This window comes from Hipposideros armiger, unplaced genomic scaffold (genome assembly GCF_001890085.2).
Source record: "Hipposideros armiger isolate ML-2016 unplaced genomic scaffold, ASM189008v1 scaffold_382, whole genome shotgun sequence".
Lineage (NCBI taxonomy): Eukaryota > Metazoa > Chordata > Mammalia > Chiroptera > Hipposideridae > Hipposideros > Hipposideros armiger.
In genome coordinates, this window is record NW_017731732.1 from 1,068,834 (window position 1) to 1,137,032 (window position 68,199).

At 48.0% G+C, this 68,199-nt stretch overlaps 2 protein-coding genes across 13 annotated transcripts in view; one reads left to right on the forward strand and one right to left on the reverse strand.

The window, feature by feature from the left end:
- Positions 1-10,441: 10,441 nt before the first annotated feature.
- Positions 10,442-43,639, forward strand: FBLN7 (fibulin 7). 12 transcript variants are annotated; one of them, XM_019662909.1, is made up of 11 exons: positions 11,664-11,748; positions 18,533-18,665; positions 20,595-20,750; positions 26,610-26,769; positions 30,056-30,226; positions 34,472-34,597; positions 36,284-36,418; positions 37,346-37,483; positions 38,870-39,008; positions 41,284-41,406; positions 41,817-43,639. In XM_019662909.1, the coding sequence occupies exons 3-11, from the start codon at positions 20,622-20,624 to the stop codon at positions 41,842-41,844; spliced, it is 1,149 nt and encodes a 382-aa protein (XP_019518454.1). In that variant the 5' UTR covers positions 11,664-11,748; positions 18,533-18,665; positions 20,595-20,621; the 3' UTR covers positions 41,845-43,639. The 12 variants fall into 12 exon arrangements, with proteins under 12 accessions (XP_019518448.1, XP_019518453.1, XP_019518454.1 ...); XM_019662902.1 differs by lacking the exon at positions 41,817-43,639 and adding an exon at positions 15,794-16,041 and having other exon boundaries at positions 11,666-11,748; positions 40,283-41,380; XM_019662901.1 differs by lacking the exon at positions 41,817-43,639 and having other exon boundaries at positions 18,533-18,675; positions 40,283-41,380.
- A 14,290-nt stretch (positions 43,640-57,929) lies between these two features.
- The window catches only part of ZC3H8 (zinc finger CCCH-type containing 8), a 17,321-nt gene continuing 7,051 nt past the window's right edge, over positions 57,930-68,199 (reverse strand). Inside the window, exons 3-9 of the mRNA XM_019662913.1 lie at positions 67,044-67,272; positions 66,029-66,162; positions 64,369-64,491; positions 63,861-63,972; positions 62,350-62,459; positions 61,427-61,465; positions 57,930-58,436 (exon numbers count right to left, since the gene is read on the reverse strand). Coding sequence (XP_019518458.1) covers positions 61,436-61,465; positions 62,350-62,459; positions 63,861-63,972; positions 64,369-64,491; positions 66,029-66,162; positions 67,044-67,272 — 738 coding nt within the window. The 3' untranslated portion in view covers positions 57,930-58,436; positions 61,427-61,435. The remainder of the gene's footprint in view (positions 58,437-61,426; positions 61,466-62,349; positions 62,460-63,860; positions 63,973-64,368; positions 64,492-66,028; positions 66,163-67,043; positions 67,273-68,199) is intronic.

A 68,199-nucleotide genomic window follows, 5' to 3' on the forward strand; every position in this document is an offset into this window, starting at 1 on the left:
TACGCCGTAGCCAGTGACTCACGGCAGCCCAGCTCCAGGTTGAGCTGTTGTTCAGCATCTTAGCTGTGGAGGGCAGTATCACTGGCCCTCATATGTGGGATCCGAACCGGGGCCCTCTGGCATCCCAAGCCAGTTCTTAACCACCGCGCCACTCGGCCGGCCCTGTGGCTTCTTCTTTATAGCCTTAGTTATAAAACTTCAGCCAGACCAGATGGTTCTCCAGGTTGATAGTTCTGTGATTTAATTGTAATTTTAATGTGTTCACACATTAAAGAAAGCAGGCTCAGTGTTTACTCCATCATCTTGGATATCCTTGTTCCAACTTTTTTTTTTTTTTTAAGATTTTATTGGGGGATTGGAGAAGGGGAACAGCCAAGTTGTTGTCCTTCAATCTTAGTTGCAGAGGGCGCAGCTAGCTCTGAAGGATGCAGCTAGCTCAGTCAGTCGCCATCCGGCCGGCCATCGGCAGCTCGCAGTCGCTCAGCTCAAGGTGCCGTGTCCAATTTTAGTTGTGGGTGGGCATAGCCCACCATCCCATGCGGGAGTCAAACCGAAAACCTTGTTGTTAAGAGCGCACGCTCTAACCACTGATCCATCCGGCCGCCTGTTGGCAACTCAGGGCAGATCAGCTCAAGGTGCTGTGTTCAATCTTAGTTGCAAGTGGGCATAGCCCACCATCCCACGCAGGAGTCGAACCAGCAGCCTTGTTGTTAGCACATGCTCTCACCATCTGAACCATCCTGCCACCTGTTGGCAGCTCAACTTGGGTGCAGCTCACTGGTCCATGTGGAAATCGAACCAGCAACTCTGTTGCTCAGAGCTCACACTCTTAACGACTGAGCCACTCGGCCGGCCCTTGTTCCACCTTTTAATAAATGGCTTTTTGAAGTTTTAGACAACTGGCTCTTGATAATATCTATCAGTGCTAGGTTGTGCAAACCCACAGGAAACATGGATCCAACTGATGGCAGGACATAAAGCTTTTAAAAGTGGAGGTACAACTAATTAACAAAATGGAAAAGTGTTCAACCTCAGTAGTAATCAAAGAAATGCACAATAAAAGATAGGGGAAATTTTTAAAAATCAAATTGACATAATGTATTTTGCCGTGTATATAATGCACTTCTGTGTATAATGCGCACCCATGTTTTTGGCCCAAACTTTCAAGGGAAAAAAATCTTTCGTTTTAATTTTTTAATTCAAATTTTTATGTTTACATTTAGGTACTTATTTTTTGTATTATAAAGGAATTTTAGCATTTAGTTTTTAATGTATTATGGTACAAGAAATTTTATGTAACAAATAATTACAAAACACAAGAACCAGATACAAGGTACAAGAAATTTTGCATACCAGTAACAAATTTATGACATTTACGCATCCTAGAAGGCCAAGAACTCATCGTCACTGCAAGTTTGTCATAAGTTCAAACTTGCTGATGATCCCATTCCAGGTTATTTTGTATATGGATATCATTATTGATTTCTAGAGTTACACTTTTAATTCATAAAAAAATAGAATTAAAAACTTTATACAGATATGAATTAGTACTACCCATATATAATGTGCACCTTTATTTTTCTCTCACAGATTTGGGCAAAAAAGTTTGCATTATACATGGCAAAATACAGTGTTTTACTATTAATAGGTTAGTAAAAATCCTTTTGCTTTCAAAGTCTGATGAAATAAGCACACTGTTAATGATGGTGATGTAATTGATTCAATCTTTGTGAAAAGTTCAACAATGCGTGTATAACCCGTGAATAATGCCAATGTTGATGTTTTTTAAAATGATTCAAAATATAGAATAAGTCTTCTGCACAAAAATGTTTATTATAGCATTTAGAGTATAGACAAAATGAAAAACAAATGTCAACAATAGAGTAAAAGTGATTTACAGTTTAACCAGCTACTTTATATACTCTGAATACTCTGCAGCCATTAAATTTCTAGGAAGAATATAGAATATGCAGAAAATACATATTGCAACAATATGATACAAAGTCACATGTGAACTCTTACCCATGGGAACACAAAGTAGAGGAAGAACCAAGTGGAGATGCCTCACAATAGCACCCACGGTGAGTGTTATTTAGGTTCAGCTTGGCTGTGGTCACAACCTGATGACATGTTCAGTAGTTGTTTCTTGACCATGTAGCAGTTCTAGGGAGGGTGCAGAGGTGGGCAGGGCCAGCCTCCTCCACCTGGTCCCTCTGGGGACCCAAGGTTTATTTCCATCTTGTGGGACACCGTCTCCAGGGCCTGTCACATGCAGCCAGCAGCAGGGGACAATTCATCCAACCTGGGCGCCTCCTGGAAGTGGTGCCCATCAGTTCTCAGCATATCCCACTGACAAAAATGCAGTCACGTGACCACACGAAACTGCCAGTGAGACTAGAAATGTCACAAGTTTTTGCCTGCTGCTATTCTAGTTCTAGGAATGGAGAGGGTGGGTTTGGGCAACAACTGATGGCTTCTGCCACGAATTATTTGGGGATGATGGACTGTCTTATCCACTGTAGTCTCATCGTAACCAATGAGGCAGGCACACCCAACAAGTTTACAGATAAGAAAGCTGAGACAGTGGTTAAGCAACTTGCCCCAGGCCACCCTCCTGGCAAATGACAAGCTGGGGCAGTGCCGCTGGAAGGCATCCTTGAAGGCTTGTGAGTCCTGGGCAGGCGGAAGTTTCATTTAACAACTATGTGCTTGCTTGTTAGAGGATTAGGTAAGATGGCGTATCCAAAGTGCCTGGGGCATAGGTCTTCACAGGACGGCCAAGGTTATGATAAAAGATGCAGCAGTGATGGTCAGCTGACAGATGCCTCCAATGGAATTCCAGCACAGTCTAAGATTTGTTTCCCTGTGCTAAAATGCAGTCACCCATGGCAAGTTCTTTGCCCCTCCAGTGACACTGAATTCATGCCTAAAATCCTACTAATGGCTGGTGTGGTATTGAATTCAGATGGAGATGATTTTGACCATGTTTCCTTTAAATCATTCTGGGAAAGTAATGGAAGTTCATATAATAAAAGTTCTGAAGCTCTCCAGCAGGTGGTGCCAGAGTAAGGTCTCAAGAGTTCCAGCGGCAACTTTTTTGTTTGTTTAATTTTTGCTTTTAAAAAACAAATTGACTTTTACCTATCAAATGTCATTAAACAAATTTAGACATGAAATAAAAACTTTTTTAAAAAAATGTACACACAGAGTACTACTGTCCTGGCAAAATGCATCCTTGTGGTGTATTTCCAGTCTCGGTCAGGATTAAGACCTGCAAGCTGTAAGGGGCCTCTGAGACCATCTTCCGGATGAGAATGGGAGCCGTGAAGCTTCAGGGGCCCAAGGTCCCTCAGGAAGAGCTGAAGCCCATCTCCTAGGTTGCTTTTCTCACCTCTGCATCCTGAGGGTCAGAGGGAGAGAGGTGCCACAGGAGGGCTGGATTCACATCCAAACTTGAAATACACTTTGCGTGCTTTGGTTATCCCTTGCTACATAATTTTATATGACTGCTGTCTTTGGTTCTAGCCTCCAAATTCTTGTCTCTCCGTAAACAGCTGTTCATTCTGATTCTCTGCTGCTTAATTTAGTAAGTGGAGACTTCCTTGGGGCACAGAGTCCAAATGACAGTGTCTATTTTATGTTTAGTGCTATGAACATACTGAAAATAAAACATTCTATTCCATAAATGTTATCTTCCCTTTTTAAAGAAAGAAAGTTGGGGCATTAATAGATCTGCTCCCAAAAACATTGTTTTAGACATTTATATTAAGAAGAGAATGAACAATCTAGTCTTTTCACTAACTGTGAAATTGCTTTTTTTAAATAATGAATTTGTTATTATAAAATGCACTTGTGGATTTCAAGTTCTGATAATGAAGTATACCTGCTATTAGGCCAACCTTCCCCACAAAAAAAACTTCAGACGAAATTAAAATAATAACCACCTGAAGACAGAGGAGAGAGACAAAAAGCAGGAAGACATTGGAAGTTATTCAAATCTCGCATGAAACTTGCACTGCCTGAATCTCCCGTTTTTGTGATTTTTTTCACTGAGAGTAGGACATGGTTTGTGCCAAGTGGGGAGATTAAACCCAGACATGAAATCTGCTATTTTACTTATTGAACTGGAAGACAGAGATTAGAAGCACAGCAGCTGGAAAGTAAAAGAGTTACGGAACGAGAGAACCAAAGAAGCTAAGCTCCACATTCTGGGTATAAACCACCCAGTCCACGGGCTCACCCTGAGTGAATTCTACGTGTGTGGTGCAGACTCCATGCACCCACTGATCCTGAAACATGGAGCTGGGGTTTCTACTAACACAGGAGACAAAGTTTAGCTTGAGTCCAACCCTGTAAACCCTGCTTTAAAATAATTTGGGGGTAACAGAGAAAATGGGGGACTAAGGACCTCTGGAAATTTGTTCTTTCATTAAAAAAAACAAAACCTTATAATAAATTTCAAAATTAACCTTTTTGGAACTCTGGAAATAAACCAGTCTTGCAACAACCTAAGGAACATTTACTCAAAAAAAAGTCTGCATTTGGGTAAGAAGAGCAGGTGGTGTTTTAATTCCCCTACTCCGCTGCTTGGTTCCCCAGCTCAGCAGTAGCTTTCAAAACTAAGGACCCACATTTCCAATATTGCAGGGATCAAAATGCAGTTGGAGATTCTTCAAAGTCTCGTTTCCGAGGAATTGTCATGATTTTGACTTGTCTAGTGCTTTTTTGGAAGCCCCAACTAGAAAGGCTTGTCTTTATTTGACCCGCTTGACCCGCATCAGAGCTTACCCAGGACTAAAATCCTCTTCCTTGGCGATGTTTATTTTTTAAAAAGAACATTTGCAGTTAACTGTTTCAATGTTGCAGCTACCTGAAGCAATAAATAACAACTGAGGCAAACAATAGACTAACCAAAAAACCTTAAAAGGAAAAACTATAGAGAGGGATGACCTAGAGACATTGAAAAGCTCCCGCATACTTCTGAGAATCTAAAAGGCCACATGTATGGACAGGACTCTGTGAACTCAGCAAAGACTACAGTGAGCAGGAAGTGAAGGCTAAGGCAGAGTTGCAGACCAGCTGGATGAGTGTTGAAGGGCTCACACACACACACACACACACACACACACACACACACACACACACAAACACACACACCTACCTTGAGAAAGACCAGGAGATTTATTGGTTCCAAGAGTTTAAGGAAATCAATAATTAGCTGACTAGTAGATAACTGAATAGAGACTTAAGCAGCCATGTATTACAAATAATACAGACTTTACAGAATTAGTTCAGAGAACTCCCTAATCAGTCAACAATGACAACAAGCAGCAACAACAAAAAGCCCTGGGAAGGGGAAAAAGTCTGACTTCCAGAGTTTCCACATTACATTTCTTAAAATATCCCATTTTCACCAAAAAAGTGTGGTCCATTCATGGGACAAAAAATAATTCATATAAAATGTTTCTGAGAAAGACCAGTTGTTGGACTTAAGAAACTTCAATCAGCTAAATATGTTCAATGAGCTAAAGAAAACTATGTCTAAAGAACTAAAGTATGAGAATAAGGTCTTACCAAGTACAGAATGTCAGTAAAGAGATACCAATTATAAAAACAAACCAAATCAAAAGTAAATGGAAATGCTTTTTTGTTGAAAATTACAATAAGAAGTGAAATTTTTACTAGAGAAACTCAATAGCAGTTTTTCACAAGCATAATAAATCAGTGAACTCGAGTATAGGTCAATTGAGATTATTTAGTTTGGGAAATAAAAATAGAATAAAGAAAAATGAACAGAGCCTCAGAGATCTTTGGAATATCATTAAACATAATGGGAAAAGAGAGACGGTAAGAGGCAGAAAGAATAGTAAAAGATGTAACGGTTGAAAATTTTCCAAATTTGATGATAAGCCTTAATCCATATATCCACAAAGGTTAACAAACTCCTAGTAGGATAAACTCATAGAGATCCATACTGATACGCATCATAATCAAACTGTCAGAAGTCAGAGACAGAATTTTTAAAACAACACGGGCGAAGTGACTCATCACATACAAGGGATACTCAATAATATTAAAAGCTGATTACTCATCAGAAATCTTGTGGGCAAAAAGGCAATGGGATGACATATCCAATGTTCTGAAAGGGGAAAAAAATACTGTCGACCAAGAAGTCTATATCCAGGCAAATTATCCATCAAAAATGAATGAAAAATAAAAAACAAAAAACCCCAGAGAATTTGTTGCTAGCAATTTAAATATACTACAGAGAGTCCTTCGGGCAAAGGATTCTTAGATGTGACATTAAAAGCATGAGCAAAAAAGGGAAAAAAAATTGGACTTCTTCAAAATTAAAAACTTTTGTGCTTCAAAGGACATCATTAAGAAAGTGAAAAGTCAACCCACAGAAGGGAGAAAATCTTTGAAAAATCATATATCTGATAAGGGACTTGTATCAGAATATATAAAGAACTCCTTTGCTAAACCATAATTGGAGAAATTAAGTTTAATAAATATCAAGTCAGTTTTCTGTAAAAAAAAATAGTAAAAATTTAAAAATAAAGAACTCCTGAAATTCAATAATAAGCACACAAAACCCAACCAAAAAAAAAATGGCAAAAGACCTAAGTAGACATTTCCCCAAGGAAGATAAGCAACTGGTCAATAAGCACATGGACAGATGCTCTATATCACTAGTCATCAGGGAAATGCAAATCACAACCACAATATAGCTTCATCCCCACTAAAATGGCTATAATAATAATATTCCTCTTCATTCATTCTGAAAAAGGGAAATCACTAGTGTTGCTGAGGATGTGGATACATTGGAACCCTTATAAATTGCTGGCAGGAATGTAAGATGGCACAGCCACTCTGGAAAACAGTCTGTCAGTTCATCAAGTGATTAAAGAATTACCACTTGACTCAGTAATTCTACTCCTAGGTATTCACCTGAGAGAAATGAAAATGTGTGCTTACACATATGGTCACAGCAGCAGTATTCAGAATAGCTACAAGTTGGAAACAGCCCAAGTGTCCATCAACTGGCAAATGACTAAATGAAACATGGTAAATCCACACAATGGAATATTAATCAGCCATAAAACAGAATGAAGCACTGACACACACTACAACATGGATGAGCCTTGAAAATATTATGATAAGTGAAAGAAGGCAGTCACAAAAAGCCACGTATTATACGGTTCTATATTTACAAAATGTCCAGAATAAATAAATCCATTAAGACAGAAAGTAAATTAGTTGTTGCCAGATGATGGAGGGATGAAGGGATGGGGAATGACTGCTAATGAGTATGGGGCTTCTATTTGTGGTGATGAAGTGTACTGGAATTAGTTGTGATGGTTGCACAATTTTATCAATATTCTAAAAAGCACCATGGTATGGTATCCTTTAACGTGGTGAATTTTATGGTATGTGAATCACATCTCATATTTAAAATGATACTCAGAGTAACATAATGGAATAAGGAGAATCCATGAGATGTTTTCACAATCCATGGATACAACCCAAAATAACTAGACATACCATAAACCAGAAATACCCATCCTTAGAAGGCAGTCAGTGGGTTAATGACCCTGAGAAGAGAGCAGATGGTGAATTATCAGTCAAGGATTCTAAAAGGACCTATGGTCAAGGACCTAAAGGAAAACATGCCTATAATAAATGAGTAAACAGGAAATCTCAAGAGACGCTCCACCCAATAGACTTCACTTACATCTCATGAGCCAGAGGTAGGTCACACAGGGTCTGAACTGAGGGAGTCTGAGCTGCAGGGAAGTTTGAAGGGGTGGGGGCATTTTTAACTGGCTGTGTTACCACCCTGAAAAAATGTCTGATTGCATCGGGTAGTCAATATCCTCTCAGTGCCTCCCCCAGAGAGTATGTGTTCAAGTGTGTATTTCACCTCATTTCCTGTTACAGCCACAATTTTGAGGCAAAAAATATTTTGACTTATTGTTGATGGTCGCTCTATCAGTGAAAAGCCAAGAAATGGTTTGCTCAAATGAGGATAATTTGAAAAGGACTTATTTACAAAGGTATGGACAGGATGTAGAAGGACCAAACAGGGTACACCCTATCCCAGTGCCACTAATGCAGGCACTGTTACTACAGAGACCTGGAAGGATGAGAGGGACGGCGGCTGCTGGGATCCCAGAGTGTAGAGAACTGGTCACCTTGAAACAGGAGGTGATCTATCAAGGGACACAGCCAGCTTGACTCAACCTCATGACGTCACCCTCATCCAACTGCTCTTCCAGCGGGCCTCCCCACTGGCCACACCCAACCGGAGGACAGGGCACACTCGCCTTTTGATGTGGTTGGTACAGATAGGCCTCCGTGGCAGAGAGCATCTGAAGGGCAAATAGAGTCACCTGGCAAAGCTGTCCCATTTCGAACAACGCTGGACCCAGGAATTACTTCTGACAGTTCCTCGGAGGTTATTGTCTAAGCTGTACAGTTGCAATTCAGCTTACAGCCACAGTGTGCCCTGGGAGTTTGTTCCTGAAGCTAATTCTGACACATCCGCCTTGGGGATTATTCAGCAGGGGTCAGGGAGCACAGCAGCCTGGTGCAGCTGACAGCACGCTCCCCCACCACATAACCAAGCATCAACCTGTCTCTTCCAACTACCGCCCTGATGTCTGAGCTCAGGTGACTTGCTGAAGCCTCAGTTTCCCAAACCACAAAACGGGGTAAAAGAGGATCCATTTGCTGGGTTGTTGTGAGGGAACAAACGAGAACACTTAGCAGACAGTCTAGCCTACAGTGGGTGCTCGAGAAATGTTGGCACCCTTCTTATGTTGTCCCCATACAAAGGACCCTCGGAGTCAGTGTAGGCAAAACCCCCTTAACTAAGCAACTACTATGTGCCAAGCACTGAGATATTTTGAAACTTCATAATAATTCTTCAGATAAACACTCTTCCCATTATATGGATGAAGAAACTGAGGTCTGCAAAGATTTGGAGACTTGCAAGGCCACACTAACTGCATGTGGGAGTAGACTTGACCCACGTGTGTCAGAGTTTAAGGGCTATGTATCCTTGACTGCACCCACTACTCTGCCACTTCCAGAGGCATTTGGAATGGCATTCATGGATTCGCAACGTTCTCCTCCTTTTGGCAGATGGCAATGGGGTTTGATCTTTAATCATGGCACAAGTAAATGTTTTCCTACAGGTTCTCATTTTATAAAACTGGAAACGGTTTTCTAGGGGAAAATGTCTCTCCTAGCTGTCATGACATCATACATGGGCAAATAGTCTCTTCAAAGTTCAACACAGGACAGCACTGTTTTGTTGATGGGGCCTCTAGACATGTGTGACAGCACAGCACAGCCCCTGGCACAGGGCTGTGCCCGAGTTACACTCCGCAAGAGTTTGTGAAAAATGAACTGCATTCCTGCTCAGCCACCCTCCCCCATGCTACCCTGTCATCCTGCCGCAGGCTGACACACGGGGCTCTGTTCCTGCCAGCCTTGGAGGTGCTCAATGGGGGCTGATGACATTTAGAAGCACAGATAGATGTGGGCTGAAGGAGGTAAAGGCAGAGAAGCGGCCCCAAACGAGCCATCAGGCAGGATTCGGCCACAGGTAAGTCGAGAGAAGCCCATGAAACCCAAAGGATGAGCACGTGGCTCACCGTGGACCACACGGGACCAGAGGTCCCTGCAGAATGGCTGTTCCCGCCTGGGTGCCACTTCCGGTCAGCTCTTAACATTTCCACAGCAAATCCTCCTGTCTTGCTTTGCATCCCCACATTACACAAGGACACGCGGGCATATCGGAGAGCACACGGAGTCCAGGAGACGGCAACTGATTCTGCCAAGACCTTTAAAAACATTTTCTTCAGATGTGCAGACCCCCCAGTCCCCCAACACTCAAGAATATTCTCTTGAAAACCAAATATAGAGGAAACAAGGGTGGGCAAAAAAGGAGTCACATACTGAACCTGACAAGCTCAGGGGAGGCCAGCATGGTGGGCCCTACAAACTCAGAGACCTAAGTAACACATAGGAAGTTTCATATAACAAATAGTAAATAGGACAAAAAAATACAAACAAAGCACCCCAGAGCCCCCAAACCTCAGTTCCTGAAAATAAAATTCCTGAAGTCCTGTGATTGTGTATGTAAGTGAAAGATGGGATGAAGTTGGAGGAAACCTTCCGCTCTGGGGGGACCTGAGACCTGAGTTTGCACTGTGGCCAAGGCACCCAACCATGCCCTCTCCAGTCTCTTCATGGGTGAAACGGCCTTTTCCAGCTTTATGAACCCCTGGAGAGGGCCGAGAAGAGGAAAGAAGGCCAGTGTCTGGTCCCAGCGGCTTGGCCTCCCAGAGGAGCCTGCCAGATAAACACAACCTGGGACAAACACGGCCACACTGGCCACAAGGAAACCTTTCACTAGTGGGGTGAGAGGGTACAGAGAGCAAGGGGGACACTGGCTTGGGCACAGGCAGCAAACGCATGGAGATTGAGGCAGAAAACCACCCAACTCTATGGGCTGCCTGGCCCCCTCCACTTGGAGGGGAGCAACAGTATCTCACCAGGAGTACAAAGTGGCTTACATGGGCTGCCCACTTCCTCCAGCAGAAAGGTGGCCAGGAGAGGCCCACCAGTGTTCCCTGGGTAGTGAAGCTCAGGAGGATACGCTTCCAGGGAACTCCAAAGTCCCTTCTCCTTTCCTTCCGAGGAAACAGCTCACACTCTGAGGCTGCAGCCGGCTGCGCTGGGAGAGGACTCTGCTGAGTGACCTGCGGAGGAGGACTAGATTTTGAGGCGTCGCACGCCTGCTGTGCCCCGTGTCATCTGTAGCAGTGCCTTCTGCAGACATTTTCCAGTAAGAACTTAATGTTTTCCAGGAGTGCCCGGAGGCCATCTGATTCCTCCCACAGCCCCCGGGTGCAGGGGACTTGGGCTGCTTGCGTCTGCCCTTCCGGTGCTATTTCCCACCGACTGAGCAAGGCGTCCAGTGTCCCCATAGCCCGCCTCCATTTTAGATTTTCCCCTTCCGTCTGGTGGGTGAGAGATTGTAGGTTCCTAGTCCTAGTGCATAGGTGTCCCCGTACCCCCACTCATTATTTAGAACACTAGTCTGCTCGGATGGGGAACTTAGTCTGACTTCTGTCAAGTTTGTGAAGCCATCTCCCGGCCACAATGTCGTAGAGGACGGTGTCCGTTCGTGGTTGTGGAGTGGACAGACCTGGGTGGGAGTCGCGCTCTGCCACTTGCTGCTGGGGGGGTGTCAGCATTAGTCACCCCAGCTGTCACGGGGCTGGTCAGGAGGCCCCGCGCTCGTATGCGGCCTGGCTAGGCTGCCTTCTCCGGGGTTCCCTGGTGACTCCCGCCACCCTCGTCCTGGCGTCGCGCCGCCTCCGGGGCCCGGGCTGGGCGCGCTCCAAGCGCATTCCTGGTCAGGAGGCCCCTCCTTCTCCCAGGCCCGGGGGCCGGCGCCGCCCCCGCCCCGCCGGACCGTGGAGGCTGGTGGCCGCAGGCGCCAGAGGCCGCGCCCGGACAGAACTGCGCTGCATTCCCGTCCCCTCCCCTCCCGGGCGGCCGGCTGCGCTCCCGCCTCCCTGACCAGAGGGCTGGACACACTCGGCAGGAGGCGGACAGCCTTGTTCTCCCCCAGGCAGAGGTCCGGACGGCGAGATGCGGCCCCGCGGCGCCTGCGCGCTCTTCCTGCTGCTGCCGCTGCTCGTCGCCAGCCCCGCGCAGCTCGGCGCCCAGGTCAGTGTCCAGCTCACTGTCCTCCGCCTCCCGGCCGGTGCGCAGGACACGAGCCACGCTCCGCTGGAGCGATATGGAACTAGGCTCTGTTTTCAGAGAGTGGCGCGGGACCCGCGTCCTCTAGACGCACCGCGGGCGGCTCCGGACCGCTGCTCACGGTGCGCCCGGGTCCGCGGGGGTCAGGGTTGCAGGGAGGTCTCCCGGGATTTGAAACGGACAGTGGTCTCTCCTGGGTTCCCATGAAAGGGGCTGGTCAGCAGCTGGGCCAGTGTCCCCGCCCTCCAGTTTCCCATATCAAGGGCTAACTCGGCATGCCCGCCGTGACTTTCCCACGGTCGCCGCCCTTCCCCGGGTCTTTCCCACCCGCGCGGCTCGCTGTTCACGCTCCCTCCTTCCGTTTCTGTGTGTTGGAGTCTCTCTGGGTGTATTTATTTGACCAGACTCACTTTTACATTAACCAGTAAGAACCGATGGTTAAAATTAAGGCGAGAATGCGTCTCCCGAAGCTGGAGCCGGAATTGCCGAATTCAGAGCCAGCGCCTCTAGGTGCGCCTCTGGCCCAAGCCCCTCGCGCTGGTGCCTACAGTGGGCGCCCCAACAACACCGCCCACATCAGTAACAGTAAGGGGTGGAGCCTGCCCGTGCTTGCTGTGCCCTGGTGGCTCCCAGAGCAGCCCTGTGAGGGAACTAAGGCCCAGGGAGACTGTCACACAGCCAGGAAGGAGTGGAGTAAATGTAGTCTTGCTTCTTGGTCTCCATGCCTTGCCCTTGCCCTTCCCCACAGACACTGGTGCCCGGACACTGAACCAGGCAGGAACCTTCGTGGCCGCCTGGAAGCCCCTGGGGTTCAGGGTCGGAACAGAGAGAGCTCACTCAGGCCTGACCTGGGTGGTGTTACTGCAGAACTGGTGAGCGGCAGGGCAGGAACCTATCAGCCACTGAGCAGCAATGGCCTAGTCTGGGGCCACAGTGAACCCACCCAACAGGCAAGGGGGCTCCCACCCACTTTGCAGATTACAAAACACACCATCAGACCAGAACCCAAGGCAAGAATCCCAGGGAGGTGTGTCCCCAAGCCGTCCCCAAGCCCGGGCCAGTGAAGGACAGGATGCAAGGAGCTGCTGGGAGCCCACCTGCCGCCATCTGATTTTATGGGGGCTCTGCTGTCTCTCCAGGTCACCTGGAAATCAGGAGAGATCTGACAGTTGTCAGATGTCTGAAGCTGTTCCTGGGCGATCTGTCCCCATCCAGGCTTTCTCTAAGTCATTATCCTCAAATCTTGGCTTCTTAACTGCGTTAAAATGTCCTTCACCCAAAGTCCTGTGTGGTTAGGGGTCTCTCCCAGCACCTGTCTTGGGGAGCCTGAGGGTAGACCATAAAGAAGGCCTCAGGACACTCGCCTGGCTCCTTCTCATCTTCCAGTCTCTTGAGTCAGTGCCCTTTCTCAGGGGCTTGCTGGACCCCACTCTGAACAGGTCCCTCCCTGCCCTGTGTTTTACTTCTTAGCTTCTGCAGGGCTCCTCACAGTAATGATTCGTTGTAGTAGATTTTGAGCTACTATCTGTCTTCCCCACTCCAGGGCCCTGGGGGCTGTGACCAACACCCAGTAGGAGCTTGAGGGGTGTGCTGTGCTGGTTTGAGCAGGACCAGGCTGGGCCGTGTCTGGGCACCCCTCAGCTGCACATCAGGGTACCTGGGATCTTCTAGAAAGCCTCATGCTGGGCTCCCCAGAGATTCTGACTCAGTTGGTCTGGATTGGGGCTCAGTATTTTTAAAAATTGTCCCTAGTGATTTTTATCAAGCAGGTGCCTGAGATCTGAGTTAAAAGCTGTGGACCTAGGAAGGGGCCGAGGGCAGGGGGATTTGAGGGGACAGAGGACTGGACTTATGAGGACCCGAGGTGATTTGTGTCCCTGGAGTTCACCTGATCTGAACCCAGGATGAGCCCCGGGCCAGACCTGTTGGCTGGTGGACACTCAGCAAGTGTTTGGAGAATGACTGGTACCTGTGGGACCATCTCCTGCCACAGAGGAGACGGGCAGGGTACAGCAACTCAAGGACCCTTAGGACCAGGCGCGGGAGGCCTGCCTGGGTACCTTTTTCCCAGAGTGTGCTCATCTTATTGTACTAGGTGACAGCCCAAGGGAGACATGAGGTATGCATGTGTGTGTGTGTGTGTGTGTGTGTATAGGTGTCTGTGAGTGTGTGCACATGTCTATGTGTGTGACTGCACACCTGTGGTGCGTCTGTTTGTATGCACACGCATGTGCATTACAAGGTAATGGGGGCCTGCTTCGTGCAAGGGTCTGCAGCAGTGGTGTCATGGGGTGGACGGTCTCATTAGCTCTCCTGTGGTCCTCCATGGCTTTCTACTTGTGACCTTGTCAGCACATGTGTCCGGAGTCACTTTGTAGGTGACCTGCTAATGGAGAGCAGGTGGTCGTGCAGAACGAGGGGACATTGAAGGAGTGTGGGGATCTGATCCTCCTTGCCTATGTGGTGGGGGCCATGGTGTTTCGGAAGGCTTCCCCTCCCCCAAAACCTCTCTTTATGATCGGATGTCACAAGACTCCACATTCCACGGAGGCTCCTTCATTAGAGGCTCATTCTTCTGGTTGTGTCCTCCCATTTGATATGGGACTTTTTACAGTTTAATAGGAAAAGTGTTTTGGGGGCACAGTTCCATGATTTTAACGGTAGAACTATATCCTGTATGTGGTCAGAATACAGGAGAGTTCCAGCACCCCAACCTGACCAGCTAGTCTCTATAGTTTGTCTTCCCCACCGTGTCACATAAACGCAATCAAGGATGGCACAGCCTCCTGCCTGGCTTTTCAAAGTGAGCACAGCCTTTGAGATTCTCCCATGGCATCTGAGCACACAGACCGGTTCCTTCACGATTGCCAGGTCGCATTCCTCTGTGGGCGGACGGTGGTTGATCAGTGCCCCCCGAATGCCTTTGGTGCCAGCTCCAGCTTGCGGTGACTGTGAATGGAGCCGCCTGGAACCTTCCCACACAGCCCTCTGTGTGAGAGCAAATATTCGTTCCTCCTGGGTAAACACCACGAGTGAGGCCGCTGATCCTACATCAGTGCAGCCTTAGCTGTGGGAGACTGCTGCACTGTGTCCTACAGTAGTCACTTTTCATTCCGACTAGCAGTGTCTGAAGACGGGCTGCTGTGCATTCTCAGCAGCACTCACTGCTGCTGGGCTTGTCTGTCCAGGTCATTCTAGTAGGGTTAGTGGTACCTCACTACAGTTCTTATTGCCGTCTCTCTGACAGCTAACAATGCTGGCTGCTTTCCATGGGCTAGTCTGCAAGGTGCAATGTCTGGCCAAGTATTCTGCCCACTTACATGGAGTGTTTTTCTTATTGTTAAGTGTTGAATGTTTTTTGTGTATTCGAAATACAAGTTCTTTTTCAGATGTGTGAACTGATATTTTCTCCCAGCAGGCAGAGATAGATGAAACTTCCAGAAAGTTTTTTTCTGGGGTTTTGGGGGAAGGAACACGTGAGGCAGGGTAAGGGGCTAACAAGGTGACAATTGGCTAGCTTGAGTAATTTGGGCCGAGTCTCAGTGTGGGGCCACCCTTGCTATCTGGCACTTGGGCCATTTGGGTGGGGTCTGCTGGGCTTGCGGAGCTACTGTCTCACAAGTGCGAGAGTGGACAAAGTAGGGGGACGGGCTGGCTTGCAAAGCAGAGGTGTGCTGAGGGCACAGGGAGGGTGTTGAGTGGCTTGCTCGCTGGAGCAATTGGCCGGCCTACGAGAAGGGGGCTGTCTGTCTGTCCCAAAGCAGCCAGGCCCCACATGCCAAAACATTAGGTACAGAAGCCAGACAACATAGGTAATACAGACACAACATTGGGACGGGCACACAGCCTCCACTGAATCCTGTTGGCCAAAGCAAGTCACAAGGCGAGCCCAGATCCAAGAGGTGGGAAAGCAGATGTCTTCTTCATGGGAAAAGCAGCAGCTTCCTTGCCAATGCTGTGGGTGTGGGGTGGGAGGCCTGTGGTGACTTCTGCAAACCTTCCCTTACAGGGCCCTGGAGTCCCATGAGGATGGGCCAAAGAGGCCTTGCCGGCAGGCTGGGCTTCCTCCAGCGTCTCCACCTTTCCTTGCCACCTTCAGGAAGGGGCCTCCAGCCCTGTCATGGGCAGCCTTGATGACAGAGCAGAGTAGAGGCCCCTTTGCTCCCTGGGGGCAGTGGTGTTGGTGGCGTGGTCTGAGAGTGGCCAGCTGGGGAAGGAGACATGGCTTCTTGCAGTCAGGATCCAGTGCCCTCCCAGGTAAGCCCTGGAGGATCCTGTTGATACCGGAACCGATTCCTGGTCAATCTAGCCATCTTGGTCTGTGTAGCTGCTCCCTGAGCTACTTGGGCACCGTCTCTCTTCCCACATGCCGGCCAGTCCTCTGTATCAGCCAGCTGTCCCAGGAGGAGTGTCTGTCCATCTTCTGACTGTGTTGGTCAGTCCCTTGACCCACCGGGACAATGGTGGAGATGCTGGACTTGTGTCAACCAGCCCTGCGGCCATCAGGGCCAACTCCCTGGATGGTAGAACTTTCTTGATCCTTTCAAACCCTTCGCCAGCATCTTACATGCTTCTCAGAAACCACTTGGGACCTAAAATAAGGCCATTACACACATTTTCATTAAAGAAAAAATAAGCACCTATAATTTGACAAGACCCAAACCTACCCATTTCGGTAAGTAGAATCTACAGGTCAAGCAATGAACCATTAATGTCCCCTGTGTGTAGGAAAGTGTGCATCCCACTGGCAGTGTGGCCTCCAGAATCTTCCCAGGGAAGCAGGAAGTAAGGCCCAAGGAACGCTTCCGGGATCTGGCGTCCAAGCAAGTGTTCACACCCAGGACTGCAGGATGGAGGGAAGTCTGAGGAACTTTAGGGGCTCCGAAGTCCCCAAGCTGGCCCTTGACCCCACTGTTGCCATCCGGTTGACCACTAACTCGGACACTTATCTTCATGCTGGAGATTAGGTTACCTCTGGACCCTCTACTCACCCATTTCTGCAGCAGGGGCCGGGTCCAGACCAGGACTGTACTAGGCGCCTCCCAGGCAGCTAAGGGATTTGAATGATTTATGACTGGTTGGAAGAGAAGGAAAGTCACCCTGGGCTCCAAGGCAGGGTATCTGTATACCAGAGGCAGAAAAGGAACAGAGAGGAGCTGCGGGCATTTACACTGTAGTGTGAAAACAGTGTCAGTATCAGCTGGGGCTGCTGCAATTTAGGCCTTTTCTCTGATTGCATAACTAGAGGTTTTACCCTCCCAGAGGAGCCTCACTCCACATCTGTGTCTGCAGACTGCCCGGCTACCCCCAGTGCTGTTCTGGGCCTGGGGAGGCAGTACACCACGTGGAGAAGATGCCAGTGCCTGGTCCTGTCCTGGCCTCCTCTCCTCCTGCCTGAGCAACCTGGAGCAAAGTCCTGTCTCTTGTGACTCAGTTTCCTCCTCTGAACAGTGGGGATAACAGACATACCCCTCTCATGGGGTCATGGGAAGGAGGAGATGAATGGCATGCAAAGAACATGGTCCACAGTGGGTACCCGGTACATGTTGGGGAGAGAAGACAAGGCAGACGTGGTTCATGCGGTCGCATAGCTGCCAACAGGGAGAGGAACGCAAGACACACCTGAGAAATATCAGAAGGCAGAACCTGGAATGGGCACTGTGTTGAAGGGAGGCCGGGAAGTGGTCAGGACTTTCTGAGAAGGCGCCTTCTCATGAAAGTGGAAAGACAGGTGCCCAACTTTCAAGGACCAGGGGCAGATTTTCTGAGCAGAAGAAACAGCCAGTGCAAAGGTCCTGAGGTAGAAATGAGCTTGCTGAGGTGTGAGGAGAAACATAGAGGGTTCAAATACTGAGCCCAGTGCAGAGAGGTAGGCGCTCCACCTGGGCACAGGTGGGGATGGCAGGGCTTGACCACACATGGCTCTGTAGGCATAGTAATGCCCCCCAGATATCTGTGTTCTTACCCCCAAAATTTGGGAATTGTACCTTGATTTTAGCCCAGTGACACCTGTGTTGGACTTCTGCCCTGTGGAACTGTCAGACAATAGTTTTGTGTTGTACCAAGCTGCCAAGTTCGCGCCAATCTGTTGCAGCAGCAACAGGAAGTGAGCACCTGTCAGCTCCATGCGAGGAGCTTGCCTTCATCCTCCCGGCTGTGGGTCCGCTGCTGGATTTAAACAAGGAAGGGACACCGTCTGGCCTCCAGCCTCATAGATGGTAGAAGGGAAAGTGAGGACTCGGAGAGCAGGTGGTACACAAGTGTCACAGTTCAGGGCAGGACAATTTCAGTCACGTGGTTGCCTATCTGCCCAGAAACACTGAGTGCTGTTCTTCAGAGAGTGCAGGAAAATCTATTTCATTTAGCCTTCGCGGCCCTCCGGGGTAGTTACTCCAGATAAGGACTCCGGTTCAGGAACCCAGGCCATGGCCAGGTGCACAGCAGTCATTTGTTCCTCCCATTGGGTTTGCCCATGCGTCCTGCCAGGGCCAGGCCCTCCCCCCAGCCCACCCGCTCGCCCCCACCTCCTCAGAGCCAACTGAAGAAGATCCAGCCTTCTGGCAAAATCCAGATGTGGGTTTTCAAAAGTCACATAAATCTCAGATCACGTGTGGACATACACATGTGTGCCACACAAACAAACAGCACAAGTGTTTGTTCCTGGAAGTGTCTGTGTGTGTCAGCGGCGGGGAACCGAGGTGCGAGCAAACTCGGGCCTTTTCTGAGCCCCTCATCCCAATTCCTGCAGGAAGAACACCCTCACTGAAAGGATGAGTGTCAGGGGAGCTGTTGACTAATGCTATTAAAGGCACAGCAAGTCTGCAGGTGAATTTGGCAACTGGATGGAAGTCAGCTGAGCAGCACGCAGGGGAAAGAATCAGGTGAGCTCAGGTATGAGATGAGCAAGGTTGTCCTGGGCCCCACACGAGTGCATTCCCTCGGTCCTTGTCCATCCTTCTGCTTGTGGTTCATTCATGTGGGCATCCAGTGTGTGCTCAGACCTTGCCTTCAGTGACGGGGGTTCCAAGTTGTCTGTAGCTTGTCCTCTGCCTTGAAGCATGCAGAGGGGCTTAGGGGAGCCAACTGGAGGTGGATGTCAGGGCCAGCGAGGGACGCTATGAAGTGAGAGTCAGGAGGTGAGCAAAGGAGGGCTTGGGGGGCAGGGGGTCCTGCAGATCCCTCTCTAAAGTAGGCCAGCCATCTTGTCGCATCAGGGCCTGGAACAGGAGCACTGGAGTTTGACTGCTGGATGTCACCATGGCTAAGTGACTGCTTGGCTTCATGGTCTGTGCAGTGGGCATAATAATGGTGCCACATCCTGCGGCTGACTTGCTCAGCTCATGAGTGACTTGTCTGAAGTGCAGTCATAGTGCTAGCTGTTGGTGCCCAGGTACCCATGGTTGTCATCACTCCCATGACTGTTTTAAAACATAGACAAGAAAGGGGGTTGGGTGTAAATATATAATTATGGGCAGCCAACATGAGAAATACCCAAAACACCCGTGCGCCCTGGGCCCAGGTCCCAGAGGGAGGTCCCGACTGCAGGACTGAGATGGTTAATCTCATATGTCCCCTGGGCTGGGCCATGGCATCTGGAAAAGTGGTCAAATGGCAGCCTAGATGTTGCTGTGAAGGTAGTTTTTAGATGAGATGAGCCTCAAATCGTAAAGCAGGTTGCTGTCTGTAATGTGCGTGACCTCATCCAAAAGACTGAGGGCCCCAAGAAGCCAGGGACTGTCCTGACGCCCGGGACTCGAACTGTGGCCTCAGTCCCAGCTGGCCGCCACCTGCAGATTTCAACTTGCAGTCCCCATTGTCCTTAAAATAAATCCCTCTCGTTCTGTCTCTCTCGGATGTAAAAGTGTGCCATGTGCATCTGACTGATTCTGATTTCTGTGGGACCCTGACAGCCACAGGGCGTTCCCCAGGGGCACCCACTTTCTCTCATCCTCCATGAGGTCACTGGGATGAGAGAAGTTCAGGGGCTTATAACCCCCCTGTGACTTGGTCTAAAATGGAAATAACTTCTGGAAAAAGCCACGTGCACATCCGACATGACTCAGAGGCTGGGGCTGTGGTTTTGCTGAGCAGGCACACACTTGTCAAGTGTGCTCCGTACTCTCACAGACTTAAGGGCATCGAAACATCTGTGCTCCCCTTAGCAAAGTGCTGATGTGACTCAGAGCTGTGGCTCACAAGAAACCATCTCAGGAGATGGCCCCCTGAAGTCTCAGGGGTCATCCGTGGTCACCTGAGGGGTCACAGGGCTCTCCTGTCATGGAGTGGCTCTCAGAAAGAGTCAATGTTCCCAGACTATCATGGTGAGGAGACCATGGAGCCAGGTCACATGAGAACAGAAGCCTCAAGGCCCCCCATGCACCCCACGCCTGTCGGTGCCTTGAGAGCAGATTGTGGGCCTTAACCTTCATTTATACATTGAGCCCAATGGCCAGGAGGCTTGGGCATGGAGATGGGGTGAGCTGGGGGAACACACGTGCATCCCCAGGCAGCAGGTAGGGTCTCGAAAATGGCTCTGGTTGCCCCCCTACACACACACACACACACACACACACACACACACACACACACACACACTGTGTGCTGGCTCAGGGACAAGGCAGTGCTGTGAGCTCTGGGCATGTCCATTAGGTCCAGCTGAGTAAGTAAAGTGGGACCATGGGGCAAGATAGACATGCTATTTGTGGGGGTGGCGTGGGGCAGCTGAGCATGCTTCTGTGGCCTGCCAGCTCCCAAATGCCTCATGACAAGTGGCCACCACCCTCAGCTCTCAGCATTGGCCTGTCTTCCAGAACCATCCATGCCACCCCCGCCCCAGCATGGGAAGTGCTGGCGGGATGATGTCTGTTGCTACTTGTCTCTCTGGTTCAGGCCTTCTCCGCAAACACTGCCGTTGGTGTCCAGATGAACCAAGTGCCCATCCTTTGACGAGTCTGGTGACAGAAATGGTAAGCCTTGGTCTTGCTCTCTTTGAGCATTGGAAATGTCTCACTGAATGTCTTCTCTTGGTTCCATTTCACATAAGTTATTAACTCAAAGAAGCGGAAACTATTTTTTATCCTTTACTGCCAGTGGCATTGGCCAGGCATGGAGCCAGGCTTTGACAGCATGGAAATTTACACCATCTGAGGGCATCTCTTTGAGAAAATATTGAAAATGAGGGCCCCTCTAGAGTCTTGGAAGAGGCCTGCGGAGGTGGGGGCACTGACACGCCCCTTTCTCGGCCTCTGGGACATGCCTTCCCTCCCAGGTGTGGCTTTGACCTTTGCTCAAGCGGTAGGCCAGCTCCAGAATGGTGAGGGGAGCCTGTGTTTAGGTTATACAGTCGGGTTTCAGGCGCCTGAGATGGGAACGCACTGCCCAAAGCCAGCCATTTGCTGAGGCAGGGATGGGCTGAAATGGTGACCCCTGGGGGCCTGGCCTGCTTCCTGTCCCACAGCCTCAGAAGCCCTGGAAGCCCCTTGCAAACCTCTCTCCTCCCCGTGCCCCGCCCCCCCCCCCACACACACCCCTTGGCTGACCTCCTCAAGGCTCCATTTTCAAAGAAGGAAATGGTTCACTCCCAGAACAGGGTTCCTCCTGGCACAGATCAGATGGGGTAGGTGTGGGAAGGTGAGCAGACAGGTGGAGGGGCAAGTAGCCCCTCCCCTCCTGAAAAGAGCACAGAGGAACAGGCATAGAACTGAGACTCCAGGCCCACCGTGTTGCTCTGCTGACTGGTGTGAAACGATGCCACAGCCCAGTGTCCACAGGACAGCTGAGGGGACCTGCCACCTGTGATCCAGCGAGATGGCGCTTCTGCCATATTGCATGTGTGTCCCATCTGGAAGTGAGAACCGAACTGAAGTTAGCAGGCTGTCTCAGGTCACAGGGCTGGCTCTTTGTTTAAAGTTTTGTAAGGAGCATGTTTTATTTTTATGACCAAGCAAATTGATAAAACTTTCTCAATTTGAAAAGGGGACACACCCAGGTCTTTAGTCCCCTCCATGATCCCATTTGTGCCCACAATGCAGACCCCTTGAGCACCTGACTTGGTCCATAAGGACTTCAGTCTTGTCACTAGCCTAGCTGTACAGGTGAACTTATTACACCTGTGCCCAAGTCCCAGGACAGGCGACAGAGTCTGAGCATGGCTCCCAAGGGCTCCATTACCACTGGGATCAAGGAGCCAACCTCCCAGTAGCAGCGCAGTAGACGTATCAAAAGGCACGGAATCTCTCAGTCCCCCTGGCACCGGTCTTCAGCCCACATGCTGGTTTGCCAAGACCACAAGGATCTTCCTTTCTTATTTTTTCCCTTGGGAATTTATTTTTTCTTCTAGTTTTATTGACCTATAATTGACATACAACTTTATATTAGTTCTAGGTGTACAATGTAGCAATTCGATATTTGTCTATATTGTCAAGTGACCACCACAATAAGTTACCATCCATCACCACACATCGTTACAAATTGGTTTTTTATTGTTTGTTTGTTTGTTTTTTTCATTATGATGATAACTTTTAAGATCTGCTTTCTTGGCAAGTTTAAAATATGTACTACTTGGATTAGATAATAATTAATGGATTATTAACTACAGTCACCATGCTATACTTTACGTCCCCAGGACTTACTATCTTGTAACTGGAACTTTTTATCTTTTGATCACCTTCACCCATTTTCCCCACCCCCAACCCCTACCTCTGGCAACCACCAATCAGTTCTCAGTTTCTATAAGTTCAGCCTTTTTAGGTTCCACATATAAGTAAGATGATGCAGAATTTGTCTCTCTCTGTCTGACTTAATTCACTTAGCACAGTGCCCTCAAGCTCCATCCATTTTGTCACAAATGGCAGAATTTCCTTCCTTTTTATGGCTGAATTAAATAGATGATAGATGATAGATAGATAGATAGATGATGTGATCTATATATATCACATCTTCTTTATCCGTTCATCCATCAGTGGAGACTTAGTTTATTTCCACGTCTTGGCTGTTGTGAATAATACTGCAGTTGTACATGGGGTGCAGATATTTTTTTGAGATAGTGATTGCATTACTTTTAGATAAATACCCAGAGGTGGGATTGCTGGGTCATACAGTAGTTCTATTTTTGATTTTTTGAGGATCCTCCATACTGTTTTCATACTGGCTGCACCAATTTGCAATCCCACCAACAGTGCACGAGGGTTCCCTTTTCTCCCATGTCCTTGTCAACACTTATGTCCTGTCTTTTTTATAATAACCATCCTAACAGGTGTGAGGTGATATCTCACTGTGGTTTTGATTTGCATTTTCCTGATGACTAGTGATGTTGAGCAGCTTTTCATGTACCTGTGGGCCATCTGTCTGTATTCTTTGGAAAATGTCTGCTCAGGTCATCTATTTTTTTTTTAAAGTTGCCGAAAAGGAGTTTGTTAGAAGTAAAAATACATTTCAAAGAAGCATAAGCGGGCCCGAGCAGTAGAGAATGGCTCAAGGGCCATTATTAGAAAAGAAAGTACACTCCAAAGAGTTTGGAGAGGGTTGAGCAAAGGAAGCTCAAAAGGCCAGGTCATCTATTTTTTTATCGGATTTTTTTTCTATTGAGTTGTATGAGTTCTTTATATATTTTGGATATTAATTCTTTATCTGATATGTTATTTACAATTATCGTCTCCCATTCAGTTGGTTGCCTTTTCGTTTTGTTGATGGTTTCCTTTGCTGTGCAGAAGCTTTTCAGTTTGATGTCATCCCACTTGTTTAATTTTGCCTTTGTTACCTTTATTTTTTGATGTCCACTCCAAAAATTATCTCCAATATTAGTGTCAAGGAGCTCACTTCCTATGTTCTCTTCTAGGAGTTTTGTAGTTTCAGGTCTTACATTCAAATCTTTAATCCAGTTTGAGTTGACTTTTGCATATGGTGTAAGATAGGGGCCCTGTTTCACTCTTTTGTGTATGGCTGTCCAGTTTTCCCAATGCCACTGATTGAAGAGACTGTCCCTTCCCCACTGCATATTCTTCCTCCTTTCATAGATTAACTGGCCATCTACACATGTGTTTGTTTCTGGGCTCCCAGGGATCTTTCTGGCCCCACACCATGTTCTGTTAGCATCTCTCCCATGAGTCGGAGGCAGGAATGGGCCAGGCCTCCCGACCTTCCCACAGCAAGCCCGCCCACAGCCCTCTGTGTCCTTCCCCGCCTGGGGTGTGACCCTCATGTGCTTGGTCCGAAGGGCTTTCCCTTTGACTGGATGAGCCCACGTCACCACAAGTGAGCACTTGGGAGAAAGCATCTGGTGCCCGTTTTCCACAGTGTGAGTGCTAAGAAGGGTTCCAAGAATTGTCACTAGAAGCAGAGGACGGTTGTGCGTGGACCTGGGAGCTTTGGGGTTGGACACACTTGGCTGCCCAATAGCACTTGGGTCCCTTTCCCTCCACATATGCTCCTTTCTCTCCACACATGCTCCTTTCTCTACTTTACTGGAGCCCCATGTCCCCACCCCCAGTGTACTGGCAGAGGCCTTGGCACTGATCTCTCCCCAACTTCAAAACTTAGCCTTCCGTGTCCCCTGGGGCAGCTGGGCCCAGGGAGCCCTCTCCCAGCTGTCACAGCCCAGCAGGTGGCTTGTAGAAAAAGGGAGGCAGCTGCTCACGTGGCTCCCCTCTCACTGCCTGCCCCAGCTTCCAACCTGAAATTTACACGAGCCAGAAATCCACTCCTGTGGGGTACTTCACTTAGGTTATCGAGTTCCAATTTCTAGTGCAAATGGATCAGGGCCACTCACCACTGACTGGGGCCTGTGAAGAACACATGAGACAGGGCGCAGGACAGCCCGGCGAGGCACTGACGCTTAGGATGGAGTGGGGTGGGGGGGAGTCAGCGGGGTTCCCAGCCTGGCTATGACTTTCAGCCTCTGTATCTCCATCTGTGACAGACACAATCTTAGGCCTTCTTTGGAGGGTTGCTGCAGCCAGTAGACCTCTCTGCAGTAGCAGAGGGCTTTGTAAACTGTGAACTTGACAAATGTGAATCATATCTAAGCCATGAGGCCATCTATAAAAGCAGCTATTTTTTTTTTTAAGGGTGGGGACGTGGGTATGGGAAATGAGGTCTGGGTGGGATGGCTGTGCAGTGCTGGGCAGGTAGGGGACTGCAGGAGGCCACTGCCCCGGGGCCCAGGCCTGAGTAGGAGGGACCACAGTGGGTGGAGCGGGGAGGAAGAAACAAACTTCTCTTTCCAGCAGCTGTGTTTGGGGCCAGGCCCAGTCAGGCCCTGGTCAGGGTGAAGGCCACGAGCCCCCACTGGTTGGTGAGTTCCAGGGGCAACTGGGGATTCAGCTTTGTCAAAAGCAGCTGTTGGGCCGGCCGAGTGGCGCGATGGTTAAGAGCTGGCTTGGGACGCCAGAGGGCCCCGGTTCGGATCCCACATATGAGGGCCAGTGACACTGCCCTCCACAGCTAAGATGCTGAACAACAGCTCAACCTGGAGCTGGGCTGCCATGAGTCGCCGGCGACGGCGTAGGCTGCAGCCCCTGTGGCAGTGGGTTGCCATGGGCTACCGTGTGTAACCAGCGGCCGCAGCCGCAGTGAGCGGCCATTCAGAAGCCGGCGACTGATGTGCCTCACCCGGGGAAGAGCGCGATGATGGTGCCAACTTGGACCAGTGAAGCAACGTCCTCCACAACTAGACTGAAGAACAAAAGGACAGCAACTTGTCTGCTCCCCTTCCCCCAATTCCCCAGCACTGTTCCCATCCCCCTAATTCCCCAATAAAAATCTTAAAAAAAAAAAAAAGCAGCTGTTGAATCAGGCCAGTGAGTCATCTGTTGGGCAAAGTCTCCAAGGTGCAGCGGGTGGCCTGGAGGCTCCCTGGGACAGCGGTGGTGCCTGTCCCCACTGTGTTGGCCAGGCTGGAAGCCCCGGACTCCCAGCTGCCCTTTTAGAAAAAGATTAAATGATAAAACTGATACTCGTTATAGAAAAAAATTAAGTATAAAAAATAAAATGAAGCACAATCCGTAACATGTCCCTAGAGATAACCGTCATTATCTTCTTGATGTTCTCCTTCATCTGGAGCAGGTAACACGGTCAGTTCAGGCACGACCTGCTAAGGTAGCACACAGCTCCCAGTGACCCCCAAGGCTGAGGCCCTACCCCGGCCTCCTGTATTTGCCCCTCCCTTCCTTCTTGTCATGTCCTGCTTTTTACAGGCAATTGAGACTGGAAACCTTAGATTCTCATCATGAAGTATGAAGTTGGGTGTCGTTTTAAGTTAGTCTTTATCAGGATGAGCACCAGCACCTTTTTCTGATTTTTAAGCTTTTAAAACATCCCCAGAACTGTGTGTTGACTCTTACTGAATGCTTCCTTAATTCTGAGTTTTTTTCTTATTTGCCTTTTTGCATTTTCAAAAGCATGGGAACCATGGGGGCATTCCTGTTTTGCCTGTTTTGTAGGTTTTGTCACTCATCTCCTTTTAAAAACATCCAAGGGAGAAAGAAAGGAAAAGTTCACCAGTGCCCAGATTCAGTGAAGACTTGGGGAGTGTGTAGGAGTGACAGACCACTGATTAAACGCCCTTGGGGACACATCACCCCGCCCAGTCATTTAGGTCATCCATTTTGCTCTGTGTTCTGAACATGGGGGTTTTGCTTTCGTGGAGGGTGAACTGGGGGTATGATACATGTGGTTGGTCGCCCTCACTCGACAGCAGTCACCATCCGGCAGGAGCTCTGGACAGGAGAGGATGCCCAAGGCCATGTTCATGTCACCCTGTTGGGCCCAGGGGTCTGGGCATCTTCTGGACACCCAGAGTGAGCGTGTGGTGATGTTTCTCTCCCCAGAACTGTGTCAACAAGCAGCAGCTCCTCACGTCCATCCGCCAGTTGCAGCAGCTGCTCAAGGCCCAGGAGACGCGCTTCGCCGAGGGCGTCCGCAGCATGAGGAGCCGGCTGGCCGCTCTGCAGGGCTCCGTGAGCAGAGTGGGCCCAGACGCCTCCCCAGGTGGGTCCCCACGCCTGCACCACGGGACATAGGGCACTCAGACCCTTCGCCTGTGATCCCTCCCCCGATGGTCACTCCCTTCCTCCTAGACGTTGCAGTCAAGGCTGCACAGTGTGCACATCTGCAGTCTTCGAGAGGCGCCACTTTCGGAGCAGAACCTGCTTCTCCCTACCCTGTCTCCACCCAGGTGGATGACAGTAGGCTCCAGTTTGGGTTTTTTAAAAATGTAACAGACTACTTTTCAGAGCAGTGTTACTTTCACAGCAACATTGTATGGAAAGCACAGAGTTCCCACATATACACCCTCCCGGACACACACAATGACGCTGCCATTACCGTCCACACCAGTGTGGCACACCGGGCGCATGAACACTAGGCCTCCAGCAGCCGTCCCCTTTAGTGCCAGTGGGGCGGGTGGGAGGGACTGCTGAGGGCATGTGTGCTCTGACAGACACTGAGGTGTCCTCCTGCTTGTCCCAGTAATGGCTTTCTCACTGCCAAGGGCCAGAAGTGGGCAGCAGGGTTTCCTCCGGCCTCTGCTGAGGTGATGGGGCAGGGGTGGTCTTCGTGCTCTAAGGCCTGAGCCTGTGGGGTATCTGACGTCATTTACCCACAGAAGACCCATTATGGAAGGCTCTCTTGGTGATGAGACATGAAGTTCCCGGGGAGGGTGCTGAATTTCCCATTCCAGAGGTGATGGTGTCAAACCCAGAGTCTCAACAGCACCAGCCGACTCGATTTCTTGGCTCCTCAGGGCAGAGCTGGACCTCCAGTCAGACCGCCAATACTTTCCCAGGCACCGTGGGACCTAGCCCTGCAGGCTCGTCACAGCTGGACCCCAAGAGGCAGGCAGGGCGTCCACCCTGTGGCTACAGATGGGGAAACTGAGGCCAAGAGAAGTGATTAGCAGTAGCAGGTCCCAGATGAGGGGTTTTTTTTCCTGCTAGAGGCCCAATCCCACCGGCCCTCTCTGTGTTTATGGGGTCAGAGCAACTCGCAACCCCTGGGAGTTTGTAAGAAGAACCAGCCAGAGGTCATTTATAGAACTGGCTGGCCGTGTCAGAAGCCTCTGTTTGCTACTGTTAAATCACAAATACTCTTAGCCTCAGATCCAGGGGCTTTCTTTCTTGAACCACATAGAATGTTTTTAAGTAGCCAATTCTCCTTGTAAACAACTGCCACCTTGCATTCTTTCTCTCCGTGTGTTGGACATGGGCATGGGCAGCTGCCAGGATCCCTGCTGTAGTGTGGGGGCTGGACCTGTGCCCTGAGCCAGGAGCTCACCCCAGACCAAGCTGCAGGTCGTGGAAAAATTGTCTTCTGCTGTTTTTGTTTTAAAGGGCATTTGCTGGATCAAGAATACTTTCTCATCCTGCAGAATCCTCAACCTTCCTCTTTCTCTCCTAACTAGCTCTCTCCTATTTCCCAGCCTTTCTTTCCTGAGACTGTCACAACAGATCAGCTTTGGGGCTTGTCCAGGCAGCCTTATCCCACCCACAAACCCACATCGCCAAGGTTGCGTCCCTGCTGACCTCGTTCCTTACACATTAACCTCGTTGTGGAAGGTGGCCTGTGCTCACTGGGATGTGCTCGTGGTGAAATGAACCAGCTGTGGGGCATGCTGTCCACAGAGTAAACTATCTGCCGGGGCACGCTGTCCATGGGGCACGCCATCCACCAGACAGAGAGGTCTTTGGCTCCCATTTGGGAAGTGAGTGCAAATTGATTTTTTTAAAAAAAGATTTTATTTAATTGGGGAATTGAGGGATGGGAACAGCACTGGGGAATTGGGGGAAGGGGAACAGACAAGTTGCTGTCCTTTTGTTCTTCGGTCTAGTTGTGGAGGACATTGCTTCACTGGCCCAAGTTGGCACCATCATTGCGCTCTTCCTGGGCGAGGCAGATCAGTCACTGGCTTCTGGTCAGCCACTCACTGCGGCTGCTGGCCCCTCACGCTGGCTCCTGGCTACACACTGTAGCCCATGGCAACCCCCCACAGCAGGGGCTGCAGCCTACGCCGTCGCCAGTGACTCAAGGCAGCCCAGTTCCAGGTCGAGCTGTTGTTCAGCATCTTAGCTGTAGAGGGCAGTGTCACTGGCCCTCATATGTGGGATCCGAACCGGGGCCCTCTGGCGTCCCAAGCCAGTTCTTAACCATCGTGCCACTCGGCCGGCCCCTGCAAATTGATTTTTAATTGATCTGTGTCCATTAATTAATCCCACTAACATTTATAGGTACAATTTACCTGTGAGTTGTTCCAGCAGGTGGTTTTTTGAGGGTTTTAAGATTTCTCACCCTAAGGAAACTCCACTTCTTTCCCCCTTGACAGTGATCCCCTTGACATTCCTTAGACCTGCCAGGCATGCTGGCAATGGCTTGTCCCTTCTGTCCTCCCTGACTCTGTGCGGTTATGCCTCCATCATCTTCAACCCTTGGCCCCAGTGAGGCCTCCCTGACCTGCATGTGCACAACTGCACCCCTCGCTAGGCCCCCAGCACTACCCGCTGCTCTATTTGCTACGGACACTGTCACCTCTTATCTCACTCTGCCACCTGCTCCTGGGTCTTGGTTATCGACTGTCTCCCCTGCTAGAAAGGGCTTCCTGAGAGCTGGGTTTTGTTCACTAGTATCATGCCTGGCACCCGGTAAGAACACAGTCGAAGGTTTGCCATTCATTCATGTGTTCGGGGATTATTGACTGGGTGCTTACTATGGGGGGTGCTGGGCTGGGCCAGGCCCGAAGCAGGAACCAGGCCAGGTGTGGAATTAAACAAGATGCTCCCAGTGGTCACCACTCTAGGAAAGAAGCAAAGGGCCTCACGGGTGCCCCGGGAGGTTTTAGTTATTCCTGGTGGCGGAGAACTCTCTGGGAGGGGGCGGTGTTCGAGTGGTGACACACGTGAGTGAGGAGGAGCCAGAGCTGGGGCGCTCTGTGGAGAGAACATTCCAGGCAGAGGGAGGAGACGATGCAGGGCCTGGAGGCGTGGCTAAGCCCCCCTGGAGCTCCGAGGGGACAGAGTGGCGGGTGGTCAGTGCAGCTGTGGGAGTCCCACCCCAACCTTCCCCTGCGGTGGCCTCGTACAGCACTCAAGCTCTCACCGTTCACTGAGTGGGCAGCCGTCACCTGTGGCCAAGCATGTTCTGAGGACTCAGTGAGACCCAGCGTTTAAAATGGTGCAGCCCAGTGCACAGCCTGGAGGAGGCACTCAGCAGAGGCCTGATGACCGGGGGCCTGGTGATTGACAGTACTCTCTGAGGGCTGTGGTCGTCCCTTTTCTCCCTGCAGTGTCCTGTCCTGCTCTGAAGGCCCCTCTGGATGGCAGGAAGTTCGGAAGCAAGTACTTAGTGGATCATGAAGTCCACTTCACCTGCAACCCCGGGTTCCGGCTGGTTGGGCCCAGCAGCGTGGTGTGTCTCCACAACGGCACATGGACGGGGGCAGAGCCCCACTGCACAGGTCGGCCTCCCTCCCATCCCCGCTGGACCCATCACAGCCCAGCAGGGTACTGCTGGGGACAAAGAGCCATTCCTTGGGACCCTTTCTGCCTCATTTCTCCACCATTCCCCAACCGCAGATCTGAGGCACAGAGAGATGAAGGAACTTGCCCACGGCCACACAGCAGAGGACAGGCTGAGCTGACTCACACCCAGATACCCTGACCCCAGAGTCAGGTCCTCAACAGTCACTCTGCTCTTCCTGACAGTGGGGGGAGGGATGTGAGGGAGGCACTGCATGGAAATGTGCCCGTGGCTGCTCCCTTCCAGGGCTGTAGTTTGTTTGCAAGGCTATTGGTGACCTGCGGGGTCTAGGACATTCCCCAGGTGTCCCTTGTGTCTGTTTTGGGACTTGGTGTGGACAGACTCCGGGAGAGACCACTGAGTAAGATGAGACATGACAAGCTTGTTTCTGTCTGTGCTGGGCTTGAGAACACTACTTTCTTGCTGTCGAGGAAAAGCAGACTTGGCACACATCACGTGTTGGCTTTTCAAAAACATAGGGTCACAACTTCAACCACACCATTTTCAGGGCAGGGCTCATGGACGTCTGCTAGGGCACAGTGTCCATGATTTTAGCCCAAGAGTAGAAGGGGAAATGCAGATATTGCATAAATAAATATGTTGTGAAGAGCTGTAGAAAGAGGACTTCGAATGCATAAATAACTTGAAAACATACAGGAACATCTGTCCAGACGAGCATGGGTTGACCTAAGAAGCACGGGACAATCAGCCCCTCTCATGGGTCCAGACTTTGTTTCCCATCTCCTGGGAACAACATGGTTTTGAAGGGTGGTTACAGGTACCAGCTCTTAGACCTACGGGGAACCAGCCAGGAAACACAAGCCATGTGACATGCAGACACACCGGGGGACATGCCGGTGTCTGTATTCACCCTGCACCCTGGAAGAGCTCCATCATCTCATACAGATGCCAAAAAAGAAAAAACAGTTTTTCCTTGTGATGAGAACCCAAAGGACACATGCTTAACTGTTCTTCCAAACGTCCGTGCTGACTGCAGTCGGGTTGCTATGGGTCACCTCCAGGGCTCACTTACCTTACAAATTTGTGCCGTTGATTCCAGAGCCTTGGCCACATTCAGGTGACATTTTTGTTTTGTTTGGGCAAGACAGCAGTATAGCCTTCTGGCAGGGAGTCCCTGCTATCGTCCTCTGTTCCCGCGATGCTGCGCCCTGGTGACATCACCGCTGTCTGCATGCATACGTCTCTGCAGCCAGTTCCTCCAGAGGAACCCAGGGGCAATGCCCTGAGTTCTCGCACTTTGAAAAAGTGTGCAGCTTTAACACTGGGTGTCATTGCGATTGGACATACGAGGTGTGATCACAAAATACAGTGAATATTTAAAATTTTTTTTTAATGTATTACAGGAAAAGACACATCACCATTAATCCCCCTCGCTTCAAACACACTTATCCCATCACTCTTGCCACTTTCTGAAGCAGTTCTGGAAGTCCTCTTTCGTGAGTGTCCTTAGTTGCACTGTCATGGCTGCCTTGATGTCTTGAATCAATTCAAAACGTTTACCTTTCATGGTCATTTTGACTTTGGGGAAGAGCCAGAAGTCGCACAGTGCCAGATCCGGTGAATAAGGTGAATGAGAACACACCATAATGTTTTTATTTGACAGAAATTGCCATACCAGAAGCCATGTGTGACACAGAGTATTGTCATGATGGACGATGAAGTAAAGACAGTCACAAAAGAGGACTTCCAGAACTGCTTCAGAAAATGGCAAGAACGATGGGATAAGTGTGTTTGAAGTGAGAGGGAGTACTTTTAGGGGTATTAATGGCAATGTATCTTTTACTGTAATAATTTTTTTTTATTTAAACATTCACCATATTTTTTCATCACACCTCGTAAAATTCCTGTCTCACATTTCTTTCCTTGAGTGTCTTAAATGTGTTCTCCCATGTCTTCTGTTTTAATAGGTGCTCTTGCTTCCACTAGGAGTATTTTGGTCATTTGTCTGGATGATGCCCAAGGGATTTCTTTTTCTTTAAAGCCTAATCATTTTGTTAGACTCTGTGTCAACACCGGCCTCCCGGAGGCAGTCTTCTCAGGTGTGGGCTCATCTGTTCAATAGGAAGCTTCTGTGTCTGAAGCAATCTGGCCATTAGGAACTCTCAGAACATTCCAGGATAAGCCCCAATACTGGAGACACTACAGGAGGAGAATCCATATTGAGCCCAAAAAGGAAAATTGGTGGAAATGGCAGAGAAATAGGAGGATTGGAAGGGAGCTGAGCTGAGCCACACTGAAAACAATGGAACTGGGAGACTGGGGACCTGGCATTAGAAAATCTGTACAGGACAGCCATGTTTCCTGGGTATAAGTAATAGAAAACCCTGGATGCACTATTGTAAATAATAATAATAATAAAAAATAAAGTCTATAGAAGATGAAGAAACACCAGCAAGACCTGCCCATCTAACACATGGAAGCTGTAAATATTTCCAAGCCAGTTGCAAGAAAAAGGTTAAAGCTATGGAAGGATGGCATAAATGAAACTTAAAAACCTCAGAAATTAGGTGATTGGAGAAATGGAAGTTTGAAATGCGATAACGGGACTCAAGAAAAAATTGGAAATAAAAGGACAAGGAATAAGAACATGCATGTGAAATGCTGATCTTGGCTTGGGACAGTAAGGCCACCATGCTTCCAGCTTGCCAGCCCCCCCACGGCCTCTCCAGGGCCCTTTTTACAGCTCTGAAGTCCCCATGCACTTAATTAACTAAGTGCCACTGCTCAGAACAGACATGATATGATGAAAAGTATACTTCCATCAGGACACAGAGGGGTGCGAGCATCAGGCCACTGCATGCCTCCAACAGCCCATCAAGATAAGGAAGAAAGCGTCTGTGTGGAGCCTATAAAGAAACGAAAACTCTGGGCCACAAGATCTAGGCAGGAGACAGCACCAAGAGGCCTGGGGCACAACCCACAGCCACCCCCAGCCCCCATCCAGGTGCGGCCAGGTCCATTGACTTCAGCTGGGGGCCCAGGGGGGCCAGACTAAAAGATACCAGTGTCCGCACCCGGGCTCTGTGCCCACCTCACAGACCTGTGGTCGGCCCCTGAGGAATCATGGGGCTGAACTGCGGGCACAAACGGGAACTCCAAGCCTTGTGGCTCTGTGTGCCCTGGTTCCAGACACATTCCTGGAAGCCAGTTGGCTGAAAACAGAGTGAATGGGTGGTGCAGCCAGGCTGAGGTTACTGGCAAGTTGACAGGCTCCTCCCAGGGCGGCACCATCTGCGTGGTCTGGGTCCTCCCATGATGAACACAGAACACAGTCTAACATGACACCACAGTCACGAGGAGGCTGAAGGGAAGGGGTCCCTGCCAACCCGCCCACGCGAGGCTGCTGTTCTCATAAGGAGCAGGGACCTTTCCTTCCTGTCAGTGGACACAGCAGGAAAGGACATGGTCCTGACTTGTTCCCAGGATGCTATGGTCAGCTGGGTGAACCCGCAGACCTGCTCCCAGGCCTGAGCTCTGCCACTGGAGCCGGGTTTGCGGAATCCATGCAGATGGGTGGGGGGTTCAGTATCATCTTTTCCTAATTAGGAAACTTATAAATGTTTGCTGTGGGGAAATGGAAGAAGACAGAAAAGTGTAGATAAGCAAAGAAAAAGTACCACACAGAAAAACCTGCTGAACTTGTAAATATGCATCTCCCTATAGCCATTCCATAGGACTGTTGTTTTCATGGAAGGGACGGTCCCTTTTCCAACCTCAAGGACAGGTCCATGGTTAGGACTCCCTGGTCGCAGAGAACTTGGCAGCACAGGAGGGCTTCTGGACGGGAATGGAAGGGCATTTCCCCATCTCTGCACATTCCCATGGCCACCCTCCCTCCCTCTTACTAAAACCCTGAACAGAGCCCTTCAAAGGGGTTCCACCTGGGTGCTGGCAGAGAGGGGTGGAGTTGGGGGGGGGCAGTTCTGCCTGGGTGCTGGCACACAAGATAGGTGATGGGCTGCTCTGGCTGGCAGAGCTCTAGGTGGGCTGGGGCAACTGGTCTGCCAAGTGGAGGGTGGTCTGCCCAGCCCTTGCAGTGGGGGCAGTGGAAAGGTCAGGTGGGGGGAGAGATGGAGTCAGACTGTGATGAACAAACTGCACCCCTCTTTGTGTTGGAATCAGAACTCACACACTTGTGTCTGAAAAGTATTTATTTTCCTAGACATCAGCGAGTGCTCCAGTCAGCTCTGTCAGAATGGTGGGACATGTGTAGAAGGAGTCAACCAGTACAAATGCATTTGTCCCCCAGGAAGGACTGGGAGCCGCTGTCAGCAGCAGGCCCAGACTGGTATGTAGCTGTGTGGGGTTGGGCAAGGACATCCCGCTGCTGAGCGGGGGGAACCCTGGTCACGGACCACCAGAGAGTGGGCTCTTCCTTTCTGTGTAACATCCATTGATCCCTCTGGTTCCCTGAGACGGTTACTGGGGAGGGAGTTGAGCTCTTTTGTAATAACCAAAGTTTTGACCCTTCTCATGGAAGAAAGTTCATGTGGAAGGACTGACTTACAAACTGAAAAATCCCAGGACTGGGGGTTGGGCTGGGGACGTTTCCTGGCTGCCACCTTCACATGGTCATTTCTACAGCAGGCCAGCAGGGCATCTCCTGCAAATGCTGTGGCCACACCCCACACAACTACACTTATTGATAGAGGCCAAGTATCTTTAATGCTGGGTGACCAGCCATCTGACAGGTGGTGAGTCCCAACGTAGAGTCCAACGTAGCTGCAGCCAGAAGGTCTAGAAGGTGCAGATGGCCAGAAAATCCAGTGGAGAATGTATGGAGTGGCTGGGGGGGCGGGTTCCCCACACTATGAGACAACCAAAATTTCTTCTACAAAAAGGTCATATCCTAAAGACATCCCATTACTGCCAGAAAAGCCTGGAGTATCCTGTGTGATCTCTGCGTGGCATCAGCATGGGCAGGAGGAACGGGTGGTAGGCATAGGGTCTGGAGAGTAGGAGCTTTGCCAGTGCTGATGTCCTTGCACTGGACCCAGCCCAAGGTCACTTTTAAGTGTTGCCCCCAGACATTTGCTGCTTTCTGTGTGTTGATTCCGTTCAGCCGAGTCGGCCTGCTGGGCGCTGCCTCAGGATGAGGCTGCTCTCCGGGGAGCCCAGAGGCCCTCCCAGCTCCGGCTGCTCTTTGTGTGGAGGCCAGGGGCAGGCCCTTTTTGGCAGCCCCACTGCCTCTCCTACTTACAAACAGGGTGGGAGAAGAAATGGGCCACCTTTCCACCCAAATGTGCTGCTCCTGGACACTGACGGCTGCTGCTGTCAGGACCTCTAGGTCAGGTTTGATGTATGAAGTATCCCTGTGGAAGGCGAGGAGGGGGTAGCAGATGCATCCAAAGCCGGCTCCTGTCTGCACAGCGTCCATGGGTGGCCCAGCAGACACACGTCCTGTGCACCCGCTCCGTCAGCCTGGAGCCTTCCCAGCTCTGCCTGCGTCTTTCCAGCTTGGGATAAATCCCCGTTCCTCTACAATCTCCCCCAGCCCTATGAGAGCTCTACACCCTTTGAAAGCTTTCAAAAACTGATTCTTTCTGTTTAGAAAAGTGATTTCTGTTCTTGGTTAAAAAACAAACAAAAAGCTGAGACACTTTAGAAAAGCACAAAGAATACAACAAAGACACACACACACACACACACACACACACACACACACACACACACACACACACACACACCGCCCCCAAGTGGTGTTTTGAACTGCAGTGACGCTGTTAGCACTAAGTGTGCATGAAGCCTTTCTGAGGGAGGACACAGGTTTCACGTCCCTGCAGCCCTAGGTGCAGTGCGTGCCAGCGACTTCGTGCCGTGCGATGCTCGGTGCGCTGGGTCCGCACGCCCTCCGCGGGGTTTTGCTGTCACTGTCCCTCCTTCCCTGCCTGCAGAGTGAGTTCTGAGGGCCCCTCGCGATATCCGGGTGGCGGGAGGGAGTGGGGGACAGCCCTGACACGTCTTGTCCCCGCAGCCGCCCCCGAGCGAGTGGTGGGCGACCCTGCCTTTAGCCGCGCGCCCCGCTGCGCGCAGGTGGAAAGGACACGGCAGTGCAGCTGCGAGGCCGGCTTCCAGCTCAGCGGTGTGGCTGGCGACAGTGTCTGCCAGGGTAGGTGGACAGCCCGCGGGGAGGGGGTACAGGGTGGGATGGAGGCGGGGAGAAGGGCTCCCACAACGGGAAGGGGACAGCATGAGGGAACACAGAGGGAAGGGGCTTTCACCCACCAGGGGAGCGGACGGTATGGGGGAGATACACAGCAGGAAATGGGGTTCCAACAGCCGCCTTCCCACCTGCCTGAGCACCCAGCCAGCAGCACCCGGGGCACAACGGGGGATGCGGGCTCAGGGAGCACAGCCTCTGTGCTGACCTAGTGGCTAAGACCCAGCCAACATGTAGACATGAGTGGGCTCATAAGAAGGCAGACAGGGGGGCCCAGGCTTGCTGGAGTCAGAAGCTGGTGGGCCTCCACCCAAGCCCTGCACACTGGTCTGGAAGATTCTTGAACCCCTTGTCCCTCCATCCTGGCTGGAATCACCAAGTTGGGGGTGAGGATGGAGAGGCTCTGGTGGTAGACAGGCAGAGCTGGGCAGGCACCTGGGGCTCAACCCTGTCCCCTCCTGGCTTAGCTTAGGGGAAGACAGGGCCACTTCTGCTAACCCTCCTGGTCACCAAACTCCTTCTGAAAGCAACAGACTGGTGGTTCAAACCCAAGAATTTGTCAGATGGTGCCAACAACCACCTTTTACAGCAGCAGAAACGAGACCTTCTTCCCAGAGATGGGGCCATGCGCCAGACCAGGGGTCTGGGCTGCCCCCAGGGCCTGCTTGGCCAGCCTCTGCGGGATCTCCCCTTAGTCTTCAGCCTTAGGCAGAGAGCCACCCAGGCTGCCTCAGCAGCTCCCTCACTTGTCCCTTGTGCCCTCTGGTGCCTTGGCTCAGGAGAAAGTGGGGCAGGCCTGCCCTTCTCCCTATGCTCTGCTGGGGACGGGGTTCACTGCATGGCTCCCAGAGTCATGCCGGGCACTTCTGTCCCCAGATGTGAATGAGTGTGAGCTCTACGGGCAGGAGGCACGCCCCCGGCTCTGCATGCACGCCTGTGTGAACACGCCCGGTTCCTACCGCTGTGCTTGCCCCAGCGGGTACCGGACCCTGCAGGATGGGAAGAGCTGTGAGGGTGAGTGAGCCTGCTGCAGGGGCAGGTGCTCCGGGCTGGAGGGCAGCTCTCCACACCTACTCACTTGCTGCTCTTGTGACGCGCCAGGACCTAAAATGGGGGTGCAGTGGGTCTTAGGGAAGCCAAAGTCTCAAATATGTTCAATATTTTAAAAAACCACCAACAAAAGGACCTCTCAAATCAGGCCACATTGTCACTGACATAAATAGGAAAGCAAGTTGCTTAACCATCCTAGCAGTCTCTCCCAACCTTATGTGAGTCACTGTTTTCAAAGCCCAGGTCATGTCCTCCAAATCAGCAATGCCTTTAGCCAGGCCTGGACCCAAAGGCAGAGCAGCCTAACAGTCCCCATGTCCTGCAGTCTGGAGGAGACATGAGGCTCCTGGCATAGTGCAGGCCTGCATCTACGTATGAAAGAGAAGCACCTTACAGGCACTGAGGCCGTAGTGTGATCACCCCCAATCTCAACCCTGGAGCCTTGATGCTGCAGAGGGTCTCTGGGGGGAAACTGGGTCTGCTAACACAGCCTGCTTCATACTAGAGAAGGGACAGACCTTGTGTCCCTCGGCTGTGCTCACCCATGGAGACAGGACACAGAAAAGAATCCAGCTAAGCCCCAGAAAATGGCTCTGAACTGCTGGGAGAGAAGGAGGAGAAGAGAGGGCAGAGGGCTCCTCCACAGGCTGTGGGAATGTGAAAGGAGGCAGCTCCCCAAGGACATCCTACTGGAGTTCCACTGTAGGACTCACAGTAGTGGGCAAATCGGGACTGGAGTAGGAGAAAGCACCCAGGTAGCCATCATTGGTATGTCCATCCATCCATCTCCCCATCCATCCATCTGTTTTCCCATCCATCCATCTATCTCCCCATCCATCCGTCCATCCATCCATCCATCCATCCATCCATCTGTCCATCTGCCCCACAAGAGTTCATGAAGGCCACGCAGGAGGGTGTGGGGTTGGGAAGAAATATAGCCTGCAGCCAGGGAACTCACATGAAGAGAGCAGAGAACTCATACAGAGGACAGTGGTGAGGCTGCAAAAGAAGCTTTCGATGATTTGATCATAAAGGGAGCGATAACAGCCTTGGAGGGGAGACTGCAGGGCCCCTCGGCTGAGGAGGAGGCAGGTCTGAGGGATGCACTGTGGCAGAGCAGTCCTTGGTGCTCCCGGCCCCCAAGCTGTAGCGGGAGGGGTATCCCCAGGGGGGTGCAGTGGCACTTCCGCGGACCTGGCTTCCAGAGGGTAAGGAGCCCGGCTTCCTGCCCTGAGAATGAGAGTGGGGATTTGGTATGCTTGTCATGTGAGAAGCATCACTTTCCAGGGACACTGTCAGTGATGGAGGGGACGTCGGGGCCCTTCTCCCCCATGGGTGCCTGTATTTCAGATGTGGACGAGTGTGTGAGCCCACAGCACCTGTGTCCCCGGGGGACCACGTGCGTCAACACCGGTGGAAGCTTCCAGTGCGTCAGCCCCGCATGCCCCGAGGCCAGCAGCAACGTCAGCTACGTGAAGACGTCCCCCTTGTGAGTACCCCCAGGGTTCTGGGAGAAGATCCATTGTGTCTGAGGGAAGACGAGAGCTGGGGGGCTGGGGTCCGGCTCCTCTGAGCTCCCTTTAGTGGAGATAGGAGCTCTGTGCAGTCGGGCATCATTTCCAAGGCTGCCTGCTGACAGGGAGCAGGATATGACTGTGGCCACTCCCTTGTGGCAGTTCGGGGAGAGAGTGCCACAGGGCAAGTGTATATCCCACCCATTTGGGAGAAGATCGCCTCCTGGTGCCCACACAGCACATGACACTCCTTGCTAACATGCTGACACCAGGCTTTTCTGCTGCCACTGGAAGGTTTAGCCTCTAGGAACCTCAGCCCTTAATTGAGCTTTCTCTTTTCAGAAGTGGGGAGAGGGGCAGGCCTTTCAGGGAGAATAACTACAACTAGGACCTTCTGGAAAACAGATCACAGCAGCACTAGCATTGTCTTTAGACTTCACAAGCTTAGGTACCTGAAATGCTTGGGGCTACAGCAGGTTAGAAGCAGTGAGAAAGGCAGTGGCTAAAGAGTGGCAGCTATTAGTGAGAGTGAAGACCTCAGGACAGTGAGAAAGAGACAGAGGGACCTGCATGTCATAGCCTTGGGGACATCCCTGACTGGCCTGCATTAATTACCGTGATGATGTGACTCACCAGATAGACTTAAGCACATCTGTGCTGATGTGGGAAAGATCAGAAGCCCTTGCTCCTGACCCTGGCCCCAGATGGTGAAGGCGGACAGGGTTTCCTGCTTCAGGAATGAATAACCCTAGGTGTTGGTGAAGTTCAGCACGTGTGGAGCACTATATTCCAGGAGGTTGCCAGCTACCTTCTGGGATCCCAGTCACTGAGGGAGGTCTCAGCACGTATAGAGGGGCACCTGGTCTGAATACCAACATCACAATTGCTATTTAATCTCCCCTGGCTTTATTTTTCTGTAAAAGCTATAGTAATAGCATACACACACACATGCGCACACATACATGCACACACAGGCACACATACATGCTGTTCACATGTGTGCAGCACACACAGGCACACATGCACAGATGGGTTAGGGTAGCACCTCTTCTCTGGCCACCCAAATGCCAGCTGCACTCACTTGCCTGTAATTCCTGGCACCTGTAGCAAGGGACCCCTGGCTGGGAAAGGTCACTCAAGGTCACTTCAGTGGCCTCTGCAAGAGGGCAGGCAGGGCACAAGCCAGGTAAGGGCGACCCCACCACGTCTCTGCAAGGCTGACTGCCTACATCTCGCCTCTCTGCTCCAGCCAGTGTGAGCGGAATCCCTGCCCAATGGACAGCAGACCCTGTCGCCTCCTGCCCAAGACCATCTCCTTCCACTACCTGTCTCTGCCCTCCAACCTGACCACACCCATCGCACTCTTCCGTGTGGCCACAGCCTCAGCACCCGGCCGACCGGGACCCAACAGCCTGAGGTTTGGCATCGTGGGTGGGAACGGCCGCGGCCACTTTGTGATGCAGCGTGCAGACCGCCAGACGGGGGAGTTGATCCTGGTCCAGACCCTGGAGGGGCCTCAGACGCTGGAGGTGGACGTTGATATGTCGGAATACCTGGACCGCTCCTTCCAGGCCAACCACTTGTCCAAGGTCACCATCTTTGTGTCCCCGTATGACTTCTAAGGGTGCAGGGGGCACTGGGTATGCAGATCTGGGCTTAGGTCTGTTCCCAGAAGGCTCAGCTGTGGGCACTGACTGTAACGGCCATGTCGCCTCCTGGCCCCCTGCACGAGCATCTCCGGCAGCGCACAGAAGGGCAGCCACCAAACCCAAACGCTGCTATCACTTTGGTTTCCTGCTTTAGGGACCTTCCCTTAGATTACCCACTAACTTTCTGAAATCTTTACAGGGGAACGGGCAGCTTTAGAAAATGAGGTGTAAATGGTGCTGTGAGTGTGTGTCTGAGGTCATTGTCAGTCCTCGTGATTGTCATGGTCATGCTGAGGGTCATGCGAATGGCATGGGGGTGGGTCCTCAGCCACAACCCAGCGTGCTGTTCCTGTCTGCATCCTCTCTGTGACATGCTGCCAGCCTTCTCACCAGAGAGCCATTCAGGACCTGGGACCCCCACGCAGATTCTTCTAGACCAAGAGACCAACATTAAAGCATAGATTCCGCCTGAATTAATTCCTTTTGAGAAATCACAGCTCAAAAAACACAACCTGGGATTCTAACTGGAGAAATAAGGTTTATTGCTCCTCGCTGCCCACCTGGCCTGTCCCTGAACCTGAACTGGCCCCATTCATTCTAGGAGGGGACACCTGGGCCTCTTCCTGTCCAGACTGGACCTTCTGGGATATGTGACTAAGAAAGAAAACACAGGCAACTGGGATTGCTCCCCCCGTGAGAATCTGGCCTGGCCCCTGGGACATTGGTAAGGCAACACCTGGCTGCAGGGAGTTTATGAAGACGCTTGGACTGTCACTAATTCCGGGGTTTCTACTTCTGATGGAAGAGTGGGGGCGATGCCCCCCAGGGACAGGCTGGGCTGGTGTGGCATGGGCTGGGCTGGCAGAAACGGTTCAGATTAAAACTCAGAAGCCAGCTGAGCTGTATCTCAGTATCCAGATACCTGTCAGTTTAAGAAAGGCTTCATTGCAGATGTGTCATTCACATACTCTCCATGTTTGCCTTGGTACGAAGGGGGCAGAGGAGGTGTGTTGCCAGGTAAGTGGGCAGGCCCACATCAGGATGTTTCGGGGACACTGTCCTCTTTTTATTTTGTCAGACGAAGAGTGAGATACAGTCAAGAGTTGCCTTTAATGCTTTTCTCCTCCTCCCAAGGGCTCAGCTGCCATGTCTCCAACAATAGGACCAGGACCTGCAAATCTGCTTTACTGGGTTGATACAGGACTTTATTAAAACTGTGTTTCCAAATGGTGCTGTTTTGGACCACCCAGTCCCTTGTGAAGAACACCCAATGGGAGAGTGCAGGGGCCTGACCATGTTCCTGAAATTAAGATATCACAACAGGTTGCTTGTTCCTCCTTCCTGCTGGGGACAGAGGTGGCCCCCAGGAACAATCCTCTCACCTCAAGCAGGTGAGGAGGACAGGTATGAGGAGGTGTGCAGAACAGGTGCTCCACCTCACCTGGAGTGTGACGATGATGTGTATGCTGCATAGGCCCCATCTAAAGCAGTGGCTTGTTCACCCAGACCTGCCATCACAGCACTACACAGGAATGCCGGGCTGCTTGGGCCCCTCCTGTGGATCGTTCCTGTGGAAGCAACCAGCTCCAATGTGTGCCAGGTCAGAGTAGCTGGTAGTCCCAGGTATTAATGTGCACCCTTCTCTAGGAGACACGGTGTCACAGGATTTGGCAGGGGCTTTTAAAGCATTTTATCATGCATGTGGCAAACTCATACAGAAGCAGGGAGACTGGTATCAGGAGCCCATGTTCGATCATGGCCAGTCTTGCTCCATCTCTCCTGTCACCTCACCCTGGACGACCTTGAAGGTCCTGGATATCACATCATTTCATCTGTAAATATTTCAGCCTGTATCTTTAAATCATAAGGTCTTTTAAAACCTAACCTCAATACCAAAGGCACCTATAAAAATAGCAACAGTTCCTAATCCCTTCAAGCATTCAGTCATTGTTCACATTTCTGAGTGGCTCGTGACTTTCTGCCTGTTGGTCTGAATTAGGCCCAGGCTCTGTGATTTGTCCATATGCCTCTCAAGCCTCCTTTGACCTGTAACACTGCTTCTCACACTTCAGCCCTAGATGGGAGAGCCTGGCGGCTTGTTAGGAGACAGGCTTCTGGGTCATTGGCCCTGCAAAATTTCTCAGCATCTGGGCTTTCCTGAATGCGCATCTGTCATGTCTTTTACCACTTCTTCCGTCCTCTCTGTTTCTCATGCTAACAGTTATATCTGGAAATTCGATTGGAGTCCAGTTAGGTTTATTTCTGCAAGACCTCCTACATGTAGGTACTAGGTCTTCCCAGTGGGAGCCGTGGGCTCTCGCCTCTTTTCTGAGCAGCCTCTGATGACTATGGTGGATACAGCCATGACCCTTTCAGGGGTTGCAAGTAACATTCCAGTGCAGGTGTTTCTTCTGTGCTTATTAGCTGGTGTTCTCCATAAAGAGAAACCTCCTCTCATCAATTGTTTTGTTTGCCTGAGATCTTGTCTGTATAGGAAAGGCAGGGGAAACCCTTGGCTGTTCCCCGTTGCAGTCTCCAGTGGGAGTCGTTTGGGTCACTGAGTACACGATGAACTCTCGGTTTGGACACACTTGATATGTATGTTCCAGACCATCCCAGTTAGGTCTCACGGCTGCCCAGATGGACCTACCTGTCTTTGGCACTTGGGAACTGCTTCAAGGTGGCTGAGTCCTTTTGACATGGTCCCCAGGGCCTTGGGCAGCTTCGTAGTTGTCTTTACTACGAAATGTTTCAAACTCATCTCGTATGTTTTTTGCCCCAGGATGTGGTCACCCATTTATCCTGGGGATCCTTGGTTCCTGTAATCGGACTTCAAAACCTTGGTGCTAGGGGTACCCGTCGGTCGTGATTTGCTCATTGTTTCTTGGTTTTAGTGGACAGAGCTTGGAAATATATACTATTAGCTTCTGGGTTTTTGTTGTTGTTGTTGTTTGTTTGTTTGTTTAAAGAAAAAACACTACATGAGTTTGTATTAGTCCTTCCAGTTCAGCTCAGGACTGCAGGGTTCAATGAGACCTCATTGGTCTTACAGTGCTGTTCTCTCATCTGAAAACCTCCTTCTCAGAATCCCCAGAATAACAATGCCAACATCATCACAAGACTATCATCAACACAGTTAAAGTTTTTCTTTTGCCATTCTTTTTGTCCTTAGGGTTTATGCCATTGGGGACATGGTCAAATTTCTGTTTTAAAAACCACCTGGGAAGTTCCTCTCCTGTGGTCATGCCCCAAATGCAAAGCAAGCTTATGCTTATCCACATGGTTTTGCTTACATTTTCAGAGACAGCTTTTTTCATTGTAATTTTTTTTACAATTAGGTAAATGATTTACATGGTTCCCGAGTCAAGTCCACAAAGTGGGCTGGATTCAGAGAGGCCTGTATTCTATACCCCTCCACCTACTGCCTTCTTCTGCCATAGATAGTCAACGTTTTTTATTTTACCCTTCCATTTAAAAATATACATAAGCCAATGATAAATGATAGCATACTATTTTACACGTTCCTGACCTTGCTTTATTTTTTTTCCTTAACAATATACTGGACATCGCTCCATAGAGCCACACGGGACGTTCTCCTTTAAAATGCCGTTATGAGGATATACCATTGTCTATCCGACCAGTCACACATGATTGACACTGGGTTGTCACCAGTCCTTTGCTATTAAAAATAGTGCAGCAATGTGCATTTGTGTTTTCGTGTTTTTGCCTTTGTATCTCTGGGGTCAGTTTTTCCTCCGTAAGGATCCTACTACTTTCTCTCCCCAACACTGTGTAAGAGTCTTGTTCCTGAATCAAAGAAGGCCTGGGGCATCCCAGCCCCTCTAGGGAAGGGCAGAGAGGCTGACTGGAGGGCTGGCGTGGGCATGGCCATCAGTAGCTACCAGGAAGAGATGAGGCAAGCCAGCTGGATTGCTGGCTCCTGAGCAATGGGAAGGGACCTAGGTTTTTGGATAACTTTAAAAAATCATCTTATTTTCAAGTAACACCCCCAACACTAGCAAACAAAAAGGAAAATAAGCTGAAAACAAAATATCACCACAGAGTCACAGTAAGTGATGCATTTATGGGGATCTGAGCACATGCCGTGGAGAGACATGAAGTCAGACTGAAAGTGTCACATTCCACCAAGCTCACAGTTCACAGGTGGAAAGGCAGACTTTTGTGACTTTGACCTTGTATGTATGAGACTGTGTTTATAAGCTGCATAAAAGTTCCTGAATGTTCATGTGTTCCAGGCACTGTTTTGTTACTTAGGACACGATGGTGACCAGCCTGACAGGGACCCTGACCTCATGGAGCTTACATTTCAGCAAGTGAGAAGATAATACACACATAAAAAGAAAAGTATGTGCTTTCAAGGAGGGATGCGTCTGCGAGAATAGAAGCACAAAAGAGGGTGGCCATACATGGTGAGTGTGTGTAGCTCCACCAGCCCTGTAGCCCACGTGACACACACGCTATCATATGTGGTGACAGCTTGGTCCTGGCTCCCAGAATTTGGAATTGTGACTCAGAATGTCAAGTGTGCAAATGCAGTGGTGGTGTCAACCAAGGCCAAGGCTCTCGTGTACAAAGGAAAGGTACCCCACAGAGCGAGCTGTGGTGCTGGCTCAGGGAGAGGGACCAGGAGCCCAGGGGACCTGCGGGGACAGCCTAATTGTCTGGTTTGGTTTTTTTCAAAGATTTTTATTAAAATATAGCTAACATACATTATATTAGTTTCAGGAGTACACCATAGTTATTCAACATTTATATACCTAAAGAAGAGATCACCATAAGTCCAGCAACCATCTGACACTGTGCCACATTATCACAATATTATTGACTATATTCTCTATGCTGTACATTACATCAGGTATACATCACAATGTTTAGACATTTATATAATTTAAGAAGTGATCTCCCTGACTAGTACCCACCTGGCACTATGCATAGATATTACCATATTATTGACTATATTCCTTATGCTTTATATCACCATGACTATTTTGTAACTTTTATTTTGTATTTCTTAATCCCTTCACTTTTTTCACCCTGCCCCCACCCACTCCCATCTATCACCCTGATAAATGTAGTACCCACCTGACACCATACATAGTTATTACAATATTATTGACTATATTCCTTATGAAATACCCTACATCCCCATGATTACTGTGTAACAACCAATTTGTACTTCTTAATCCCTTCCCCTTTTTCACCCTCCCTAAACCCCTCTCCTACCTGGCACCCATCAAAATGTTCTCTGTATCTATGAGTTTGTTTCTGTTTTGTTTGTTGATTTTTTTTCTTTAGATTCCACTTATAAGTGAAATCATATGATATTTGTCTTTCCATGTTGTCGCAGATGGCAAGATTTCATTCTTTTTTTACAGCTGAGTAATATGCCATTCTATATACCGTATTTTGCTGTGTATAATGTGCACCCACATTTTTGGCCCAAACTTTCAGGGAAAAAATCTTTCATTTTAATTTTTTAATTCAAAATTTTATTTGTTTATATTTAGGTACTTGTTTTTTGTATTATAAAGGAATCTTAGCATTTATTTTTAACATATTATGGTACAAGAAATTTTATGTAACAAATAATTACAAAACACAAGAACAGATACAAAGTGCAAGAAATTTTATGTACCAGTAACAAATTTACAATATTTACATATCATAGAAGGCCAAAAACTCTTCATCATTGCAAGTTCTTTCGTAAGTTCAACAAAACTGATTATTGTATTACAGGGTATTATTTTGCATACAGATATCGTTATTGATTTCTAGACTTACACTTTTAACTCATAAGCATAAATAAAAGAATTAAAAACATTTATATAGATACAGAATTAGCACTACCCATGTATAATGTGCAATCTTATTTTTCCCTCACAGATTTGGGTAAAAAAGTGCGCATTATACATGACAAAATACGATATGTACCACCTATTCTTTATCCATTTATCCATTCAGGGACACCCAGGCTGCCTCCACATCTTGGTTATTGTAAATAATGCTGCGATGAACACATCTCCTCAAAGTAGCGTTTTGGGTTTCTTCAGATAAATACCCAGAAGTGGGTTTACTGGGTCCTTTTTTTCTCTTGGTATAGCCTTTGCTTTAAAGTCTCTTTTGTCTAGTATAAGTATTGCTACTCCAGGTTTTTCTTTTTTTTTTTCTGTTTCCATTTCATGAAATACCTTTTCCTTCCCTTAACTTTCAGTTTGTGTGTGTCTTTTGATCTGAAGTGAGTCTCTTGTAGTCAGTATCTGTATGGGTTATGTTTTCTTATCCAGTGAGCCACCCTACGTCTTTTGATTAGAGCATTTAATCCATTTACATTTAAAGTAATTGTTGATATGTAGATATTGCCATTTTATTATTCATATTTTTTATCTTTTTTTTTTTTCATTATACAGAAGTCCCTCTAAGATTCCTTGTAATAGTGGTTTGGTATTGATGAACTCCTTTAGCCTTTTCTTGTCTGAGAGGCTCTTTATCTGTCCTTTGATTCTACAACAAACCTTTTTTTTTTTTTTTTTTTTTTTTTTTTTTAGCTGAGCCATCCTGCTACCTGTTGGCAGCTCAGCGGCTGCTCAGCTTGGGCTGGACTCGAACCGCTGTTGCTCAGAGCTTACACTCTTGAGTGAGCTCTTAACCAACTGAGCCACTCGGCCAGCCCCTGTCCTTTGATTCTAAATGATAGCTTTGCTGGGTGGAGTAATCTTGGTTGTAGGTCCTTACTTTTCATCAGTTTGACTATTTCCTGCCAATCCCTTCTGGCCTGCAAAGTTTCTGTTGAGAAATCAGCTGACAATCTTATGGGAGCGCCCTTGTAAGTAACTAATTGCTTTTCTCTTGCTGTTTTTAAGATTCTCTTTGTCTTTAGCCTTTGGCATTTTAATTAAGCTGTGCCTTGGTGGTGTTGGCCTCTTTGGGTTCATCTTGTTTGGGACGCTCTGTGCTTCCTGGGCTTGTATGTCTATTTCCTTCACCAGGTTAGGAAAGTTTTCGTCATTATTTCTTCAAATAGTTTTAAATTCCTTGCTCTTTCTCTTCTCCTGGTACCTCTGTGGTGTGAATGTTGGTATGTTTAATGTTGTCCCAGAGGCCCCTAAAAAACTCTCACTTTTTTAAATTCTTTTTTTCTTTTTGCCATTCTAATTGGATGTTTTCTACCTTATCTTGTAAATTGCTGATTTGATCCTCTGCTTCATCTAATCTACTGTCATTTCCCTGTAATGTATTCTTCATTTCAGTTATTGTATTTTTTTATTTCTGACTGGTTCTTTATGTTTTCTATGAAGCTCTCACTGAGATCATTGAATATCCTTATAACCAGAGTTTCGACCTCTAAATCTGGTAGGTTGCTTGTCTTCATTTCTTTGGTTCTTTTTCTGGAGCTCTGTTCTGTTCTTTTATTTGGGACATGTTTCTTTGTCTCCCCATTTTGGCTGTCTCCCTGTTTTTTCCTATATATTAGGTAGGGCTGCTATGTTTTCCGGCCTTAGTAGAGTGGCCTTATGTAGTAGGTGTCCTTTGAGGCCCAGTGATGCAGTCTCCCTGGTCACTAGAGCTGGGTGCTCCAGGTGTGTCCCTTGTGTGGACTGTGTGTGCCCTCCTGTTATGGTTGAGCTTTGGTTGCTATTTACACATCAATGAGAGGGACTGACCCTCAGGCTCATTGGTTATGAGGACTGACTGTGATTACAGTGGAAGAGTTGTGCAGGGGCCGACCCTATAGAGCAGGATTCGCTTTAGCAGGGTTCTGGTGTCTGCCCAGTGTGCCCTTTGGGTGTGTTGTCCTTGGAGTTGGCCGGGTGATGTTCCAGCTCTGTTCCAAGCTGGCCACCTGGGCAGGCCAGCTCCGGAGCCACCTGGGAGGGGACCCACTACAGGCCAAGTTCAGCTGCAACCTGTGCCCTTCCCAAGGCCATTTGGCATGAGCCACAAAGCAATCCACAGATGGCTACTGACCACGCTCTGCTTGGAAAGTGCCTTGAGAGGCCAAGGCATGTACCATGGCTGGCTGTCACTAGGGCTGGGCTTAGGGCTGCTCAGCCAGAGGTTTGGGACACACCAAAGCCAGATGCTGCTTGTTTGGGTTTTGTGAACCTTGAGAGACTTTAGTTAAATCTGCAGCATGAGCCAAGGCAAGCAGTTAGTATGAAAAAGCCACTGGAAGTGGCTTCAGTGTGACCAAAAGTTGGGTGGGGCATGGTCTCAGAATCACCAGGGCAGAGCCAATGGTGTTAGCCAGTTTGATGGAGACTCAGATAATGTTGTCTGCTAGTGTCTGCATGCTGTGAAGGGGGAGGGCTCAACAAAGAAACAACAGCTTCCCCCAGCTCCTCCATCCAGGAGAAAGCTGCCCCTCCACCCCTCATCTAGAGGCCAGACAACTCAGTTCCTCCCTGTATGTCCCTGGCCCCTTTTGAGCCGCTGCCTCAGTGCTGGAGCTCAGAGCAAGTCTGTTGTTGAGTAACTTTGCGAGGGCCCTTTAAGAGGAACACCTGGGACTCTAGCTGTCCTCCAGCTCACTCAACCACCATCCCCTCTGGTTTCCCAGAAGTTGTAGGAACTTCTCTCCCTTGCACTGGAACCCTGGGCTGGGAGTTTGGACCCCTCACTCCTGGGGCGGGGAGGATGGGGGGAATCTTTGCAGCCAGATATCCCTCCTGATCTTTAATGGTCACGCACGGGTGTGGAATCAGCTTGTTCCACGTCTCCACCCCTCCTACCAGTCTCGAGGTGGCTTCTACTGTATGTCCTTAGTTGTAGGGTTTCAGTTCAGCTAGACTTCAGAAGATTCTCAATGATGGTTGTTCCATAGTTTAGTTGTAATTCCGATGTGGTCGTGATAGAAGGTGAACACAGCATTTACCTACCCCACCATCTGGACTGGCATCCCGCAGCCTAATTTTCTGTTCTGGCTGTTAGTGCAGTTAGGAAACTCAGTGGCTGAGAACAATGATTTCATCATGCTCATACCACTGGAGGTCAGGAACTCGGGTGGAGCACAGGATGCGACACATTTGTTTCACAACGTCTACAGCCTGTTGGCTGGGGGCGGGGTTACCTGAAGGGTCATCACATACATGTGTGTCAGGCCTGGACGAGCAGCGTGATGAGCAGACAGCTGTCTTTGGCTCTTCACGTGGCTCAGCTTCTCCAGAGCATGGTGGCTCAGGGTTGCTAGTGGGAGTATCCAGAAAGGCAGGTTGAGGCTGCATGGCCTTTGTGACACAGCCTCAAGTCACACAGGGACCGCATGCTCTGTTGGCCGAAGAAGTCACAGCACCAGTGAGTCAGAGGAAGTGGACATGGACCAGTGTGTCCTGGCTGAGCTGAGTTGAACTGAGAAGTTTCAAAGGGCTTCAGGGCTATGTTTCAAACAGTCACTCCTGGTCTCCTTTGTGGGGGCTGGTGCCTTGTTAAACCTGGCTTCTGGCTGGTGGATTGCCTGGAAAGCCCTGTGTCCTCCTGTTCTCCTTGCTCCAGCTCTGTAGGTGTTTTTCCAAAGGGACCCATGCTGAGGACACAGTTTAGACTTGAGTTGGGAGATGAGTTGTCACGTGTAATTAGGGGTCCCTTTGACAACGGGTGAAACAGAGTCAGAGCCCAATGGCCTATAACTCTCCAAGGTCAGAGATCGAGACCAGTTCATGGAGAGGATGGCACCTAAGACAGTCCCTAGTAGAGGAACTCTGGAGGGAAGTGCAGGCCACATCCTGGCATCCTTGCTTTCACAAGGATTTCCAACAAAACCCAGCAGTGACAAAACCGCAGAAAGTGTCCACCTGACTTGTAGACCTGGCCTTGTGACACCTTGATTGCAGATGTCTGACCTCCAGCTCTGAGAGAATCAAGTCATTGTTTTCAGGTGCCTGGTTTGTGGGAAGCTAATATATCTTGTACTCCAGGCTTCCTCCAGAATACCCGCTGAGGGCCAGTCAGGTCTGTCCTGGGAAACACAGGCAGCCCCCAACCATCAAGCACACTCTCTCTTCAAAAGCCCCACCCCAGCAGCTGTGATCTTTACCAATTAACCTGGATCACTGTGTTGGTGTCAGGCAGGACGGTCATCTTGCCGTGAGTGTAGGGTCACAATGGGGACATCAGGAGGCTGACACTCGAACATGGTGGCCTTTTTCCTTTTCTGAAGGGGAGGTGGCTAATTTTATAACTGGTAATGACATAACTTATTTCAGCAGTAAAAACTGAAACAAAGGGCTCAGTCAGCATGTTTCATAAAGAGACTCATTGACTGTGAGGGTAAGGGAGGGTTAGCCCAGAGCACTGGGGACAGAATGAGACCACTGTCCACTCAGGGTCTGTGGGGCCTGCGAGGTCCAGCATTCCCTTCCCAGCCATTGTCTCCTCACCCTCTCAACATGACTTTTCTAAAGGAGCTGCCTTAGGACTCACTACCTGTACACAATGTGATTCAGAACACAGAAGTCACAAGTGTCTAAGCACAAAATCCTGACACCTGCTCCCTCAGAAAGACAAGGCCACTGACTGCCAGTGACTCTCTGCTTGGCATAGGTCAACCGACCCCTGCCAAGGCCACCCTGTGACCTTCTCCAATCTCAAAAGCTGCATGATTATCTTTCTGTGAGGCCCTCCTGTCAAGCTGTCCCTCCAGGCCTCTGAAATGCCGTGTCTCTCTTGCTGTGGCAAGTGATAAACTTGACTTTGCTGACACTAAGTGGGGTCTGGGTGGTCTTTGACAGATGGGCCTCAACTCCCAACTTGAGCCACCAGTTGTCCCCACTGCTGTCCTTGGGTCGACTGGTGTGGTGGTCACCTATGAGGTGCATGCTAGTTGATTGGGACTAGCCAAGAGTCCCAAGTTTGGAAGCCAGAAAGGAGGAGAGCTTGCTCAGGAGGAACTGTGCAGGCCTTGGAATGTCAAACAGGGAGGCGTGTGTGCTTGGCTTGTGCATAGAGGATCCACTGGCTGTGCACATGAGCTCCCTCCCTCCTCCCCTCCTCCCCTTCTCTTCTCTCGCCCTCTCTCCTCTCCATCCCTTCCTCTCTCCCTCTCTTCTGCCCTTGTCTGGGGAAATGAGTCATGTACTTGAGCAGGACACCGCCCCCCCATCTGTGTCACTTCATGGTCTGGCCCCCACCACTTCCAGGCCTAAACACTTAAAAGATCCTTTCCCTCCTTCTACCTCAAGGCCCACATCCTCCGTGGCTGGGAGTTGACAGTGCCCTCTGATGACTTGGTGAGAATGGAGGCAGGATCTTTCTTGGGCCTGAATAGGACAGACACTACGTGCCCTTGTGCTGCTTCCAGACCCTCCAGGAGGACTGAGACAGGGCATGAGGGCTGCTGAGCCCAAAAGAGGGGGGACAGGTCAGGGCACCTCACGTGCCACTCACTACAGTTGCCCTGATTGCACAGGATATGTAGTGAGGCCCCAGAGGAAGGGGAGCAATGGAGGACTGCGCTGCGGGCAGGACCGCTGCTCTGAACCTCTATTCCCAATCCTGTGACCGCTGACCTGGACCCCCACTTCCCGGGTTCTAGACAGCAGCTGTGCTGACCTGTGGTGGGTGCTGCCTGCAGCCCCCACACCACAGCCTCGTCACTGAGATGTCACAAGGTACCCATAGCACCTTCCAGGCCAAGTAGCTCCCAGGTCCCCCCATTTGTTACGGGTTCCCCCTTCCTTGTCTTGCCCCCAGATGGAGGGGCCTGCACATCCCATTTAAAAAGTCACGGTCAAATTTTCCTTTCCTTTTTCTGGTGCAGATCTAGCCTAGGGTGCATCCCAAACAACTGCTGGCAGCCCAAGCAGCAGGGGCCTGGGTTTGGAGGGCAGCCACTGCTCACATCACCTCCCCAGCTCCGGGAGCACACAGAGCCCTTCACAGCAGCACAAGGACAGGCATTCAGCGTGAGGCGATCAGGAACTCACTGAGACCAGGTTTCCCTTCTTCGTGGACTGAAATGCCTGTTATGTGCATTTGGCTGAAACAGGGGCACTTCTGTCGATCCCAGGTTTACCTAACTGCACTCAGCCGCACGAGGAAGTTTAAGTTGGCTCGCAGTCCGCAGGCACATGGAAAGCTGAAAGGGCTGGTGTGTCAGCAGACGTGGGGCTGAATCACAAATTGTTCAGGAAGTCTGAGATTAAAGTCGAGCTTATGTTATTATGTAACAGATATGCCCGCCAAGTACACATCCAAGCAAATAAATATGGAATGTTTTGTAGGATACAGCTGGGATACAAACCCTGTATTTATTTAAGACCTGTGTGAATAGTAAATAAGGCCACTTCTGTGGAACCCTGTAAAAAGGTAGCTTAAAAATGTGGAGCCCGAGGGAAGGTCCCAAATACTCAGGAAGAGGGGTCTTTGGACAGCCAGGCAGGCAGGGGGACTTGGATATGGAATGCGTTCAGGCTTCGTACCAGTCACAAACGTTTCTAAGGTGCATGTATGGATAAAGAAAGTACTGTGATACAAACAGTCCTAAGTGAGTGAGCCAGTGCCACTTTGGGAACAGAGCTCAGGGTCCCTGAAAACCCACAGCTACACAGAAGGCACAAGCACTGTCACAGAAACAGACCCAACAATTGTTTCAGAGTCCTGGAAATCAGTCCCGAGAGCATTCACTCAAGAACAACAGCTGCAAGATGGCCAGTGCCCAAAACTCCCCCCGTCTGCAGCTACACCTGGGACTGCAGCGAGTACAGCAGATCTGCAGCTCCTCTAAAGCCCCCAAGCTGTCACTTTTGATCTGTGGGACAGCTCGCTAACAGGCGGTATGTATTCTCAGGGCATCATCATTGGACCAGACTCCACAGCAGTGAGCACATACAGCACCTAGGTCTTGGGTCGCAAATGTTACTCTCAGCTACAAGGAACTGGGATCCTTAGGGAAATGGCCAATTTGGGGGCCGAGCTGGGGACATACACAGGAGCCTGGGGCGCTTCATTCGGGCAGTGGGCAGGCCACAGGATCTTGTGTGTGACACCGAGTTTCCATGGTGCCCTGCGTCTCCAAGGCTAGGAGAGCCGCCCTGATGCTGTCATCTTTGACCTCAGGAGGGCCCAGTGATTTCTAAGGGTCCATCCAGGATCACCTCCCTTTTGATGAATCCCAAACCAACTGACTGAAGCCTTAATGACATCAGGGGTAAAGTCGCTTCATCTCTGCAGGAAGCTACACTGGGAGTAAAGCCCGACAGGGGCCTGAGCTCCAGGCCAGGAGTCTTGGAAGCCTGACTTGTGCCTGCCACTAATGGGGTAGGGGCAGGGAGACAGCACTTTTTCATAAAAAAATTTTTTTGTTTTCATAATTTATTAATCCAAAGTAAACTTCATAACTGATTTTACCTCACAGTAAACTTTTGACTATGTACATGTGTAATTTCAGTTTACAATTACATTCAAGTCTAAATACATCCCTAACTTAGTAAGATCTACTGTTTATGTACCAATAAAAATAAAATAGGGTATTCTATTAACTGTAAGACATTCTAATTTTAGACATGTTAACTATGAAAATGTGTACCTTAAAGTTAATGACGTATAACTAAAATATTTATTTTTCCTTTATTTATAAGTCATGTAAGGGACATACAACGTCCACAGCATGAACACCACTCTGAGATGAGGGCAGCTTCTCCCTCCCCACACAGCACGCACATTTCCTCCTTTCCTCGTAGCCTTTCTTAGTGCGTCCATCCCTGGCCAGCTTCTGCTCCACGCTGTTTTGCCGTGTGCTTTGTGCAGCAGCCGGCAGTGGTGAGGGCAGTGCTCAGTGAAGAGGGCGAAGGGATAGACGGATGTAGGCTTGGGGTAGATGGACGTAGGTTTGATTCTTGGCTCTCATTTAGTAGTCTGCCTTTGGCTGCAGGTGACAGAGAACTCAAGTCACAGTGGCGTAAACAGTAAGGAAAATATGCTATTTCATACGCTGTAACGTGCAACCCAAAGGCCCAAGAAGTCCACGGGGCAGTATTCAAGGACCCAGCCTCTTCCCAACTCTCCTCTATCTTCAGCTGGGTTTCTAGCTCCCCTAGAAGTCCTAAGCAGCTGCATGGTTCTGGGTATCGTATCATATTCAGACACAGCAGTGTCTAGCCTCTCCCTGTCAGGATGTGATCACCTTTCCAGACGCGCACAGGGACCTGCCTTCCTACTCAAGCCTAAACCAACTGCTGGCAAGAAGAATGGGACTTCCAATGTCTGTTGAGACCAGCAGTTTTCAACCTTGGCTGTGCTTTAGAATCATCTGGAAGCTACTGAAAATCTCATGTCCATACCCCAGCCTCCCTCCCCCATCCCTAATCAGAATTTCTGGGTGTGGGCCCCAGACATTTTTTAAAAGCTTCCTAGGTGATCTAGTGTGAACCAAGGTCGAGACGTACAACTGTAGGCCCCGGTGATACAGCCCTAAGGACTGGGGCCAGGCCCACCACCCACAAAGCAGACAGTGCCATGGAGAGGACACCTCAGCAGCACTGGGACTACAGGAAGGGAGCACACAGGTGGGATGGGCCACACCTGAGAACAAGAGCTAGGAGACCTTCCAGACATGGTTTCCTCATCTGTAAACAGTAGTGACAACTGTTTTTAAAGTCGTAACCCCTATGAAAGGACTGTGACGGGTACCAAGGAGGGTATCACATGTATGACCCTAGCACTCAGCAGGTGCTTACCTGAGACATTCTGATCTCACTAAATTCCAAGTGTGGTGTTGCTTCTAACTGGCAGTATGCACCCCTATTATTTAGGCCACATTGCCAGAGTACACAGTATTCTGACCTCCACAAGTGACCTCAGAAGACCCCCAACAGGTACGCTGAGCAGGAACGAGTCGGTGGGCTGAGCAATGTGCTGGAAGTCGGGCAATCTCTGAAGACAGGATAAGTCACTTACCATCTCTGGGTCTGAACCCTGTAAGGTCTACAAGTGATCAAGTCAAAACACCAAAAGACTACCTACTTAATTTATATAGTCTTGCAGGCTGACAAAAAAATTGAGTTTTACTGTCACGTGGCTTTTAGTAACTGACCACACGAGAGAGTTATATGAAACCTGTCACGTGGAATCTTAGAAATGAGCTTCTGTCCATCCTACTCAGTGATTTCCGTAACGAAAACCTCAGAACTGTTCTCATGAAATTATTATCAGGAGAGGTTTTGCATCTTGCCCTCCTGATACTGAGAGGGAAGTAAGTAACCTCTTCATCCTTCTTGTTTTGGCTCCAAAAGAGATCAGACATAAATTCTGTATAGCCACGATACCCATGCTGGCCAAATGAGGGTTAAGTCCATACACGGCTTTTCCCATGGCAGTTTTCTTACTTAGGTTCACTCTGGGCCACATTTTGTAAACCGACAACGGTTTCATCATACGTGTACCTGGAGTTGCAGGGGTCAGGGAGACGCACCTCACAGAAGGAAACCCAACAGGGCGGAGAGCAGCAGAGGGCAGCAGGAAGCCAAGCTCAGTGGGCAGAGATGGCCACACTACAGAGCACTAGAGAGCCGTCAGACAAGTGGGCTTCCATTCTGTTGTCAGGGCTGAAGCAGGGCCCTGGGAATGGGCTCAAACAAGGCAGAGAGCAAGCTGCAAAGAAATGGGAAATGGAGGCCAACAGGCTGGAAGGCTGCGGTGATTCAGGTTTCAGTGGCCTCAGCCCTGACAGCTGCCTCAAGCAGACAGGGCACTGAGAGTGTCTCTCCTTCAACTTGACTGAACACAAGTTGAGAGATTTCACCGACACAAATGTCTGCCTTTTGAAAATAATAGCTGTAAAATAGGGGCCTTTTTAACTTCTCTGACTTTTCAATCCCTCACACCTCTGCTGGGTCTTTTAAGTTTATATTGTAGGTGAGATGGGTCCTGCCTTCTGGAATATAACAACTGCTTTTTTCCTATACATAAACTTCACATATAAACTTTTATACCTCACCAGTATTAAACTACACGAGGTCATATCATCAGGAAATAAACTGTTAAATTATTGTCTAAAATTAAATACAAGCATTTTCAAAGCTTGGAAAACAGAACAGATGGAAGGTCAATGTTCCTACTTGCATTCCTGTCCCAGGCATGGATCCCACTCCGCCCTCATGGGATCATGAAGCTTAAAGGAGGACTTCAAAGAGCATGAGACAACACAGCACAGTGCCTGCATGTGGGGAGTTGTCAGCATGCTGTGTGCACTGGCCAACATCAAGCTGCACACAGCTTTGCCATGCAACTTACCTTCTACACTGTGGGATATGACAGGATCTTGAATTGGAAGTAATCTTTCTTTTTTTTATTTTTTTTATTGGGGAATTGGGGGGATGGGAACAGTGCTGGGGAATTGGGGGGATGGGAACAGTGCTGGGCTGTAGAGGGCAGTGTCACAGGCCCTCATATGTGGGATCTGAACCGGGGCCCTCTGGCATCCCAAGCCAGTTCTTAACCATCGCGCCACTCGGCCGGCCTGGAAGTAATCTTTCAATTGGAAGTAATCTTTAAGATACAAAGTTGTGATTCTACAGGTAATAAAACCACTCCTTTGGAAAACTTCATTAAATTATTAAAGGTTTTTATAATGGATCCTTTTAAACTATCAACGGCCTGTCCCCTCTAGCAGCTTCTGGTGCGCCCTCCTGCCCCCTGCTCCCCTGCCTGCCTCCCCACCCCAGCCACCTCCACAGGCTGAGCCAACGGCAGGGAAGACAGCCATGGGTGCTGGGCCCACACACGCTCAGCTCAGACTTCTAACCTGAGGGCCCAGGGTCTATTCTGGCTCCTCCTTTCCTAGGTCCTGTCTGATACACCTTTCTCCGAGTATGTGCCATTCCCTATCTTGCTTTAGTAGGATTAGGTTACAACCAAAATAACTTTGGCTCATGTTTTCAAATAGGACTTTGCTAAAAAGTATCACTAAATCTGGTGCATTCTATATGGACAAGTTAGTGATGCTATTATTTCCCCAAAAATAAGACAATATGATGATGACAGTTTCAGTGTCATAGCATTTTTCTAGTCATATCAGTACCTCTATATAAAAGTGCATATTCTGAATCTCATTATTTGTGTTTAGAAAATTTTGTACTTGAAAATTATGTTACAGACATCATCACACTCTTAAATTTACATTTACACAAGTGTGCAATGTGACTATAGTTTACGAACCAATGAGGAAGATAACCAGATAACCATTCTTTTATCTTAACAACAAAAATGTTAAGAACTCCAGGTTTAGGAATGGTATAACAAGAGACATTGTTCCACTTTATTTTTAATAGCAAGAAATTAAAACAACTTAAATGTCCAACAACAGGAAATTGATTCAAACACACAGAGCCATAATGTAAGCCATAAAACAGCACTGGAGCAACCATTAAGTGCTGTGACTATGATGTGAACGGCTCCCTGCACACTCACCTTCCATCCATTACCCATGCCAGCCACACTCGCTTGGCCTAAGCTTGCTTCTTTGAGTGAGAAAATTCAATGAAGTGGAAGAGACCACAGCGTTTCCCCTGCCAGCAGCTCTGCCATCGTCTCCTCTCTGGTCCCACCGGCTGAAGACCAACCCCTTCACTTATACTTGTACACTAGACTCTGTGCCTCCACGTCACCCATGAAAGAAGCTGAGCATTGTTCTAATGACACAGGAAGGTGCTTTAAATGAGGACTCTGGTAAACCAGTCCAAATCACCAATCTTCAAGAGTCCTGAACAGGCACCAACAGAAGCACTCTTCATCTATACAAAGCTACAGAAGAAACAGAAAAAAAGCACAATCAGCTGGTGAAAATCACCAATGCAGCCGTCCACTCCCACCCCCAAATAAAACATGCAGCACAAGAAAACTGTAAATAAAAATCCAAACTTAATTAAATATCCCTGTTTGGGAATATAAAAACAAACAAACTTAAATTGAAATTCAAAAACTAAAAGCAGAACTAAAAAAGTGAAATTAATGAAACAAGAGTTGACCGACCTCAAAAATAACACAAGAAAAAAATAATATACATAATAAAGACTATATTACAAGAAAGAATAGATTTGAATGGCAATTTAATAAGGGTTATTGGACCAAAGTAGAAAAAGACTAAAAATGAGATGAAGAAAGTAAAATTTATTAAGGAAAAGAAAAAAAAACATAGAGAGGGAAAATGCACAAATGTAATAAAATATACACAGTAACTATAGTATAAAATGACAGAAGCTAAAGCAATGTTCAATCGTCTCAATAAATGTGAATGGATTAATTCACTTTTCAAAAGAAGAAAAGAATTTCTGGTTTGGCTCACAGAGCAAAACCTAACTATATACTCCATATAAGAAACAAACCTAAAACTTAGTCAGAAAAGCTAAAAATGAAGTGATGGGCAAATGAATATTAAAAGTAAATGTAGACAAATTTCCAGTTGCAATGCAGAATCCGAAACCAGGAAGGAGCTTCTTGCGGTTACATTAACCCCCACTGGTCTCGGTGGCAGGTTGCATGGATGGCTCGCTCACGTGGAATTCTGTGCTGCCATGCATTATTTGGAAAATGCTGGATTACTAATTTATGCAGATCTTTCAAGTGTTTCATTATACAGTGTTAAAAATTCACATTCCTTAACATCACCAATCGCACCAGAAAATCTGTAAGTAGAGGAAAAGCTTTTCAAGCTCAAAGGCAGGTCACATGTTCCAAAATTGTCATTTTTGCTCAAAAATCAGAATTTTATCATTGAAAATAAGTATTTTCAGTTGTTTTCCTTGAAGTGACAGGGTCACTCCATTCATTTGTGGAAAAGTGCCTGCCAAACCTCCACAGCCAAAGACACCAGTTGGCCCCTCAGTTGTTCTTTCTAGTAAGAGTTTTCATTAAAAATGCAACCAATTCAGTTATCTGCACACCCATGTCCACAGCAGCATCACTCACAAAACTTAAAACATGGAAGCAACCCAGTGAGCACCGACAGACGAATGAATGAGCAAAATGTAGTGTTATCCACACAATGGAATATCATTCAGCCTTCCCATTAAAAAAAGAATGAGTAGTTTTAATTCTTTCTTTCTCCCTAGCCACAGCCCCACTCTTCCATGTAATCTAGCAGTTTCTCCCACATGGAAAATACAAAAAGTAGAGTGTTCTTCCTACCCCTTGACTTTGGGCTTGGCCATGTGACTGACTAGGGTCAATGGGTTGTAAGTAAATGTGATGCAAACAGGGCCTTGCTCTCTTGAGCTTCTGCATGAGAACATGCCCAGCTAGCCCACTGGCCCCAGGAAGATAATCATGGGGCAGAACCATCGCAGACTGCCTGCTGGAGAGCCAAGGAGAGCCAACTCTGCCATCTGCAGACGCACGAAAAAGAAATGTTTATCTTTACATGCTACAGAGAGTCTTTTTGTTTGTTAAACAGCATGACTGTGGCAACTGTTAACTGATACAATTTCTAAATAATTAAAATATAAATGTAAAACTTAAGAAAAATATTCAAGGGCTGGCCGAGTGGCTCAGTTGGTTAAGAGCTCACTCAAGAGTACAAGCGCTGAGCAACAGGGTTGCCAGTTGGATTCCTGGCCCGAGCTGAGCTGCCGCTGAGCTGCCAACAGGTGGCAGGATGACTCAGCTAAAATAAATAAATAAATAAATAAATAAATAAATAAATAAATAAATAAAGTACTTGACAGCCTCATGATAAGGAAGGACTTCTTAAATAAGGAAGGATTTCTTAAATAAGACACAAAACCGAGCACAAAGCAAAAGATTGCCAAAGTAAGTCATTCGGCTCATTGAGACACCTCGAAAAAAGTGAAAAGACAGCCACAAAATGTGAGAAGACTGGCCACACATATCTCACGAAGGAAAATATCAGGAATATATAAAACCAATTTATAAAGAACAATAAGCCCAGGAGAAACACAGGCAAAAGACATTAAATGGCATTTCATCAAAGACAAAACTTAAAAGCTAATAAACATAAGATGTTGAACTTCATGAAAATAAAGCTATGAAACACCATTTTTATACCCACTAAATTGGTAAAAACAAAAAAAGAAATTAGTCTTTGTAATAGAGTATTGGCAAGTGTGGAGCGACAGGAGAGCTTTTACAGCTGGTGGGAGTAAAAAGTGCTGTAGGGAAGACGGGTATCCAGGACATCTACACACATTTATATCACAGACATGCACATGGTTAATTACATGATTTACAGTTTATATTTAAAAAACTGAAAATAACCTAAGTAACATAAGTGTCCATCATTAACAGAATATCTAAATAACACTTTCAAAGACTGAAATGCTCGATAGGAGTAAAAATTATGACAGCTGCATGAATCTACATGAATCTTAGAAGAACAATGTTGAGTGCTAACAGTTAAGTCACTGATTAATACAGAATATGATACTATTTAAATAAAATCCAACACAAGCAAAACTAAATATACTATTTAGTGAAGCATGTACCTTCAGTACATTTACAAAGAAACAAAAGCGGAGGATAAAAATATAAAGGATAGCGACAAGCCAGGAAGAGGAAGCAGGTCCCTGGAGACCCACGATATGTATCCATGCACGTTATGTATCTGCATGTATCCATGCATGATATGTATCTATGTATGCTTATCCAATATTTTATAATTTTTTTAGAGGGGAAGGAAAGAAAATGACTTCTATTTGAGAAGGAAAAAGTCTTATGTTTCCTTGCCAACTTCTAGAGATGTTTCAGAGAAAAAGAAATGTGCTAAGTCCTAATTTTACCTTTTATTTTCATGGTGCCTTCTTTTCAGTATCCAAAACCTAATATGAAAAAAAGTCACATAATTATTTTTATGCATTAATGTCTAGTTCAGGTACATCATCATAGTTTTGTAATTTTCTCATGTTCCCAATAATATTCATCCTAGTAATCATTGAATATCGACTGTAAGAACTGAAAAACAAATTTCATGTCACTTTTTTCCATATAATTTCATACTAATAAACAACCAAATATTTGGTATGATTTCTAATTCCAGAGTAACCTTCATATTTTACAACCTAAAAATATCTAGAAATAAGCACCTTTGACTTTCTAACATTTGCATATGTGTCCAAAAAACTTCTGCCACAAGATGGTATGGTTTGGTTTTAAAAGAATCTTTTATTTATTCTTATATTTCAATTTAACTTTGAAGAGACTTGCTCCAAATAACAAATGGGAAATGGTAGAATATAAATGACTATTATTTTTCAATTATCCTTTCTCATTGGCTGAAAGAATATTTGAAGACAACACTTTGAAATAACTACCTCAGTATTCTTTGATGTAAACCTACAATGTTTAGCAACCAATGACCCCTAACTTCTTCCTAAGCGTATAGCAGGAGGACTCTTTCTCCTCTTTGCTTTGTTTTACTTTGTTTAGCTTAGCTATTAATGTTTCTAACTACATTGAAGGTTTTAAGAACATTCCACTTTATACCGGCAATGAAGGAGTGTAAATTTTCCTTTAGCTGTGAGGAAAAATACTCAAATGAATAATACTATTCTAAACTGAAGTCATTCTTAGAATATCAGTCCTAACACATGCCACATGCTAACCTGAGGCCATCTCCTTAAAGGACAGCATTTTCAAATTCTCACCCTTAGTTCAAACATATCTTTAAAAAAGAAAAACATAAGATCACTAAAGTTGCACTTACTTTAGCCAACAGTTCTTGTGTGTCAGCAGTCAGGGGTGCATGGGAAAACTTGCAGTGCTCTCCCTGGTAACATTTTGTGCCTGTATGGTAAAACTTGCAAGGATATTCATGTATCCCAAATGTTAAGGAACAGAACAATTTTAATCCAACTAAAATAGTGTATTAATTTAATAACTTTATGGGCCGGCCGAGTGGCGCGATGGTTAAGAACTCACTTGGGATGCCAGAGGGCCCCGGTTCGGATCCCACATATGAGGGCCAGTGACACTGCCCTCCACAGCTAAGATGCTGAACAACAGCTCAACCTGGAGCTGGGCTGCCATGAGTTGCTGGCGACGGCATAGGCTGCAGTCCCTGTGGCAGTGGGTTGCCATGGGCTACCATATGTAGCCAGCAGCCAGCGTGAGCGGCCAGCAGCCAGCGTGAGCGGCCAGCAGCCGCAGTGAGCGGCCGTCCAGAAGCCAGCGACTGATCTGCCTCGCCAGGGAAGAGCGCAATGATGGTGCCAACTTGGGCCAGTGAAGCAGCGTCCTCCACAACTAGATTGAAGAACAAAAAAACGACAGCAACTTGTCTGTTCCCCTTCCCCTAATTCCCCAGTACTGTTCCCATCCCCCCAATAAAAAAAAAAAAATTAATAACTTTCTTTTTCCTACTTAAAGGCCTTTCTGACTAGTAGAAATATTGACTTCCCCATTTAAAATATAAGCAAATGAATTAGTTGGGTTACATGGAAAAAACCTAATTTTAGGATGATTATGTAAATCAAGTTTATGGGCTATCACAGGACACTTTCTGCTTTCATATTGGTGCTTATTACAGACTACACATACGTTTCATTGATATAAGAAACAGACCTTGAGATATGTGATTATTTTTAAAACATTCTTTTGGGGTGGAGGAATTCAAGTCCATGACAATGACATGTCTCATAAATCTGGACCCTTTCTGTAACAGGATCAATTTATACAACGTTAACATTGTTTTCAAGGTAAAGATTCTCAAGTTAGAGTCTGAGAGTTCTTTTGCTGAAGGACTTAAGGAAACCACTTCTGTGGTGACAAAAGGTGCTGCTCCCCCCATGTTCACATCCCTGGTTTTACAGCACGTCGGTGACATCTGCACTGAAGTATTATCCTTTAAGTTAAGGGACAGCCAACCTCCTCAGAGTACGGCACTCCCAAGGTCTGCAGTCTCTGCCTCTTTTGATGTGAAGGGCTTATATGAATAGAGATTCAGCGAATGAAATGTCACAGCTGAAATTCTGACAGTCTTTCTGGGACTTGAACAGGTCTCCTGAACCTGAGAGAATTTCTAGAGAATTCCTCTTTTCTTACTTGGGGGGAAATAAATATCTATGTACCATTCAATCCCTTCAATACTGAGTTGGGCTTGGATAATATAATTTTTCCATAGCTAAAACACTGGTTTCATTCAAAATTATGCATATTTAAAATGTTTCTGTAAATATACATGAAGAGTAAAGTGACATATCTTGTGATAAAGGATATTATGCAAATACAGACAGTTTTCGCCTCTGGTACAATATCCCTGTACATAAAACTTACACATTTCCTTTTTCTTCTCTATCTCTGCATCATGGTCAAATTTACATTGGTCTCCCTGGGCCAAAAGAAGGAACAAGGAAAAGTCATTTCTCATTGTTAAGTCTTTACAATTCCTACTGAACTTTAGATAAGAAAATAATTCCAGAAAAAAAGTCTTAGAAGCTGTACAGTCTAATCCTTAATATGTTATCTTATGACGATATCACATCACATTTATCTGCTTAAAATTTTCTTAAGTCCTAAATATTTTTAATACAAACTTTTAAAAAACAATTATCTACTTTCTTAAACATAAAACAATATCTCAGTAAAATCTTCTAAGTAAACCTTTTCCAGAAGGAAACAGTGTTAAAGGCACTTTTAGAGTGTCTAATGGAAACTGGGGTGGGTGTTAGTACGTTTTTGCTGCACTGTACGTTTCAGTATATGTTTGCTTACACTTTTTTTATACCTTAATGCATTTCCTTTCGAGGAAATATTTACACACTTGCTTTCCCTTGCGCTCCACAGTGTGCTGGTTGATGAACCCCTGACTCATGTGCATGTGCGGCTGCTTCTCTCTGGGATCACCACCCTTTGAAAACAAGCACAAAACTAAGTGATAGAAACAGATTTTATTCCACTGCACAAAATTAAGTTAAACCATATTTAAAACATTAAAAAGTGACTTCTAAATTGGCCTTCATGTGTAAGATGTGTGTACACCCATTGAAAAATGTTTTGTCAGTTTCAACAGCATCCCATCACTATTTAAGCAATCTGAATATTTTATTCTACTTTGCCTTTATTTTTTAAAAAATGAGTAAAAAATTTAAAAAGTGCTACTACTTGTGATAAAAAGCCAAGTCTAAGAACAAGGCTCCTGAGAACAATGGAGATAAAACTGGAAATAAGGTGAACCGAAAGCAGCGCACCCTTGAATGTCACCCAGATGTTCACGGGGTGTGGGCTGAGTCCGCCGACTGTTCACGTTTACACACATAACTAGGAGCACACACTCACAGGTGGTGAGGAGGTGAAAAAGGGGACTTCGCAGCATCTTGGCTCTTCAGAAGCATGAACGACCTTCAGCCTGTTACCTGTGGCTACAGCCTCAGCACACTATTTCTGAGAAGTTTTAGAAAGACAGACATGCATAGAAAGAAGCTCACTGTACTGTTATGTGATCTGCTTCACAATAAGGTCAGGTTTCCACTTAGCACCGTCAAGTGTGTCTCCTAAATGTGTCAGTTTTAATCTTTGGTTTGTCTGATTACATCATTAAATTCTAACGTACATGTTCAGAATTTGTTCCCTATGAAGGAGGGCTGTCGGCTTAGGCTGGATAATTACCAGAGTTGATGCAAACCAAATGAAAGGGAGTGCTGATGGGGGTCAGGAAACGCAGTTCTAGGGCTGGCCTGGCCCTGCGTGACCACGGGCAGTCACCTCAGCTAGAACTGCAGGTTCCTCATTTGTAAACAGAGGCAGAGCAAGGTTTTATATAAATGTTTCAATCTCTAACATCCAGCACTTCCAGTAGTTTCCAGACTTCATACTTGTCCCCTATGACCAAACCTAACAAAAAAGGTTGCCACCCAGTGTAGCAGCCCTTGGAAAAGCAGAGTCCAGGAGTCACTTACTGTCCTACCCTGTTTACCTATGCGGACCAGAAGTGGGACTTCCACAAAGCAGACTCTAAGTACCGGGAGATGAGAGGGGCTGGTAAGACCAATGCTCAGAAACACTCATCTGTAATGCTCAGAGGGCGCCAAGAACCAGTCGGCCAGGGACTGTAAGAGCAGGAACTGTAACTCGTGTGGCCTTGGAAGTGTGCTCCGGTTACTGCATCCTCTCCCTGCTTCCCTGTACCCATCAGTTTTCCATCACTGACAGCACGGCACTCAGAAGTCATGGGCTCTGGGCATACATTCGGGGCTACAGACACACGACTGAGGCTAAAAGTGGTTGTGCAGCCCCTGCATGAGAGGGAGGACGCAGAGCCCACTGCAGTGGGAGGGGAATTCCCTACCGACAGCCCTCACTTTGTGGCTTGTCACCGAGGGTAAGACAGAAATCCAAGAGCATGCTGGTGCCCTCTGCCACGTGGACCTATGTGTACGTCCTCCTACCTGTTCCTGTGAGCCCCTGTTCCCTGGTGGCGCGTTTGAGCCCCCGTCTGCAGTGCCAGCCCATTTCCGCTTCATTTTCTTCTGTTTACCATTCTTGCGGGCAGCTTTAAGTTTTTTATTGTTTTGTTTAATAGCTGAAAACAGAAAGTTAATTTCAAAGATGTCATAAAAGTGCAACAGCAGTTTACTTCAGAAGTATACATTCTGCAACAACCCAGGAGGAGGGAGTCCTGCTCAGCGAGTGAAATGGGCATGATGCTGGCCTGTCTTTCTAGAAGCTCTGGGATTGGAGACCACAGAGAAAACCAATATATTCTGGACCCCAATTCATTCTGTGTAAAAATATATAGTGTATCGTCAGGAAAGAAACACGATAATGAGTGAAATCAATCTTGCTAGCCACCAGGCAGATCCATCTAAAGCGTTCGGAGTTTGCTGGATCTAAGTAGGGCCTGCCAGAGTGCTACTATAGCAAAAGCTGCAAATGCTTAAACCAACTGCATATATTACTATTGGATTTTTCATTGAAGACATTTCATGTAGATTAAATTTATCTATGACCTATTTTAAAAAGACAAACATTTAAAGGGGGAAAAAGCAGTAAACTGAGAAGATTTGTCATTTGTCCTCATATCTTAGGCTAAATTTCATTGAAGTATCTAAAACAATGTATGTCTGTGTAGTCTGACCCCACCAGCCCTGACATTAACTAAGTCAATTCCTCTTCAGACAACAGCAGTACAAACAGACCTATCTTGTCCTTATCCTAAGGGCCCCGGTACTTAGCATTCTCCCGTTCAAAGGAGCCACGGCCTGTGATAATCCTCCTGAACTCTGAGCTCTTCCTGCAAACTAAGCGTCTGTACACCGAGTGGCCAGGCCTCGGGGTCTCTCAGGCTGTGCACGCTCACATCTGAGAGAAAATCCATGGTCTTATCGTGAGATGAAATGCAGGAGGAAGCCCTCCCTCCCCTTACAGACATGGATACGTGATGGCCCCCCAGGTAGACTTTACCTTTCTGGGTACCCTTGACTCCCTCTTTCTTCATGGCTTCTTCAGGAAACGGTGAGGACTGTGCAGCTTTTGCCATTTCTTTAGCTTGTATGTATTGCTGAAGCTCTTTAGCAAAATTATCTTCTGATTCCTGACTGCAGACATCATCACTGTATACATCATAGTCCTTACTTCTTGATTTTCTTCGTAGCAAACTCTTCGGTGATGTAGAGTTTCCAAAGTGCCTAAACTAAGTAAAAATGAAAATTTCAATTTAAAAACCTAGCACAATGCAAAACAATCTGGTTATGAAGAAGAAACAAAGACTGGCCATGAATTGATCATTTCTGAGGTTGGGTAATGTGTACATGGGGGTTTATATTCTATTCTTTCCACTCTTATGCATTTGTAATTTTCTAGAATTCAAATAAAATCCTTAAAGATAATTTGAGGGACGATTCTGAATTTGTGTACTGTATATACTTTACTCAATTAAAAGACTAAGCCCCCAAATCCTAATTATTTGATATAAAGGAATTACGGTATTATAGCTCACATTTTATTTTTTCTTTGCATCAACTATACTTTGAATGGTTTAATAACTCATCACTTCATAACTGCAAGTAAACTGTAGCAACTTTGTTAAAAAAACCCAGCATGCTAAGCTGTATCACAGCTACCAAAGCCTATTCTTGTTTCCCATAATTCACAGGATGGGATAGACAAGTAAACCAGTGGAGTGGAAGCGAATAAACAGACCTATCTGAATATGAACATTTGATTTTTGACAATGGTGACACTACAGACCCGTGAGGGAAAAGACAGTCCGTTCCACCCAACGAATGATGCCAGAACAACAAAAAAAGTAAAACAAAATCCCCCCTACCTCGTAGTATACACAGAAAATCAATTTTGGGTGATTATAAACTTAAGTGTGAAAAGCAAAACAATACAGCTTTTAGAAGATACTGTTGGGCCGGCCGAGTGGCGCGTTGGTTAAGAGCTGGCTTGGGACGCCAGATGGCCCCGGTTCAGATCCCACATATGAGGGCCAGTGACACTGCCCTTTACAGCTAAGATGCTGAACAACAGCTCAACCTGGAGCTGGGCTGCCATGAGTCACTGGCGACCGCGTAGGCGGCAGCCCCTTTGGCAGTGGGTTGCAATGGGCTACCGT

Coding starts and splice junctions, on each gene's coding strand:
- FBLN7 (XM_019662901.1), top strand. CDS start 20,622: ATGGGAAGTGCTGGCGGGATGATGTCTGTTGCTACTTGTCTCTCTGGT. Junction 20,751..26,609: donor CGAGTCTGGTGACAGAAATG/GTAAGCCTTGGT, acceptor TTCTCTCCCCAG/AACTGTGTCAACAAGCAGCA. Junction 26,770..30,055: donor GGGCCCAGACGCCTCCCCAG/GTGGGTCCCCAC, acceptor TTCTCCCTGCAG/TGTCCTGTCCTGCTCTGAAG.